Consider the following 53,983-nt stretch of genomic DNA (forward strand, 5'->3'; position numbering starts at 1 on the left):
GCCCCAGAATTCCCCTCTGCCTTCTGTGAAAGAAGCAAGAACCACAGCTCCATCTCTGTCCAGGGACCAAGCCTTAGTTCCCTTTGGGCCCGACATCTCAGTTTAGGATGAATCCCAAAGGGCCCCTGCTGTGTCAGATGCATAGCTGAGATTGGAGTCTGTACCTTCTGACGAGGCAAGAGATAGTTGGAAGAGAGGAAAAAGCCTGAGGTCAGAACTCATGTATTCACCTAAACAGCCCCTTGGTACCTGTTGTTTTCTATCTGAATGGCATCTGTGCATCTTATTACAAGTCCATACTTTTTCCTCCTCAGGAAAATGGCAAGTCCTTCTGCAGATTTCAGAATCATCATGCTTATTCATGGGGATTGGGTAATAGCAATAATGGTAGTGATGAAAAAAACCAGAACTGAGGTATCACCCTCTTTGTTGAAGAGGGTGATGGCCAATGACCCAAGTTCCCATTCGAGGAGATCATGATATGACATGTTCCCAAGTGTCAGACTTTCCTGTGGAAAGCAGTTGTGTTCTCTTCATCTTCCCTCTCCTCTCCTCGTCCTCTCCTCTCCCCCTTCTCTCTTCTGACAGATGGCTCCCTCCAAACTTTGGAGAGTGAACTAGGACTTGGCCCTGTATCAGCCTTTGCTGTACATAGTAGTTAGTCTCTAGGATGGCCTGCGATCTCTTAGTATTCATGTCCTTGTATACTCTTCTCCCATGTTGTATCAGAGTTGATCTGTGCAACCAACAGGATACAACAGAAGTGAAGAAATGTTCCTTCTGATATTTGATTACTTTGAAACTGTAGTATCTCCTTCCTCCCTCCCTCTTCTCCTCCTTTTCTCCCTCTCTGTCATCATTTGCCCTGAGAAATGCCAGTTAGTGCTCTTCCTCCCTCCCTCCATCTCTCTTATCTCTCTTCTCTCTTCTCTTCTCTCTCTCTATCTCTCTCTCTCTCTCTCTCATCATTGCTGTGGGGGAATACATTATAAGGACATCCAGGCAGCCCACACAGAGACCCATGTAGAGAAGAACCAAGCCTGACAACTACATGGGTGATCTTGGAAGCAGGTCTTCCTGGTGACAGGCCCTGCTGACAGCTAGATTACAACTTCATGAGAAACTCAGCCAGAAGCACTTAGCTAGGCCACTTCCAAACTCCTGACCCTCAGATGCCATGAAATAATAAATGCTCATTGTTTTAAACTGCCAAGTTTTGGAGTAATGATTACACAGCAAAGATAACTAGCACAGATATATCCTTTGAGAAAATGAACACCAAGAATCCTGTGGAAATAGTTGTACCTATGCCAATAACTTCCACACGCTTTGTCTCTGTACCAGTGCAGGCAAGAAGAACTGGGTCGCAGGAAACATCATACACGTTGTAGCAGGCAGGACACTTAATGCCATTGGGTACTGAGGATTCCTGAGGCACTGAATGAAGAAAGAAAATTTTCATCTCAAAGAGTAAGCCATAAAAGGAGCTCGAGAATTTATTATCCCCCAACCAAGATCATGCTTATTCCATGATTCCTCCACCCAAAATCAAAATTATTTAAAACTAGGATGGCATGAGGGTGTGTGTGTGTGTGTGTGTGTGTGTGTGTGTGGAGGGGAGTAGGTATTAAGTGGAAAGATAGAGGATCTTATAGGAATTTGGTTTATTTGCTTCTTTCATGAATTGATCCTTTGCCCTGGCTGGAGAAAAATGCTTAGATGCCAGAAGGTAACTTGTGGTCTTAAAAATACTGGTAAGAAATTTTATCATTTCAAGTTTCACATCTAAGTCTTTAATACATTTTAGCTTATTTCTGTGAATGGCATAAAAAGTGGTCTGGTTTCATGCTTTTGTATACATGTAGCTGCCCAGTTTTCCCAGCACATTTTTGGGAGAGACTGCCTTTTCCCCCATTGTATATTCTTCTCTCCTTTGCCATAGATAAATTGACCATACAAGCATGGGTTTATTTCTGCATTCTCTCTTCTGTTCCATTGATCTGTGTCTGTTTTTGTGCCAGTACCATACTGTTTTGATCACTACAGCTCTGTAGTGTATCTTGAAATCTGGGATTGTGATACTTTGAGCTTTATTCCCTCAGGATTGCTTTGGCTACTCAGTCTTTTGTGGTGCAAATTTTACTTTTATTTTCTCTAGTTCTGTAAAAAATACTGTTGTATTTTGATAGGAATTGCATATCTGTAGATTGCTTGGGTAGTATGGACATTTTGACAATACTCGTTCTTCCAGTCCATAACCAAACATTGGAAGTAATTTCACATCATCTGTAGACACATTTTTCTTTATATATCTCCTTTAGCAAAGGAAATAAAACAAATAAACTACTGGGACTACACCAAAATAAAAAGCTTTTGCATAGCAAAGAAAATCACCAACAAAATAAAAAGGCAACCTACTGAATGAAGAAAGATATTTGCAAATTATATATCTTTTAAATATATAATTAAATAATATAATATATAACTTATAAAAAATAAAATATATAAATAATATAAACACTAATAAATTATATATAAATAATATTCTAAATATATAAAGAGCTTATACAACTCAATACCAAAAAAGCCCCACGAATAATCCAATTAAAAAATGGGCATGGAGGGATCCCTGGGTGGCGCAGTGGTTTGGCGCCTGCCTTTGGCCCAGGGCGCGATCCTGGAGACCCGGGATCGAATCCCACTTCGGGCTCCCGGTGCATGGAGCCTGCTTCTCCCTCTGCCTATGTCTCTGCCTCTCTCTCTCTCTCACTGTGTGCCTATCATGAATAAATAAAAATTAAAAAAATGGGCATGGAAAAAAAAAATGGGCATGGGACCTGAATAGACATTTTTCCAAGAAAGATATATAGATGGCCAACGGACACATAAAAAAAGATTCTCAACATCACTAATCATCAGGAAAATGCAAGTTCAAACTATAGAGATATCACTTTATGCCTGTCAGAATGGCTAAAATAAAAAACATAGGAAATAACAATTATTTGTGAGGGTGCAGAGAAAATGGAATCTTTGTGTGCTGTTGGTAGGAATGCAAATTGGGGATAGCCACTGTGGAAAACAGTATGGAGGTTCCTCAAAAAAATAAAAATGGAAATTCCATATGATCCCATAATTTCATTACTGGGGTATTTACCCAAAGAAAATGAAAAACACTAATTTGAAAAGATATATGCACCCCTATGTTTATTGTAGAATTATTTGCAATAGCTGATATATGAAAAAACAACCCGGGTGTCCATGGACTGAAGAATGGATAAAGAACACGTGATATGTATGTGTGTGTGTGTATGAATAAATAAATTTATTTATTCATTAGAGACACAGAGAAAGAGAGGCAGAGATATAGGCAGAGGGAGAAGCAGGCTCCCTTCAGGGAGCCCAGTATGGGACTCAATCCTGGGACCCCAGGATCACAACCTGAGCCAAAATCAGATGCTTAAGCACTGAGCCACCCAGGCGTGTCTATACAAGAGGATATTACACAACCATAAAAACGGATGAGATCTTTCCATTTCAAATAACATGGATGGATTTAGAGCATAAATGCTAAGTGAAATAAGGCAGTCAAGGAAAAATAAATATCTATCATGTGATTTCACTCATATATAGAATTTTAAAAATGAAACAAATTAGCAAACAAAGGTTTTTAAAAAGGCAAACAAAAACCACTCTTAAATAGCATAAACTGATGGTTGCTAGCAGGTAGGTGGGTGGAAGATGGATTATATAGGTGAAAGAGATTAAGAGTACATTTATCTTGATGAGCCCCGAGCAATATATAGAATTGTTGAATCGCTGTATTGTACACCTGAAACTAATATAATACTGTATGTTAATTATACTTCAATAAAAAATACTGTTGAGAGAGTTAAGAAATAAATAGGCAAGGACAAACACTTTTCAACTGGAATGGAAAAGCAAACAATTTAAACCTACAAACTCATACTTAGTGTAAATCCTGAGGACCCATCCCAGCCGCCCAGCTGCCATTCAGTCTTCCTTAAAAGAAGGGCTTGTGCCTATCCCTTCACAGGAAGGAAAGACAGTCAGTGAGGAAAATCAATAGGCAGCTCAGAAGCAGAGAGACAGGTCGTAGGAAGGTACTTAGAAGACAGACATAAGGGATCCCTGGGTGGCGCAGCGGTTTGGCGCCTGCCTTTGGCCCAGGGCGCAATCCTGGAGACCTAGGATCGAGTTCCATGTCGGGCTCCCGGTGCATGGAGCCTGCTTCTCCCTCTGCCTGTGTCTCTGCTCTCTCTCTCTCTCTCTCTCTCTCTCTCTCTGTATGACTATCATAAATAAATAAATTTAAAAAAATTAAAAAAAGACAGACATAAGACAATGGATTGGGATAAAGGATGGGAAGGGAGGGAGAGCAGAGATGTGTTGGCACTCACCTTGGAAGTCCCCTTGGTTATAGAGCTCATCTTGGCAGCACTGGTAGTTTTACCTGAATGTTTTATTATCTCCTAGTGTTGCTGAGAAGGTCCTTGGGACACACTTGCTTGAAGAACAACCTTCTCCTCAACATATTGTAAGAGCTTCCCTGTACAGAAGCAAACCCCAGAAGGAATTTCCCCTTTGAACCATAGAGAGAGCGATGCCCAAATGGGCTACCATTATTAAAGGATTCTGTGCTTCAAATCCTTTTGTCTTTAGTCTTTCCACTTCTCAAGGAGCCCTTCTGCATTGGTCCATGGAATAAACCAGTGGAGGGATGGTTTGTTAGCACTTGTTAGAATGGGAGTGTCATACTTCAATGAGGTGATGCAGAACAAGGATTGTCCAGTCTTTTTACCAGTGTCTCCCACCCTGCCCTCCTCCCACCACCCCACACCCCCAGTCCTATCTGGGTAGAATTCAACATAAGAAAGTAGGGTAAAATAGAAGATGCACAGGAAAGCTCCAGCTGGCACCAACATCAGCACTTGTCTGATCTAATCTCTGATTCCTCAGATGAAGAATCTGAGGCTCAGAGAAATGCAAAACTTGGCTAAAGTTGACTGAGAGGTGATGTGGGTCTCCTAATTTTGTCTCGTGCCTGTTGCCTCCACCACCAACTGCTCTCAACATCAGGAGAACCACAGAAAGCTAGCTCTATCTGTTGCTGCCCTACCTCCCCAGTTCTTAGAGGAATAGCCAAGGGCTTGCTCGTGAAAAGAAACAGGGTCTGAGAGAATGTATTAGTATCTTCAGAGATTCACTGACACTCTGTTAGGGTAGAGTATACTTCCTTGTCTCACTGACAATAGACATGGTCATATGATTTGCTCTGAATACTAAAATGTGAGCAGAAATGTGTATTCTATGTTCCAGCAGAAGCTAGGGTATACTTGGAGTATGGTTCTCTATCTCTCTTCTTTTTTTTTTATTGTGGTACAATGCATATAAGGTAAAAAAATACTATCTTAAAAATTTTTAAAGATTTTACTTATTTATTCATGAGACACACACACACACAACACACACAGAGACAGGCAGAGATACAGGCAGAGGGAGAAGGCTCCATGCAGGGAGTCCAATGTGGGGCTTGATACTGGGACTTCAGGATTATGCCCTGAGCCAAAGGCAGATGCTCAACAGCTGAGCCACCCAGGCGTCCCTATATTAAACATTTTTAATTGCACAGTTCAGTGGTGTTAATCTCCATGCTCTTTCTTCCCTCCACCATGACACCCAGCAATTCTTTAGAAAGCATCTTCTCCATCAACTTGAGTCCCAGGTTAATATGATTTAGAGTAGACATGCGGCTGACCCAGATGGTGTGAGCAAGAAATAAATCTTTAATTTTGTAGCTTCTGACACCTTGGAGTCACTTGGTATAGCAGCGGTACTTAGCCTCTTAGTACTTAGCAGTACTTAGCCTGGCTGATACCAGGATAACACATGGCTGTCATCTCTAACTTGCTGTCCACCCTGCTGGCTAAGACCATGAAGTTTCCATGCAATAGCATCTGACTTACAACTAAGTAGAAGAAAGTGTTTCTAGCTTCTAAAATCTCAAGGTGAAGGATGCAGACCGAGAATAAAAACATCTGAAAGCAAGGGCAAATGTATACAACTGAACATGTGCTTTCATTGGCACAGGGCATGCTCAAATGGCCTGATCTTCTGCCTTGTTGAGAATGGATTTTCCTCGGATGTGAGTCTTGAAACAGGGTGTCAAGCCAACTTTCTCATTCTAAAGAGAAGATAGAAATGAAGAGAAGCCAGGGCAGAGGGAAACATTAGTTCTTCAGTCACTGACTATCATTTCAGGCAGGGAATTTTTATTACTGTCTACCCCTAAAAACACGTAGGAAGACACAGACCAAAGAGATGTGATGGTGTCAAGTTGTCCACCCCCAGCCTGGGGCCACCCAATGCTTGCACAATCCCTGGTAGCCTGCCACCCAAGAGTACAGGTTCTTTGAGTGACCAAGCCCTCTGGTCACTGGGCCCTGACAAGGGACAGATGGTGTTTGTACTTCTTCCAAGGATAGACTATGTCATGGCTTAGGCGGAGGAGGAAATAAAAGCTTCATAAACACACTCAAGCCCTCTTTATGGTATTCACTTATATACCTGGCAGATGTCCAACTCATCAAAATTCCACCCTTTTCTGAACATGTCAAATGGCCAAAAGTTAGGTCGAAGTTTGAGAAGGCAGAGAAGGGTCTGGAAGTGATAGAATTGGGGTTGAGCACAGGCAGTGTTCATGGTGGAACCCACCCTGGAGAAAGACAACCAGTTACTCATTTCCCCCTCAATTTCTGGCCCTTGATGTACTCACCAATATCTATCATATCCCTTCTAAGAACCTGGGCCTAAGGGAAGTATAAAGCTTACAGTTTTTTTTTTACCTGGATTCTGGAGCCAGAGTGCCTAGGCTCAAAGCACCTAGAACAATGCTAGCATGACTAGATTTGAATAAAGTTTAGCTATAGCTGCTGCTATAATGCTCTCACTCGTCCTTTTCATAGAGCTCGTAATTCAAGAGCACAGATAGGCAGCATTTTCTGAACCTGAGGCTTGGAAGATAAATGGGATTCAGGTAAGATTCATGTAAGCCTGTGAAAATCCCACTCCCTGAGGCCTAGAGGGAAAATGAAAAGGCAGTTGTCATGTGGAGAAACCACCAATACCAAGAATGAGGGTCCCAACCCTGAATCCCAGATTTTTGGTTATTTCAAGAGGTGGGGATGGAACTCCTCAAAAGCCAGTCTGGAGAGCTAAGAGTAAGGTGTGCATCCTGAGGCCCACCATGTTCATCTGAGACGTGGGCAAGTCAGAGTAAGGATGTACCGGCAGGTGGCCTGATAACAAGAAGTAGGGCTGCAGGTCCTGATGTGCAGGGCATTGTGCACAACATTGTGATGCTCAGACAATCTTGCCAGTAAACCGGGGAGGTAAAGGTTATGTGCAGGTCTGGGTGGGATTCTTTGGCCCAGCATAGGGATGCTTCCCTGAGACCACTGCTCAGTGAGAATCAAGACTCTACATCCAGCTGCCATGGGATCATGAAGGAAATGACTATAAGAGAGAAAATGTCACCCTAACTACTTTCTTACTACCAGCTTAAAGCACTCTTCCCCACTCACTAATTCACAGGACCAGAAGGTATTTTCTAACCCCATACGAACATGTAATGGCCAGAACATATAAGGGTGAATGAAAAAGAGTTAGGATGAAGATATGGAAGTTTTCCAGTTAACAAAATAAGCCTAGAAGTCAAAAACTAGAAAGTTTCATGTGAGGGCTATGAATGAAAGTTTGGACAGGGTGGTGTGTGTGGTGAAGGTGTGCAGCAGGGAGGCATCTTGGGTTCAAATTATGAAGGTAACTGTCTTGGTTTCTTAGGACTACCATAACAGAGTGCCACCAACCAGGTAGCTTAACAACAAAAATGTGTATTCTCACAGTTGTGGCATCTAAAAGTCTGAACATGGAGCCAGCAGGGTGGCTCCTTCAGGAGGCTGTGGAGAAGATACTGTCCCATGCCTTGTCCTGGCTTCTGGTGGCTGCAGCAATCTTTGTCACCCCTTGGCTTATAGACACATCACCTGATCTCTGCCCTCCATCTTCACATGGAGTTCCCCTTGTGTGTCTCCCTCCTCTTTTTATAGGGATAGGGACACTAGCCGTATTAGGTTGGGGCCCACATATTTTCAGTATGACCTCATTTAACTGATAACATCAGCAATGACCCTATTTCCAAATAAGATCATATTCTCAGGTATCCAGGGCTTAGGACTTCAATATATCTCTTTTGGAGGTGCAATCAAAGTCATAACAGGAACAGAAGCCCTTGGATTCCCCCCTCTCAGTGCCCATTCCTTCTACCTGGGTCCCTCTAACTTTGTCCTTTCATGTGTCCATCCAAGTGGCTAGCACTGCTCTCCTCAGGGACACTCTTTACTGTCTGAAAGCGGTCCATCTGAGAGTGGAAATTGGGACAGCCACTATGGAAAACAGTAGGAAGGGTCCTCAAGAAACTATAAATAGATTGCACTTCTGGATATATAACTTAATGAAACAAAATCACCACCTGAATATGTCTAACACCCCATATTCATCACAGCATTATTCACCATAGCTAACCAATGGTAACAACCTAAGTATCTATCAACAAATGAATGGATGAAGGAATACTATTTGGCCATAAAGAAAATCTTGCCATTTATTGACAAATGGATAGACATTGGGGAATTATGTAGGTGAAATAAGTCAGAGAATGACGAAACACTTATAATCTCACTTACATAATAATTGATAGAAACAGAATAGATTGGTGCTTACCAGAGATAGAGGGAGAGTGTGGGGGCATACTCCTTAGTTTTGTGATCTTGGGGCTAAATTTATCCTTTTCTTTGAAAAACTTGTCATGCCCTGTCTTCCATTTTAAGTACCATCTTTATGGATAATGATCATTACAAAGAATACATGTTTGTTGCAAAAAACCCTCAGAATGTAGAAGTATAGAATAAAAAGTGGAAGTTACCTGCCTTCTGGTGGCTTCTACATCCTGTGGATTGTTTTCTGAGTGAGGATGTTCCAGGGTTGTAGTTCTTCCTGAGGCAACAACTGTTCTTGTAAACTGTAGAGAGGTAGTTTAAGGAAGTGGGTTTATGGATGAACATAAGATTCATCCCTAACTGGGTTCAAATTCCTACCCCTTCTGTTACTAGCTCTTCCAAAGTGGATGGTTATTTCAGCTTTCCATGCCCCTCTTTATCTTTAAGCTACAAGATGATCATGGTAGTAGTCCCTATATCATGGAGTTGCTGTGAGAATTAAGTGATTTCACAAACATGGTAATTCTTGGCTACTTTTATTATTGTTTTGTATCTTCCTGCCTACTGGAGGTCTTTGAGCCAAGGAATAATGAGATAGTACAAGTTCAGAATGTAAATTAACCAACGAAAAGCCCAATAAGGATAATAGCACTGTCTCTGAGGTGTGGATGGAAAACGTAAAAAACAATTTTAAAAATTAATTTTTCCAGCTTTATTGGACATATAAATGACATGTAATATTGCATAATGTAAAGAATATAAACAGTTTAAAAATATTTTTATTTAAATTCCAGTAAACAGTGTACTGCATATTAATTTGAAATATATATATATATACTGTGAAATTACTACAATAATTTAATTAACATCACACTCACATGGTTACAAATTCTTTTTTCTTGTGATGTGAACTTTTAAGGTTTACATTCTTATCAACTTTCAAATATATAATATTGTTAACTATAGTCACCGTGCTGTGCACTATATCCCCAGACCATTTCATAGGTTGCCTTTTAGTTTTGTTGATGATTCCTACACTGTGCAGAAGCATTTGTTTTGATACAGTCCGAATAGTTTTTACTAGTGTCAGAGGCAGAGCTTAGTGATTCATCAGGTTGCATATAACTCCAGTGCTCATTACATCATTTGCCTGCCTTAATGTCCATCACCCATTTACCTCATCCCCTCACTCCCCTCCCCTCCAGCAACCCTGTTTGTTTTCCTAGTGTTAAGAGTCTCCCATGGTTTGCCTCCCTCTCAATTTTCATCTTATTTTTCCTTCCTTTCCCCTATGTTCATCTGTCTTATTTCTTAAATTTTACGTATGTGTGAAATATTATGGTATCTGTCTTTCTCTGACTGACTTACTTCACTTAGCATCATACCCTCTAGTTCTAGTCACATCACTGCAAATGGCAAGATTTCATTCTTTTTGATGGTTGGGTAATATTCCATATTATATCCATATATATTGCTTCTCCATTCACCTCTCAATGGGCATCTTGGCTCTTTCCATATTTTGGCTGTTGTACGCACTGCTGCTATAAACATTGGACTGCTTGAGCTACTTTGAATAACTATGTTTGTATCCTTTAGATAAATACCTAATAGTACAATTACTGCGTGGTAGGATTGGTTTTATTTTTCAGTTTTTGAGGAACTTCCATTCTGTTTTCCACAGAGGCTGCAAAAGTCTGCATTCTCACCAAGAGTGTAAAAGGGTTCCCTTTCTCCACATCCTTGCTAACATCAGTTGTTTTCTGTCTTGCTAATTTTAGCCATTCTGACTGGTGTGAGGTGGCATCTCATTTTGGCTTTGATCTGTATTTCCCTGATGACAAGTCACGTGGAACATTTTCTCATGTGTCTGTTGGCCATGTGTATGTCTTATTTGGACAAACGTCTGTTCATGTCTTCTGTCCATTTCTCAACTGAATTTTTTGCTTGAGTTTGATAAGTTCTTTATCGATTTTGGATACTAGCCCTTGACCTGATAAGATCATTGCAAATATCTTCTCCCATTCCATAGTTGCCTTTTAGTTTTGTTGGTTTTTTCCTTTACTGTGCAAAAATTTTTATCCTGATGAGGTTTCAGTAGTTCACTTTTGCTTTTGTTTCCCTTGTCTCCAGAGACATGTCTAGAAAGAAGTTGCTGCGGCTGAGTTCAACAGATTGCTGCCTGTATGTATTCTCCACTAGGATTTTGATGGATTCCTGTCTCACATTTAGGTGTTTCGCCCATTTGAGCTTATCTTTGTGTATGGTGTAAGAAAGTGGTCCAGTTTCATTCTTCTGCATGTGGCTGTATAATTTTCCTAACACCATTTGTTGAAAAATGTCTTTTTCCACTGGATGTTCTTTCCTGCTTTGTCAAGATTAGTTGACCGTAGAGTTGATGGTCCATTTCTGGGTTCTCTATTCTGTCTCATCGATATATGTGTCTGTTTTGTATCAGAACCATACTGTCCTTGATGATCAGAGCTTTGTAATACAGCTTGAAGTCCAGAATTTTGCTGCCTCCAGCTTTGGTTTTCTTTTTCAACATTACTTTGGTGATTTGAGGTCTTTTCTGGTTTCATACAAATTTTAGGGTTGTTTCATAGATCAATGGAACAGAATAGAGAATCCAGAAGTGGAACCTCAACTTTATAGCCAAATAGTATTCGACAAAGGAGGAAAGACTATCTATCCACTGGAAAAAAGACAGTCTCTTCAATAAATGGTGCTGGGAAAATTGGACATCCACGTGCAGAAGAATGAAACTAGACCACTCTCTTGCACCATCCACAAAGATAAACTCAAAATGGATGAAAGATCTTAATGTAAGACAAGATTCCATCAAAATCCTAGAGGAGAACACAGGCAACACCCTTTCTGACTTGGCCACAGTAACTTCTTGCAAGATTAATCCATGAAGGCAAGAGAAACAAAAGCAAAAATGAATTATTGGGACTTCATCAAGATAAGAAGCTTTTGCACAGCAAAAGATACCATCAACAAAACTCAAAGACAACCTACAGAATGGGAGAGGATATTTGCAAATGACATATCAGATAAAGGGCTAGTTTCCAAGATCTATAAAGAACTTCTTAAACTCAACAGCAAAGAAACAATCCAATCATGAAATGGGCAAAAGACATGAAGAGAAATCTCACAGAGGAAGACATAGACGTGGCCAACAAGCACATGAGAAAATGCTCCGCTCACTTGCCATCAGGGAACTACAAATCAAAACCACCATGAGATCCCACCTCACACCAGTGAGAATGGGGAAAATTAACAAGGCAGGAAACCACAAATGTTGGAGAGGATGTGGAGAAAGGGGGACCCTCCTGCACTGTTGGTGGGAATGTGAACTGGTGCAGCAACTCTGGAAAACTGTGTGGAGGTTCCTCAAAGAGTTAAAAATAGATCTGCTCTATGGACCCAGCAATTGCACTGTTGGGGATTTTCCCCAAAGATACAGATGCAATGAAATGCCGGGACACCTGCACCCCGATGTTTGTAGCAGCAATGTCCACAATACCCGCACTGTGGAAGGAGCCTCGGTGTCCATAGAAAGATGAATGGATAAAGAAGATGTGGTTTATGTATACAATGGAATATTACTCAGCCATTAGAAATGACAAATACCCACCATTGGCTTCGACGTGGATGGAACTGGAGAGTATTATGGCTGAGTGAAATAAGTCAATTGGAGAAGGACAAACATTATATGATCTCATTCATTTGGGGACGATAAAAAATAGTGAAAGGGAATAAAGGAGAAAGGAGAAAAAATGAGTGGGAAATATCAGAAAGGGAGACAGAACATGAAAGACTCCTAACTCTGGGAAACGAACTAGGGGTGGTAGAAGCAGAGGAGGGTGGGGGGTGGGGGTGATGGGCACTGAGGTGGGCACTTGACGGGATGAGCACCGGGTGTTATTCTATATGTTGGCAAATTGAACACCAATAAAAGATAAATTTATTTTAAAAAATTTTAGAGTTGTTGGTTCCAGCTCTGTAAAAAATGCTAATGCGGGCAGCCCAGGTGGCTCAGCGGTTTAGCGCCACCTTCAGCCCAGGGCCGGATCCTGGAGATTCGGGATCCAGTCCCACGTTGGGCTCTCTGCATGGAGCCTGCTTCTCCCTCAGCCTGTGTCTCTGCCTCTCTCTCTCCCTCTCTGTGTATCTGTCATGAATAAATAAATAAAACCTTTTAAAAATTGGTATTTTGATAGAGATTGCACTGAATGTGTAGGTTGCTCTGGGTAGCAATAGACAACTTTTGGGGGTAGCATTAACAATATTTGTTCTTCCAATGCATGAGAATGGAATGTTTTTCCTTTTCTTTATGTCTTCCTCAATTTCTTTCATAAGCATTCCATAGTATCCAGAGTACAGATCCTTTACCTCTTTGGTTTATTCCAAGGTGTCTTATGGTTTGGGGGACAATTGTAAGTGGGATCCATTCCTTCATTTCTTTCATCCGTTCATGTTTAGTGTATAGAAATGCAACTGACTTCTGTGCATTGATTTTATATTCTGCGATTTTGCTGAATTCCTACATCAGTTCAAGCAATTTTGGGATGGAATCTTTTGGGTTTTCTATATAAAGTATCATGTTGTCTACAAATAGTGAAAGTTTGACTTCTTTGCCAATTTGGATGCTTTTTATTTGTCTGATTTCTGAGGCTAGGACTTCTAGCACTATGTTGAACAGCAGTGAGAGTGGACATCCCTGTCTTATTCCTGACCCTGGAAGAAAATCTCTGTTTTTCCCTGTTAAGGATGATATTCACTGTGGATTTTTTGTATGGCTTTTAGGATACTGAGGTAAGTTCCTTCTGTCTTTATACTGCAGTGAGTTTCAATCAAGAAAGAATGCTGTATTTTGTCTTTTATTAATGTTGTGTATCACGTTGATTTGCAACTGTTGAACCACCCTTGCATCTCAGGAATAAATTCCTTTTGGTCATGGTAAATAATCCTTTTAATGAACTTTTGGATCCAATTTGCTACTATCTTGGTGACAATTTTTGCATCCATATTCATCAGGGATCTTTGATCTGTACTTCTTTTGGGTGGGGTCTTTATTTGGTGTTGGGATTGATGCTGGCCTCATAGAATGAGTTTGGAAGTTATTCTTCCATTTCTAGTTTTTGGAACAGTTTCAGAATAGGTACTAATTATTTAAATGTTTGGTGGAATTCCCCTGGGAAGCCGTCTGGCCCTGGACTCTTGTTTGTTAGGAGACCTTTGAGATCTGATTCAATTTCTTTGCTGGTTATGGCTCTGTTCAGATTTTCTATTTCTTCCTGTTTCCGTTTTAGTAGTTTATATATTTCTAGGAATGCATCCAAATTGCCTAATTTGTTGGGATATAATTGCTGACAATATTCTCTTATAATTGTATTTCTTCAGTGTTGCTTGTGATCTCTTTTTCATTCATGATTTTATTTCTTTGAGTCCTTTCTCTTTTCTCTTTTTGATAAGTCTGGCTAGGCATTTATCGATTTTATTAATTCTTTCGAAGAATCAGCTATTAATTTCATTGATCTTTTCTGTTTTTTCCCCCATATCATTGCTTTATGGTCCACTCTATTATTTTTCTTCTCCTGCTAGATTTAGGCTTTATCTGTTGTTCTTTTATCAGCTCCTTTAGATTTCAGGTTATGTTGTGTCTTTGCAACTTGTTTCTTGAGAAAGGCCTGTGTTGCTATATACTTTCCTCTTAGGACCACCTTTGCTGCATCCTCATAGTTTAGGGGACATGTCTAGAAAAATGTCGCTACAGGAATACCAGAGAAATTGCTCTCTTCTAGAATTTTTATACTTTCAGATCTCACAATTAGGTCTTTGATACATTTTGAGTATATTTTGTGTATGGTGTAAGAAAATGGCCTACTTTCATTGTTTTTGCAAGTAGCTATCCAGTTTCCCAACAGCACTTGTTGAAGAGACTTTTTCCCATTATTTTTTCCTGCTTTGTCAGAGAGTAAATGATCATATAATTATAGATTTTTTAGTGTTGTTTTATTAATCTGTGTGTCCATTTTGTACTAACAGTATACTTTCTGAGTTACTACAGCTTTGTAATAGAACTGGAAGTCTGGAATGTGTTACCTCCTGTTTTGTTTTTCCAAGATTGCTTCGGCTGCTTGGGGTATTCTGTGGTTCCATATAAATTTTAGGATTGTTTTAGCTCTGTGAAGAATGCCGGTGATATTTTGATAGGAATTGCATCCAAAGTGTAAATTTCTTTGGTTGGCATAGACCTTTTAACAGTATCTGGCCTTTTTTTTAAAATTTTTTTAAAATTTTTATTTATTTGTGATAGTCACAGAGAGAGAGAGAGAATGAGGCAGAGACACAGGCAGAGGGAGAAGCAGGCTCCATGCACCGGGAGCCCAACGTGGGATTCGATCCAGGTCTCCAGGATTGCGCCCTGAGCCAAAGGCAGGCGCCAAACCGCTGCACCACCCAGGGATCCCAGTATTTGGCCTTCTAATCCATAAGCATGGAATGTCTTTCCAATTGTGTCATCTTCAACTCTTTAATCATTGTTTTATAGTTTTCAGAGTATAGGTCTTTTACCTCTTTGGTTAAGCTTATTCCTAGGTATTTTAATATTTCTGGTTCAATTGTAAATGGGATTATTTTATTAATTTGTCCTTCTGCTGTTTCATTATTAGTGTATAGAAATGATACAGATTTCTGTGTGTTGTTTTTGTATCCTGTGACTTTACAAATTTATTTCTCAGCTATAGAATGTTTTTGAAGGAGTGTTTAAGGTTTTCTGTGTGTACTATTATGTCAACTGCAAATAGTGAAAGTTTTACTTCATCCTTGCAATTCCGGATGCACTTTATTTCTCTTTGATGTCTGATTGCTGTGGCTAAGATTGAGAGATAGGGAGGGAGACAGGGCCAGGCCAGGAGGGACAGAGAGTGAGACCGGGAGGGAGAGACAGAGACCCGGACGGAAGGACAGGGAGGGAGACACAGAGCCAGAGAGAGGCTTCGTGCCTCCATGAGCAGGAGTCCCTTGGGACTGAGCGGGGGGCTCAAGGCCTCAAACCCAGCGCCTGACCAGACTACCCGGCAGAGGCATAGGCATTCTCCACTCCGCTCTGAACTCCGCGAAGGGCGGGCCTCTGTGCGGGGGGCGGGCCCAGGGGCGGGAGCGGGGGCGAGGCCACAGGGTTCCAGGAGCTTGCCCCTGCGCCTGACCCCGAGCGTGACCTGAAGGGGGCCGCGGCTGGCCGCAGGAGGAGCTGTGCGCAGATGCGACCCGGCGGTGGCAGGAGGTAGCTCGGCCGCGCCCCCAGTCCAGGCCCGCGGTTCCCCGCGGTTCCCCGCGCTCCGGGCTCGCGGCAGCAGCTCTGCAGGCCTCGGCCCCCTGCGCGCAGGTCAGCGTGGGCCCCGGGAGGTGTGACGGGACCTGGGGTGGCTGTGCGAGGGGCATCTGACCCTCGCTTGTGGCGCAGCGGGTGCCTGGGAGGGACCGGGAGGGGGACAGCGGGCCTTGGGGCTGCATGGAGGTGGCCCCGTGGCGAGCCGGACCCACACCCTTTGGGCCGCCAGGGTGCCGGGCAGAGGGCTGCGGGGAAGGAGTGGTGGGACCTGTTGGCGGAGGGGGGCGGCGGTGGGGCCTCCTACAGGTCAGGCCAGGTCTCCTTTGGGCGGCTCAGGGAGGGTGCGGGGCCCCTCCCCCGGGCTCAGGGAGGTACCGCGGAACCCATGTGCGTGCGCTCAGAGGGGTTAGGGTGCAGGCACCTTGCAATGTCAGGGCACGGCCTTGGGACGGTGGCTTGAGGGCCTGGGCTGCTGGGCCCCAGGAGCCTCCCCAAGCCCTTGGCTCTTACTCCGCCCCCCTCCCCCTCCCAGCTCTCAGGTCCCTCCCTAAGCACCCCAGCCTGGCCAGGAGCCCGCCCCTCCCGCTTGGTCCCTGTCAGGTGAGTATGGCTACCTCTGAAATTTTTGCATTTTGAAAACGTTCTCCTTTCTCCACAGCCTCCCCAAAATTTGGTGTTTCCTGTCTTTTTAATGTTCTCACCGGTGTGAGGTGGCATCTCATTGTGGTTTTGACCTTTATTACTCTGATGGCCAGTGACCCAGAGCATTGTCTTGCCTGCTTGTTGGCCATGTACATATAGGTCTTCTTCCGTGACTTTTCTGTTCGTGACTTTTCCCGTTTTCTGGATGGGATGGTTGGTCTCTTTGCTGTGGAGTTGCAGAGGTTCTTCAGAGATCTTGGATGCTGGCCCTTTATCTGACAGGGTCATTTGCACATACCTTCTTCTCCCATTCTGTGGGCCACCTTTGAGTTATGTTGAGTGTTTCTTTTGCTGTGCGGAAAGTGCTCATCTTGATGAAGTACCAGCGATCCATTTTCGCTCTTGTTTCTCTGGACTTTGTGGCTGATGTAATTTGCAAGAAGTTGCTGTGGCCCAGTTCAAGAAGGGTGTTGTTTCCCGTGTTCTCCCGGGGGGTTTTGATGGAATCTTGTCTCACATTTAGATGCTTCATCCATTTTGAGTTTATCCTTGTGTTTGGTGTGAGAGGAATGGTCCAGGTTCATTCCTCTGCATGTGGCTGTCCAGTGTTCCCAGCAGCCTTGATCGAAGAGACTGTCTTTTTTTTCCCATCTTTCCTGCCTGGCCAAATATTAGTTGCCCGTAGAGTTGAGGGTCCACATCTGGATGCTCTCCTCTGTTCCATTGATCCATGTGTCCGTTTCTGTGACAGTACCACACTGTCCTGATGCTCACAGCTTTGAGGCGCGCCCTGAAATCTGGCATTGTGCTGCCCCACCCCCACCCCCTGCATTGGATTTCTTGGCTACTATTCCCGTGGCCGTTCGGGGTCTTTTCTGATTCCACACAAGTCTTCAGATGATTTTTTCCAGCTCTCTGAAGATAGTCCATGGTATTTCTGAGAGGGATTACACTATTTGTGTAAATTGCCCTGAGTCACGTTGACATTTTCCCCAATATTAATTCTTCCAAACCAGGAGCATGGAACCTTTTTCCATCGCTTTGTGTCTTCCTCAGTTTCTTTCAGACATGTTCTGCAGTGTTTTGGGTAGCAATCCTTTACCCCTTTGGTTAGGTTTATTCCTAGGTAGCTCATGCTTTTTTTGGGTGCTGCGGTTGTATAAATGGGGTTGACCCCTTCCTCGATGTCCCTTTCCTCGGTCTCATTCTTCGCTTACAGAAAGGCCACTGGTTTCTGGGTCCCGAGTTTGTATCCCGCCACACTGCCGAACTTGCTGTAGGAGTTCCAGCCATCTTGGGTTTTCTAGGTACGGTATCGTGTCATCGGTGAAGAGGGAGAGTTTGACTTCTTCTTTGCCGATTTGAATGCCTTTTATTTCTTTTCATTGCCTGATTGCTGAGGCCATGACGTCTCGTACTATGTTGAGAATAGCAGCAGTGAGAGTGGACATCCCCGTCTCGTGCCTGGTCATCGGGGAAAGGCTCCCAGTGTTTCCCCATTGGGAATGAGAATTTGCCGCGGGCTTTTCGTAGATGGCTTTGAAGATGCTGAGGGACGTTCCCTCTATCCCGGTACTCTGAAGCGTTTGGATCAGGAATGGATGCTGTGTTTTGTCAAATGCTTCTTCCTCTGCGTCTCTTGAGAGGATCATCTGGTTCTTGTTTTCTCTCTTGCAGATCTGATGAAGCACCTTGAGTGCTTTCTGAGTGCTGAAGAAGCCTTGCACCCCGGGGATAAAGCCCACCGGGTCATCGTGAGTAACTTGTTAATAATGTCCTGTTGGATCCCGTTGGCTCATAGCTTGTGGAGGTGTGCATCCGTGTTCATCAGGGACATCGGTCCAGAATTCTCCCTTTGGGTGGGGGGGGTCTTGGGTTTTGGAGTTAAGGTGACGCTGGCCTCCAAGAACGAGTTTGGAAGTATTCCATTTCTTTCTATCTTTCGGAGCAGCTTTGGTAGCACAGGTATGATTTCTTCTTGAAGCGTTTGATAGAATTCCCCTAGGAAGCCATCTGGCCCCGGACGTTTGTGTCTCGGGAGGTTTGTGTGTTTCTTTATAGGTGTGTTTCTTATTTCCTATTGGGGTTCATTTTGCCAACATAGAGCATAACCCCCCAGGGCTCATCCCATCAAGTGCCCCACTCCGTGCCCGTTGCCCAGTCACCCGCACCCCCCACCCTCCTCCCTTTCTTCCACCCCTTGTTCATTTCCCAGGGTTAGGAGTCTCTCCTGTTCGGTCTACCTTTCTGCTATCTGCCACTCATTTTTTTCTCCTTTCCCCTCTCTCCCCTTTCACTATTGTTTTCATCCTCCCCAGAAGAATGAGACCATATGATGTTTGTCCTTCGCGATTGTCTTCTTTCCCTCAGCCTTAATACCCTCCGGTTCCATCCAGGTCGAAGCAAATGGTAGGTGTTCGTCGTTTCTAACGGCTGAGTAATCTTCCATTGTGTACAGAGACCACTCACCCTCCTTATCCATTCATCTTTCGATGGACACCGAGGCTCCTTCCACAGAGTGACTATCATGGATGTTGCCGCTCGAAACCTCGGGGTGCAGGTGTCCCAGCATTTACCTGCATCGGTATCATTGGGGTACATCTCCACCAGTGCACCCCCATGCTGGATCACAGTGTAGATCCGTTGTTACCTCTCTGAGGCACCTGCACACGGCTTTCCAGGCGTGGCTGCACCAGGTCACATTCCCACCAGCAGTGCAAGAGGGTTCCCCTTTCGCCACATCATCACTGACATTCGCTGCTTCCTGTCTTGTTAACGTTCACCGCGGTCACTGGTGCGTCAGGTGGGATCTCGTTGTGCTTTTGACCTGTATTTCCCTGACGGCCAGTGATGCGGTGCATTGTCTCATGTGCTTGTCTGTCACGCCTACGTCTTCCTCTGTGACATTTCCGTTCACGTCTCTTGCCCGTCTACCAGATTGGATCCTTGGTCTCTTTGCTGTGGAGTTACAGAAGTTCTTCAGAGATCTTGGATACTGGCCCTTTACCTGACAGGGTCATTTGCACATAACTTCTCCCATTCTGTGCGTTGGCTTTAAGTTTTTTGAGTGTTTCTTTTGCTGTGCGGAAGCTGCTCATCTTGGTGAAGTCCCAGCGATCAATTTTTGCTCTTGTTTCTCTGGCCTTCATGGCTGATGTAATTTGCACGAAGTTGCTGTGGACCAGATCAAGAATGGTGTTGTTGCCTGTGTTGTCCCCTAGGATTTTGATGGAATCTTGTCTTGCATTTAGATCCTTCATCCATTTTGAGTTTATCCTTGTGTATGGTGTGAGAGGAATGATCCAGTTTCATTCTTCTGCGTGTGGCTGTCCAGTGTTCCCAGCAGCATTTACTGAAGAGATTGTCTTTTTTGTTCCCCCTGCAAGGTCTTTGCTGCCTGGCCGAATATTAGTTACCCATAGAGTTGAGGGTCCACCTCTGGATGCTCTCTTCTGTTCCATTGATCGGTATGCCTGTCTTTGTGCCAGTATCACACTGTCTTGCCGGTAACAGCTTCGTGGCACAACGTGAAATCCAGCATTGTGCTGCCCCCGCAGTGGTTTTCTTGGCTACTCTTCCTGTGGCCGTTCGGGGTCTTTTCGGATTCCACACCAGTCTTCAGATGACTTGCTCCAGCTCTCTGAAGAGAGTCCGTGGTATTTCTGACAGGGATTGCATTAGTTGTGTCGATTGCCCTGGGTCACATTGACATTTTCCCGAATATTAATTCTTCCAATCCAGCATCATGGAACCTTTTCCATCTCTTTGTTTCTTCCTCAGTTTCCTTCAGACTTGTTCTGCAGTGTTTCGGGTAGAGACCCTTTACACCTTTGGTTAGGGTTCTTCCTAGGTAGCTCATGCTTTTTTGGGGGTGCTGCAGTTGTATAATTGGGGTTGACCCTTTCCTCGATGTCCCTTTCCTCGGTCTCCTTGTTCGCATGTAGAAAGGCCACTAGTTTCTGGGCCCCACGTTTGTATCCTGCCGCACTGCCGAACTTGCTGTAGGGAGTTTGAGCAATCATGTGGTGGAGTCTTTTGGGTTTTCTAGGTACAATATAATGTCATTGGCGAAGAGGGAGATGTTGACTTCTTCTTTGCCAGTTTCAATGCCTTTTGTTTCGTTTTGTTGCCTGACTGCTGAGGCCATGACGTCTCGTACTATGCTGAGAATAGCAGTGGTGAGAGTGACATCCCAGTCTCGTGCCTGTTCTTCAGGGCAAGGCTTCCGGTGTTTCCCCATTGCGAATGATAATTTGCCACGGGCTTTTCGGAGATGGCTTGGAAGATGCTGAGAGACGTTTCCTGTATCTCTGTACTCTGATGCGTTTGGATCGGGCATGGATTCCGTATTTTGTCAAATGCTTCCTCTGCGTCACTTGAGAGGATCATCTGGTTCTTGTTTTCTCTCTTGCAGATCTGAAGAAGCACATGGAGTGCTCTCCGAGTGCTGAAGCAGCCTTGCACCCCGGGGATAAACCCCACTGGGTCATGGTGAGTAACTTCTTAATAATGTCCCGTTGCAACCTGTTGGGTCGTATCTTGTGGAGAAGGTGTGCATCCGCGTTCATCAGGGACATCGGTCCAGGATTCTTCTTTTTGGTGGGTTCTTGGGTTCTGGAGTTAAGGTGACCCCGGCCTCCAAGAACGGGGTTGGAAGTGTTCCATCTCTTTCTATCTTTCGGAGCAGCTTTAGTAGCATAGGTATGCTTTCATCTTGAAGCATTGGATAGAATTCCCCTGGTAAGCCTACTGGCCCTGGACTTTTGTGTCTCGGGAAGTTTGTGAGTTTATCGGTTTATTTATTATTGGAGTTCGTTTTACCAACATAGAGAGTAACCCCCCAGTGCTAATCCCATCAAGTTCCCCCCTCGGTGCCCGTCGCCCAGTCACCGCCACCCCCCGCCCTCCTCTCTTTCTTCCACCCCTTGTTCGTTTCCCAGGGTTAGGAGTCTCTCCTATTCTGCCCTCTCTGCCATCTCCCACTCATTTTTTTCTCCTTTCACCTCTATTCCCTTTCACTATTTTTGTCATACTCCCCAAAAGAATGAGACCATATAATGTTTGTCCTTCACCTATTGCCTTCTTCCCTCAGCCGTAACACCCTCTGGTTCCATCCATGTCGAAGCAAATGGTGGGTGTTTGTCATTCCTAACGGCTGAGTAATCTTGCATTTTGTACAGAGACCACACACCCTCCATATCCATTCATCTTTGATGGACACCGAGACCCCTTCGCAGTGTGGCTATCGTGGCTCTGAACCTAAGGGTGCGGGTGTCCCAGCGTTTCATTGCATCTGCGTCTTTGAGGTAAATCCCCAGCAGTGCAATTGCTGGGTCGTACGGAGGTCTATTTTTAACTCTGAGGATTCTCCACACAGTTTTCCAGAGTGGCTGCACCAGTTCACATTCCCACCAACAGTGTAAGAGGGTTCCCTTTTCTCTGCATCCTCTCCAACATTTGTAGTTTCCTGCCTTGTTAATTTTGCCCATTCTCACTGGTGTGAGGAGATATCTCATTGTGGTTTTGATTTGTGTTTCCCTGATGGCAAGTGATGTAGAGCATTTTCTCGTGTGGGTGTTGGCCATGTCTATGTCTTCCTCTGTGAGATTTCTGTTCTTTTGCCCATTTCATGATTGGCTTGTTTGTTTCTTTGGTGCTGATATTAATAAGTTCTTTATAGATCTTGGAAACTAGCCCTTTATCTGATATGTCACTTGCAAAATCACATTGATAGTTTATGAGTGTTGAACCAGCCTTGTGTCCTGGGAATAAATCCTACTCAGTCATGGTGAATAATTTTCTTATGTACTGTTGAATCCTATTGGCTAGTATCTTGTTGAGAATTTTTGCATCCATGTTCATCAGGGATATTAGTCTATAATTCTCCTTTTTGGTGGGCTCTTTGTCTGGTTTTGGAATTAAGGTGATGCTGGCCTCAAGAACGAATTTGGAAGTACTCCATCTCTTTCTATCTTTCCAAACAGCTTTAGGAGAATAGGTATGGTTTCTTCTTTAAACGTTTGATAGAATTCCCCTGGGAAGCCATCATGCCCTGGACTTTTGTGTCTTGGGAGGTTTTTGATGACTGCTTCAATTTCCTCCCTGGTTATTGGCCTGTTTAGGTTTTCTATTTCTTCCTGATACAGTTTTGGTAATTTGTGGCTTTCCAGAAATGCGTCCATTTCTTCTAGATTGCCTAATTTATTGGCGTATAGCTGTTGATAATATGTTTTTAAAATCGTTTGTATTTCCTTGGTGTTGGTAGTGATCTCTCCTTTCTCATTCATGATTTTATTAATTTGAGTCTTCTCTCTCTTCTTTTTAATAAGGCTGGCTAATGGTTTATCTATCTTATTAATTCTTTCAAAGAACCAACTCCTGGTTTTGTTGATCTCTTCCACAGTTCTTCTAGTCTCGATTTCATTGAGTTCTGCTCGAATCTTTATTAACTCTCTTCTTCTGCTGGGTGTAGGATCTATTTGCTGTTTTTTCTCTAGCTCCTTTATGTGTAAGGTTAGCGTTTGTATTTGAGATCTTTCTAGTTGTTGAATGGATGCTTGTATTGCAATGCATTAACCCCTTAGGACTACTTTTGCTGCATCCCAAAGATTTTGAAAGGTTACATCTTCATTCTCATTAGTTTCCATGAATCTTTTTAATTCTTCCTTAATTTCCTGGTTGACCCTTTCATCTTTATTCAGGATGGTCCTTAACCTCCACGTGTTTGAGGTCCTTCCAAACTTCTTGTTGTGATTTAGTTCTAATATCAAGGCATTATGGTCTGAGAATATGCAGGGGACGATCCCAATCTTTTGGTATTGGTTCAGACCCGATTTGTGACCCAGTATGTGGTCTATTCTGGAGAAAGTTCCATGTGCACTTGAGAAGGATGTGTGTTCAGTCGAGTTTGGATGTAAAGTTCTGGAGATATCTGTGAAATCCATCTGGTCCAATGTATCATTTAAAGCTCTTGTTTCTTTGGAGACGTTGTGTTTAGAAGACCTATCGAGAGTAGAAAGAGCTACATTGAAGTCACCAAGTATAAGTGTATTATTATCTAAGTATGTCTTAACTTTGGTTATTAATTGGTTGATATATTTGGCAGCTCCCACATTCTGGGCATATATATTGAGAATTGTTAAGTCCTCTTGTTGGATAGATCCTTTAAGTATGATATAGTGTCCCTCTTCATCTCTCACTACAGTCTTCGGGGTAAGTTTTAGTTTATCTGATATAAAGATGGCTACCCCTGCTTTCTTTCGAGGACCATTTGAATGGTATATGGTTCCCCAACCTTTTATTTGCAGGCTGTAGGTGTCCTTCTGTCTGAAATGAGTCTCTTATAGACAGCAAATTGATGGGTCCTGCTTTTTTATCCGGTCTGAAACCCTGCACCTTTTGATGGGGTCATTAAGCCCATTCACGTTCAGAGTTACTATTGAAAGCTAGGAGTTTAGTGTCATCATGATATCTATTCAGTCCTTGTTTTTGTGGACTGTTCCACTGAACTTCTTCTTAAAGGGGAATTTTAAGAGTCCCCCTTAAAATTTCTTGCAGAGCTGGTTTGGAGGTCACATATTCTGTCAGTTCCTGCATGTCTTGGAAGCTCTTTATCTCTCCTTCCAAGTTGAATGAGAGCCTTGCTGGATAAAGTATTCTTGGTTGCATGTTTTTCTCATTTAGGACCCTGAATATATCCTGCCACCCCTGTGTCCTGCCAGGTCTCTGTGGAGAGGTCTGCTGTCACCCTAATACTCCTCCCCATAAAATCAGGGATTTCTTATCTCCTGATGCTTTAAGGATCTTCTCTTTATCTTTGGAATTTGCAAGCTTCACCATTAAATGTCGAGGAGTTGAACATTTTTTATTGATTTTAGGGGGTGCGGATCACTCTATCTCCTGGATCTGAATGCCTGTTTCCCTTCCCAGATTAAAAAGCTTTCAGCTAGGATTTGTTCAAATACATATTCTGGCCCTCTGTCCTTTTCGGCACCCTCGGGAACCCCAATTAAATGTAGGTTTTTCTTCCTCAGGCTGTCATTTATTTCCCGTAATCTATCCTCATGGTCTTTTAATTGTTTGTCTCCTTTTTCCTCAGTTTCCCTCTTTGCCATCATCTTGTCTTCTATGTCATCCACTCGTTCTTCCACCTCGTGAACCCTCGTTGTGAGGACTTGTAGTTTGGATCGCATCTCATTCAATTGATTTTTAATTTCTGCCTGATTAGCTCTAAATTCTGCAGTCACAAAGTCTCTTGAGTCCTTCATGCTTTTTTCTAGAGCCACCAGTAGCTGTATAATAGTGCTTCTGAATTGGCTTTCTGAGATTGAATCGTAATCCATATTTGTACCTTTGTGGGAGAGAGGACTGTTTCTGATTCTTTCTTTTGAGGTGAGGGTTTTCCTTTTAGTCATTTTGCTCAGTGCAGAGCGGCCAAAAACAAGTTGTATTGGGAAAAGGAGAAAAAGAGAGGATAGAAAGAAGGAAAGAAATGAGAAAAAGAAAAAAGGAAGGAAAAAAAGAGAAGAAAGAAAGGAAAATAAAGGATGGGGAAAGCAAACAGAAATCAAAAAGAAAAAAAAAAAACACACGGGGGAGTATCTTCTGATTCTGTATACTTTAAGTCCCTTGACTTCCCCTGGAACTTGTGTGTCTAGCTAGTCTTCTGGGGGAGGGGCCTGTTGTGCTGATTTTCAGTTAGCACTTGGGGATCTGCTCTCCCCCTTCCTGGTTCAGGGCTCAGTGGGGGTTGTTTACCCCGTGAGGCCCCAGGAGGGACAACCACAGTGGCAGTGGCTGGCTCTGGAGCCCTGGATTCAGCTTCCGCAGTAACTCGGGATCTCTCGGACTGCAGGGGCCTGGATGCTCCGGGGGCGGGGCCACTGATCTCCTCAGCTCGGGGCAGAAGCATCCTTGCTGTCCTGGGCCCTCCTGGCCTCTGCCTGTCCTGGGGGGAGGTTGGATCCTAGGCTGTGTCCCCAGAGCCCTGTGCTCCCGGGCCTGTGCTGTTGGATTCGCGCTCCTGGCCGCGAAGACCCTCTCTGCGGAACCACCACCTGAGACCCACAGAGCTGCTCCCGGGCCATACGGCCCCCTCCACGTGGAGCCTCTACCTCTGCTAGAGCTGCCTCTGAGCTGCTCTCGGGTCCCTGCAGCCCCCTCTCTCCGGAGCCTCTGCTGGAGCCCCTCCGAGCTGCTCTGGGGTCCCGCCATGCACACGCTGCAGCCCTTAGGGAGCTGGGTGCACTTTCCTGGGGGCGCAGGTGTCTGTTAGTGTCCCAGGGAGCCTGAGGGCATCCCCGCCTTCCTGGGGTCCTGCTCTACTCCCTGCGAGCATCTTTCTGCTTGGGAAGATTGGTTAAGCTCCTGCTTCTCCCGGACGGGGCTCTCCTGTCCTGGGGACACTCGCCCTGGCCTTAGCCCAGCTCCTTGCGGGGCCTCTCCCCCTTGGAGGCCTTTTGTTTCTTTATTTCTTTTTCCCCGTCTTCCTACCTTGATAGAAGCATGAACTCTTCTTACTGTAGCATTCCAGCTGTTCTCTCTTTAAATCTCAGGCTGAATTCATAGATTTTCAGGATGATTTGAATGTTATCTAGGTAATTTGGTGGGAACAGGTGATTTGGGGACCCTACTCTTCCACCTTCTTGCCCCTCCCTCAAAACGGTAGGGTCTTATTAACACCATCTTTTATTTTATTATTTTTTAAATATTTTATTTATTCATGAGAGACACACACAGAGAGAGAGAGAGAGAGAGAGAGAGAGGCAGAGACACAGGCAGAGGAAGAAGCAGGAGCCATGCAGGGAGCCTGATGTGGGATTTAATCCCGGGACTCCAGGATCATGTCCAGGGCTGAAGGCAGGTGGTAGACCATTGAGCAACCCAGGGATTCCCCATACTACCTTTTAAAATGAATTATAAGCAGAGCTCTGATTAGTGATAATGTTCGTGTTTCTTCCTCCTGAAACAACTACTGCCATTGGGTCGGTAACCACAAAAATGTATAAAGAAATGAAGTACATTTTAATCTGAGAGAAGATACTACCATAGAGTTTCTCGGGGAGTATATTTCATGGATTTACTCAACAAATGCATTTTGAATGGCTACTAGAGAGCTCCTTTTTAGGAATAAAGGATACAGAAAGGAGCAAAACAGATGAATAGCCTGTCCTCATGAAATTTATGTTCTAATAAGACCATGAACATATAATATATATATATGGGAATATATATATATATATATATATATATTCTCATATATACATAATACATATATAGAGAGAGATCTAAATATATAGTAAAATATATAAAATGTTAGTAGTAATATGTGTTACAAAGATGAAGAAAAGAGTATTGGGAATTTAGAGAGAATGTGTTTGCAATTTTAAATATGGTGGTTAGGGAAAATCTCATTAATGTCACTAAGAAGACATTTCCGTAAAGATCTAAAGGAACTAAGGGAGCTAGTGATGATGCTATCTGGGGGAATAGCATTCCAGGCTGAGAATGTCAAATATATCGGCTCTGAAGTGAGAGTATACCACGCATGGTTACAGAACAGTAAAAGAGGATGATTGGACTTTTGTGTGGTGTGGTGAGTGAAAAAGGTGAGTGGTAGCAAGAAACACTAAAGTAATTAGGTTGCATGACATTGTAGAGGATCATATACCATTTTAGGACTTTGGATTTTACTTTTAACAGAGAAATAAGATCTAACTTACAGACCCATTTTGACTGCTGTGCAGTGAAGATTGAAGAGGAGGAAAGATTAAGATCAAAAGATCAGTTGGAAAGCTGTCTAAGTAATCCAGATGAGAGGTTATGGCAATTTGGACCTGAGGGATAGTTGTGGGCTTGAAAGGCTCTGTTTAGATTCTAGATATATTTTTGAAGATGGAACTAAGGATTTGCTGATGAATTAGATGTAATGAGGAGGAAGAAGGGTAAAGAACTCTACAATTTTTGTACGGAGGGCTTGGAAGGATGTGGTTGTTAATTGAAACAGGAAAGGCAGGTCATTTCTGTTGTTTTTGTTGGAAGGAGTATAGAAGATACTGGACTCAGTTTTGAACATACTAAATTTGAGACGTCATATATATATATATATATCCAAGTCTATTATATAAATATGAATGTGAAGGTAAAAGGTTAAAGCTAGAGACATGATTTTGGAAGAGAATGTGGCATCTAAAGCCATGAGACTGGATGTAGTTATCAGGTATAGATAAATTTAAGGACTGAGAAGTGTTTCAAGGGCATTTTAATATTAAGAGGTCAGGGAGAAGAGGAAAAAGTAGATTGAGAAAGAGGAGGGCCATGGCTTGCATCGTTCCTATCACCTTCTGCATCATCCATAAGTCTGAGAAGTTGTGGCATAGCCTCTTGAAGGCCTTGCTGAGGGGCCAGCTCAGAGCTGACATCTGAGGAGGGAGAGGAGCTGTTCTTCAGGATGCAGTCAAGGGTCTCTGCTCATCATCACTCCCACTGACTCTCTTAGGGGGAATTTATGCTTCCGTCTCTACTACTTTAGGCTTCATGGTCCAGCAGTCTTGTTTCCTAAGAGGACATAATTCTAATAGAAGATAAAATAAAGGTCTCGATAAACTTAAAGCTATGGCTGATGCTCTTGAAGTTTGGATTCTTTGTATCAGCAGGATCAGCAGCTGAAGGAAGTACTCATCATGACATCAGACAGCAGAAAAACCAGGATGGTATGGTGTTGTGATTCAATTGAATGTAGGGGTTCAATCAGGAGGAAGTTATCAACCACCAAATACTTACTTGTTATATCAGGGAAATGTAGCCTGAGAAGTTCACCCTGGACTTGGTAAAATGGAAGTTGCTGAGGGTCTTGCTAAGAGTAGTTTCAGTAGAATGGTAGATGGAAAATTCAATTTAATTTAATTTTATTGCATTCATGAAAAGGTGAAAGAAAAATCAGAGAAGGAGTAGGGACAATTCTTTAGAAGCCTCTACTCTAGAAAAGAAATAAATAGGTCACTTGAGGGAATAATGGGGTTGTGGTTGGAGGGAGACAGATGGAATCAAAATGGTAAAAGCATACTAATGAGAGATCATGTAAGGACAGAATAAATGCTGAGGACAGATTAGCTGAAGCAGCTTTCTTAGGTAAAAAAGGAGGAATGGGATTTAGTGTTCCAATGGAAAGATTGTCCACAGGAGCACCAACAGTTCATCCATAGTCAGAGGAGAGAAGGCAGAGAATATGGGCACAAGTGAATGCAGAGCCATACCTAAAGGGAGGGCTGTAGGGAGTTCTGCGGCAAATTCTCAGTTAAATAGGTGGCAAGGTCATCAAGTGAGAGAGGATTGCAGTTGGGGATTTGAAGAAATCCAGCACTCTAGGCTGAGAACTTTTGGGGCTTTTTTCCCCTACTCTTTCATACTTGATTTTCAATTTATTGTGGAATTCTATGCCAAAGACATGGAGAAGCCAAGCATCATTCATTACCTACGTCACTACCTCGCTGGTTCCAGTTGCACCATTCCCTTCTTGGATTATTGCAGTCATTTCCCAATCAGTGTCTTGCTTTCACCCTTGGTTTCCCTATGGTCCATCCAGAAAAACAGCCAGTGAGACTTTTTAAAAACATGTGAGATGACATCCTTCTTCTGCTCAAAGCCTCGGCAGCTTCCCTTCATTCTCAGAATGTAAGCCCAAACCTTAGCATGAATTTACAAGGACTTACATGGTTTTAGCCACTGCTTCGTCTGGGACATCATTTCCAATCACTCTACCTGTTGCTCACTGGACTCTAGTGTTTCTGGAACATGCCTGATGTGTTCCTCCCTTTGGGCATCTGCCCTGCCCAATCCTGTGCCTAGAAAGCACTCCCACAGATGCTTGCATGACTAGGCACCTGGCCTACTTACCAAAATTTGCAAATAACACCCTTTCAAAAGCACATGTTCCTTTTCCTCCTTTCTTTTCGTAATATTTGAAGCTTCCTAATATATTAAATCACTTACTCATTTTAAAAATTTCTTCCCATGTTAGAATATTAACTCTACGAGGGCGTAGATTTTTGTGTTACTTCTGGCTATACCACAGTTCTTAGAACAGTACCTGAAATTTAGGGAGCACTCAATAAATATTTTTTGAGTGAATGGATTAAGGAATGCAGCAGGATTAATTGACAGTGTTAAGGGCCCACTTGAGACTAGCAATCACACATTAAACCTCCACAACAGGGTTGTGTTGGTAGGATTAATTGATAAGATGCTTGGGGTTAGTGAAGGGGTTAGGAAGTCTTGAGCTAATTCCAAAGGCCTTGCAGGAATAACAAAAGCAATCATGGATAAATTAATTGCCTTATGAGTGTGGGTGTGGTTAACTTCTGAGATTTTCTTTTGCTCTGTATAGGTTTGGGGCTAGTGCCAAATTGCTTCTGAAGATAGCTTATTGATTTGAAGCTGTTGCAAATTATTAGCCTTTCTGGAACTTCTTAATGTGCTCATCTGCCTCTGAGTGAAATCAGCTGTTGGCAAATATTTTGCCAGAGTAGAAAGTTTTAAAGACTTTCGTATTGGAATATTCTGAAAACAAAACAGAACAATCATTTATTGCTCTAAAAAACAACCTTTGTACTTTGTGTGTGTGTGTGTGTGTGTGTGTGTTTCATTTATGCTCCAATATTGAAAACACTATAGAGCCCATGGAATGTGTGTGTGTGTGTTTCATTTATGCTCCAATATTGAAAACACTATAGAGCCCAGGGAATGGTTCCCTTAATACCATGTAGGGAGTTTCTGTACAGTCTCACTTCCTGGACATCAAGCTGACTGGATGACTCTATGGTGTCACTGTTGTCTACACTTCATTATATTCAAGAAAAAAAAAGATGAGTTCGGTTTAGACTATATATAGAATGAGGATATGATAGTACTTTCAGGTATAAATTTCAATACATTTTCTTTCTTTAAGAAAAGCAGATACATTTATTTCTCCTCTTCAACTCTCTCCTCTCTCTTTTACACACACACACACACACAGAGAGTCATAACCACAAACTTTGCATTTTTCAGATGATTAGAAAATGTAGCTGGAGCAATTTGGACATCTTAACTCTCTTCAAGGTTGTTTGGCAGAGTGGGATGTGTGTGTAATTCCCTCATAGTCAACCAGCAGACATAGAATCCTGGGGGGTGATATGATGGAGGTAAACATTTGCTAAATGTTGGCCCATCCCTTTAAAATTAGCTTTTTCCATTAAGTTAAAGTGTTAATTATAATAAAGTGATCTATCCTAAAATTGAAAAATGTCATAGCAGAGAGTCAAATAACTCATTAATTCCTTCAACTTTAGGCACCAGATGATATAACCAACAATATTTATTTTAAAAAAATCTTTCAAATAATGTAGTTTTATTTAAAAAAAGATTTTATTTATTTGAGAGAGAGAGTGTGTGTGTGTGTGTGTGTGTGTGTGCACTCACTGAGGTGGGGGGCAAAGGGAGAGGGAGAAGAGAATCTCTTAAGCAGACTCTATGCTGAGGAAGAAGCCCAATGTGGGGCTCAATCCCAGAACCCTGAAATCATGATCTGAGCTGAAACCAAGAATCAGCCACTTAACCGACTGCACTACCCAGGCACACCTGAAATAATGTAGTTTTAAAAACGAAGCACTAAATTAAAAAAAATTAAATAGAATTACTTTTGGGGATGTTATTTTGTGGAAGATAGCATGATGTCATTTTTAATCACAGAAAAGATTTTTTTTCTCCTGCTGTTCATTTTAGTGGAGAGAAAATTAATTTATAATCCCTTCGCTGGTCTTTGTTTTCATTAATTTAATTTCCTTTACATGTTGAGATCAGAGATGCTGAAAGAGATGTCAGTGACATCATCTTTAGTTGTGAAACCAGCCCAGTGGGGGCTTTGTTTTTGTTTTAATTTAAAGAGAATTGTTGTAACAATTTTCCTGCACTAAATAATAGACTCTAGAAAATAAAGCAGAAATAGCATAATAAAGAAAAATAAAAGACAAATCTTAGGAAAAGATCATTTTAGAAACAATAGCTTTAGCTGTGGCATTGTTTTTTTACATGAATAGAAGTTGAATAGCCATCCTCAGGTAGTAATTCTTGGTATTCAGTTGTGTGAGAATCACCTGCACATTCGGGCAATGTGGAGGTTCTTTTGCCATTCTGGCAGAGGTTAGGATTCAGTGGGTATGGGATGTGGCCCAGGGATCTGCATTTTCACAATGATTCCAGATGATTCTCATTCAAGTGATCAGTGTTTGATAACGGTGTTCTAAATGGTAAAGTTTTCTTTTTTTTTCTGTTCTTTCCAGCTAGGCCATTAGGGTATCCTCACCTTCTAGCCTGATACTAACCAGGTTTTTTTTTTTTTTCAAAGAAACACGAGGAGCAGAGACAAATAAGCAATCTTTTTCTGTCAAGGCTCAAATGACAAATGTCTGGTTCGTGGAACATCTTACTGTGAATAACTTTAGTTCATCTTATAAATGTGTTGTGTTCTCGTCGATAAATCTATACTGAAAGGTCAGGGGAGAGCAAGAGAACAAGAGGGCACTGGGTCCTTGAGGGCTGCGATGTTAGGAAAGGAGGAAGGACACAGGAAGAGAAGCCTGGGAACTAAAGAAACCTTCAAAGGCTTTACAAGCAAGCACAAATTGTATATTCAATATTCACTTAGGCAGGGGGTAAATAAAAGGTCCTCACTGAAGTATTTCTGGTCTCATAGCTGCTACAAACAGACTTTCAAATTTTATGATTCTTTGCTCATTGTGGTTGGTATTGTGTAAATTTGTATGACTTTACATAAAGTCTTCTCTTGTATAAAGGAGTTTTGGTCTCAGATAATTCATTAATTTAGGCTTCTTTGGATATACAACATACAAATAAATAAGAACCTGCCTACAGAGGGAAGGATAGAAGGGAGGGAGAGAAAGAAAGGGAAGAGAAGGAGGAAGAAGAAGAAGGAAAAAGAGGAAGACGAAGAGGGGAAGGAAAAGAAGAGAAAAGAAATGAAGACTCCTCCTCATCCTCCCTCCTCCTTCTTCTGCTGCTTGTTTCTACTTCTGTTCTCACTTCTTCTCCTCCTTCTCTTCTCTCCCTCCCTCCTTCTCATACACACACACATTCAAGACATGTTTAATTAAGTAGTTTGCTTATTTCTGGCTTAGTAGTGAAAATTGGGCATCACTTTATGCTTTGTTATAATTGGTGAAAGACTCTGATTTCAGCATTTCTATAGAGGGAAAGAATTAGGTTGTTTCAAGGTGTTAGGAATAATACTATTGCAAATGGAGGCATGAAATCAGAATGAATAATTTAGCATTGGCAGAAGAGGAATTTTTCATTCTGATTTCATATGCAGAAAAGGGAAGTTGGAAATCAAAAGAAATATTGAATAGAGTGCCCAAACTTTTTTTACAAAGGTGAGTTGGTTTAAAAAATAGAGTGATATGCAATATTCCATCTTTCTGGTTTCATTTAGTATCCCATCCACTCTGAGCTTTTGAAAATTTAAACATCAACAAATGGCTTTATGACTTCAGTTTGAGAAGTGCTAGCAGGGATTGATTTGGTGTATAAATCTTGCCAAAATGTTCTGAGATCCTCTCTTTTGGCAGAAAGAACAATAGATGCAGGAATCTGATTGGGTATAATTGAAATCTGACTCCACTGTGATCGATGAGGGGGAAATATTCTTTCTATAAATTTTTTTAAAGATTTTATTTATTCATAGGGACACAGAGGGAGAATGAGAGGCAGAGAGAGAAGCAGGCTCCATTCAGGGAGCCTGACGTGGGACTCGATCCAGGGTCTCCAGGATCACTCCCTGGGCTGCAGGCGGAGCTAAACCGCTGCACCACTGGGGCTGCCCCTCTTTCTATAAATTAAACAAGTCCCTCAATATGTGAATTTGCAGAACCTATGGCGCTGCTGCTGCTCTTACTTTGGCTGAAGGCTTTTAGTACAAAGTAGAGGATAGTGTGTACCTTCTTATGAATCAAAGGTAGAATAACTATCTGTAAATATTGCTTGCCATTGTAGGAGGGATTGTGTTGCATATTTAAAATACACTAATTAGGGGGATCCCTGGGTGGCGCAGCGGTTTGGTGCCTGCCTTTGGCCCAGGGCGCGATCCTGGAGACCTGGGATCGAATCCCACGTCGGGCTCCCGGTGCATGGAGCCTGCTTCTCCCTCTGCCTGTGTCTCTGCCTCATTCTCTCTCTCTCTCTGTGACTATCACAAATAAATAAAAATTAAAAAAAATCAGGAAGGGTCATTCCCTTGAAAAGAAACATCGTCCATTCCTGAATATTTAGGCTTAAAGAGATGGGATGCATTCTCAGTGTTCATTCTACCTTTCATCATTTCTACATCAAGGGGGATGGAGGGAGCTGAAGGCTAAACTAAGGCAAAGCACTAAAGCAGATTATGTTTAAATAATTTCAAATCAGAAAAAAAGTTTCCATTTTAGAACAATGTACAAATACAAAAGAGATAGCATTTGAAATTGGGAGTGGTTGGAAATGGATAAAAAATTGGTCAATGGTCAATGAAAAGTGAAGAAAATAGAAGTATATAATGTGTGTTAGAAGCAGCAATTTGTTTTAAAGCTTGAAATTTTCCATTTAAGAAAATGTCTTTAAGATACTTCAAGAGCTTTTAAGAGACCTTCAAGAAGTTTAGTCTAAATTTTCTACAATAAAGCAAAAAAGCAAAAAATGATTCCGATAATTTTTATAAACAAGCATACTTTGCAGAGATAGCTCATTTTTTTGAGGAAATTATAATACTAATTCTCAAATTTAATTACAGCATTATTTTGTAACTTAAATAACAGTTGGTATAAAATATTTAGTATGTTTTTATATTTTTGGCATTCACTTTTTACTTCCTTAAAATTTTAATCTTTTAAAAATATAAATATGTCATCTAGATTCTGTTTTATCAACAGTTATTCTTCTAAGAAATATCTTAGAGTTACTAGTATTCCTATATATTTTTCTTCATTTCTGGATGTGAAAAAATAATTTTTAAGTGCCATTAGCTATAGTCAACTATACTCTTATAGAGAGTAATAATAAAAATGTACTGTATCTCACATATAAAGCTGCTGCTTATCCTTTTTAAAAATTTTTTCTTTCTCTTGCTCAAATGAAAGATAAAACTCAATATTATAGTTTAACTCCATGTAAGAATTGCCTGCCTTGATTCTATTCATCTATTTTTCATTCTAGAACTAATAGATATTTTAATTATTTACTTTAAATGGCATTACTATTTTCCTTATTTTTTTATTCACTTACCATTTTTTAGGACATGCTCTAGTTGGTTACTCCAGTTATTTACTGTTGGTACTAACAAGGTCATGGGTTCAGGCCACATCTGGGCCTGTGAGAGTGATGGCATGCAAAGCTGGCCATCTGTTTTATAAATGCTTTATGTTAATCCCTATGTCAACAAGGCTAAGGCATAGGCATGGTGCAGCAAATGCATCCTGCTACTGGAAAAACTCAAGTTTATTCTCTACAAGTGGAGACAAAAATATGACCGCTGGCTCAGAATGGAATGATAGACACTGTGGGGATCATGTCCTTCCTTCTCACCCCATTGTATGTTATAGCCAAATAATCAGATGATCAAAGGACCAGCATACTTCTGATAGAGAAACAAATGTCAAGAATCCTTCTAAAAATCCTTATTTTATTATGAAATATATATATAAGGCATACAAATATAAATATGTGAATAAGTAAATTATTATAATGTGATTTCCCATTCACTTCCCTCCGTCTTCACCAAAGTCAAGAACACTGTGAGCATGCCAGAAGCCATGGGATTATTGGTTATCATGCCCTCTTACGTCTGCTCATAATTTTTTCATGTATGCTTGTTTGCCAAAATAATATGATTTTGCTTTACTAGATTTTAAATTGTATATAAATAGAATCATGCTGTATGCATGTGTCATGTTTCTTCTGCCCACTATTATGTTTATTAGAGTCATACTTGTGTAGCTGTATTCTGTTTACTTTTGTTTTTATGTGATATGCTTCCTTTTTTCTACCCATTCTACTATGGATGAAGTTATTAGGAACAACACTGTAAATGTTTCCTGAAATCATGTGTATCAGATGTCAAAGGAGTAGAAATTTATTGCCATGGAATATGTTCATATAGCTAGCAAGTGACCACTTCAGGTTTGCTACCAGGTTCACTAGAGTCCCCTGCTACCCAGTTCTATCCTACCCTTAAGACTGATCATACATGAGTATATATAAAGACAAACTACAAATACTGCCCTGCAACCTTTTTAATTTGGTGATAGCTAAACATATTTCTTAGTGATAAAGATTAATATACAACATATATCTATGCAGGGATCTATTAGTCTTTATTTGCTAAATACATTGTATATTTAGGTTACTTTAAAATTACTTGTTAAATAGAAGTAAAGAGTTAAATATAAGTACAGAAAATTTAAAAAAAATCTGAGCAAATTTTTAGATGTGAAATTGATAGGTTAAAGATGAAACAAGACTGTTAAAGTTTTCAGAAAATAACACAATTTATTCATGAATAAATTACAAAATTGACCATTTTCTTTAAAAGGTCACCAATTTTAGTATTGTGTATAAATATTTTATACTCGCCAATTTTATGATAGAAAAGTATTTTATTAAGCATTTCTTTATCAATAATGAAGTTAAATAATTTTCTGCATACTATTTATTGCTTATTTCTTTGTAAATATATTCTTATACTTCCATTACTATTGGGAAGATGTATATCTTTCTTATTCCAGGTTTTGTAGAAACTTTTAACATAGCATATAGATATTTTGTCTGCTAAATATGTTGAAAACATGTTTTCTCAGTTTATCATTTACCTTAAAATGTTTTCAATTTTAAAAAAAGATTTATTTATTTTGGGGAGAGAGAGTGCATGAGCAGGGGAAGAGCAGAGGGATGAGGAGAGAATCCTCAAATAGATTCCCCACTGAGCATGGAGATCAACGCTGGCTTGATCCCAGGATGTGGACAGCATGATCTGAGCCAAAATCAAGAGTTGGACACTTAACTGACTGAGCCACCCAGTTGCCCCAAATGTTTTCAATTTTTTGTGTTTTTTGGTATCTAGTGTTAAAATTATATGTAGTAAAGTCATTTTCCTTTCATTATCTTTGCTTTTAGCATAGGATCTCTAAGATTATCTGATCATTTTTCCATTTATTTTTCTACCACTTTTTAATCTCTTATTCCCAGGTTGCCACATTACAAAAGTTTATAGGGCACCACTTGCATCATACCATATTTATTGCTCTCAATTATTATTACTCTGTAATTTATAGTAATGGATATAGTGAGTATTTGGATTATTTATTTTTTCCAAGTGGTTAAATAGTTGTCCAAAGACCAATAATTAAATAATCAATTATTTTCAACATTGATATTCTGTGACCTTTGTATCATATACTACCTTTGTTTCTGGACTTTTTTTTTTTTTTTTTTTTGTTTCTGGACTTTTTATTTCATCTACTGATTTATCTATTTCTGATTTAGGAATATCTATTACCATCTGTTTGGACAAGTTTCCTTAACTTTATTCTTTTTCAGTATTCTTCTCTTTTTATTAGTCATGCTTTAAAGTGACCTTTACAGTCATATTGTCAAGTTCTGAAATATTATCTCATGGGATACTGATTGGTAGCACATTAAATTTTCAGATACAATTTTTGGGAATTTACAGATTACAAAGTTGAGTGTTCCCAACCAAGATGTTAGTACTTTTATTTATTCAGTTTTTACAAATCTTGACGCTGGGTATTTATAATGAATATCAATGAGTTTTGGAAAAATGCTGAAGTGTTTACATATATTGAGAATAAAAATAAAGTTAACTATGTACTGTCGTTTATTTGACTCTAGAGCAAACAAAATGAAGAGAGGAGGAATCACGAACAAATATACTTGTTTTTTCCACCTAGGCGTTTTTCAGCAAAATTCTATTACAAAAAAAAAGAAAAAACAAAACCTTTTACAGACAATTCCTGAAATATTGTGTGGCAAAACCATAGTAGAACAAAATATTAAGAAACACATTTGCTCTCCCGAATAGTTGAATCTTGTGCAAGTTGCTTAATCTTTATGAGTCTTAATTTTTTCATTTCTAAAATAAGTGCATTGGGCTAGATAAAAGATTATAATATTTCTCACTAAATTACTTCAGTTAGAATGCCTTAAGTATAAATAGCAATACAATTTGTTCACTTTTTTCAGCAATGATAGGCCACTGCCAATTTAGAAACCATAAATAAGCTTTTACAAAATTTTTGAGGGTGGAATTAAAAAGCTTGTGGGTAATAATCATTCAAAAGACACCATCATCTCTTGGAGCCAAAATGTATTTATTAAATGTAAATTTTCCAAATAAATACTATTTTCTTTAAAAATAAGCACTAGACTTTTAGATCAGAAGGACATGGAAACTACATTTATCTGTTTCAACAAGTTATTTGACAACATCTTTTAGGACAAATTTTGCCCGTGAAGGATAAGAAATACAAATGTTCCATAGATGGTAATATGATTACACCAATTATTTGCTGATTGAAACCCCCAGGAATTCTGGTGGTACATTTTGCCTTCTTATTTCTTTATCACCTCTTGACCAACCCAATAAGAAACAAATGTTTGATGGGTACCATTTATACGACTTTATAGCGGTGCTGGGTGCAAAGAGAATGAATATATGTTAGTTCCTGTTATGAGGAACACATGGTTCAGTCTAGCTTTTTGACTCAGTACTTGCAGTCTGCATATTACTTTGGCTCTTGGAACCAGGATCTACTTATTCCACTAGATCCCTCTGCATTCTTTCTCTCTGACCACATTCTTTATTCCTATTTTAAGAAACCAAATACTGTGATGCCTGGGTGGCTCAGTGGTTTAGCTCCTGCCTTCCACCCAGGGTGTGATCCTGGAGTCCCCAGATCGAGTCCTGCATTGGACTCCCTGCATGGAGCCTGCTTCTCCCTCTGACTGTGTCTCTGCCTCTCTCTCTGTGTGTTTCTCATGAATAAAAAAAATCTTAAAAATAAAAAGAAACCAATACTTATTCAAGTCAGCAGCAAATAGATACATTATTTGAAAATTAATTACTAAAAAGAGCACAATGGGAATTCTGATTTGAGGCGAGATGGATGAAGTATATTCTATCTTATATACCCTATAGAATGGAATTCACTTGAGGTGTTTGAAAAATAAGTAGTGGCTGGTGGACAGGGGAAGAAGATCAGAATTCAAGGTACACCAGATTGGCAAAGGGTTTTCCCATTTTCCTCCGATGTACCCTGGCCTGAATGTAAGGCAGCTCAAACACCAGAAGAGGGCAGCAAGGTGCAGAGTTCCAGGAGAAACCCTCTTATTCTGTCTGAGGAGTGGAATAAAGGGGTCTAAATACTGAGAGAGAGTTGGGGGAGTCCCTTATGTTTTTCTTTTCTCAGTTCTCCCATTCTCTAGCTACCAGACAACTTACAGTGGCTGTGGAATGAGCAGCACCAATGAGTGGCAATAGGAGCCTGGAGGTATTGAAAATTCAAGGGAGGGGCCCTGGGTGGCTAAGCAACTAGTCATATGTCTTTGGCTTCAGGTCATGATCCAAGGGTCCAAAGATTGAGTCTTGCATTGGGCTCCTGCTCTGCAGGGAATCTGCTTCTCCCTCTGCCTCTCTTTCTCTCTCTCCCTCTCTCAATGTCTGTCTCTAATGAATAAATAAATAAAATCTTAAAAAAACAAGAAAATTCAAAGGGAAGAAGGTCTTCCTCTCTAATTGAAGGAGTTGAGATTCCAAGAGGTGGAGTGAACCCCTATTGCTTTTCTTCCTTCTGACCCACTGCCCATCATTCCTGAATGTGCACACAGTCAGAGACAGAGTATAGCAGAGTGGAGTCTAACTAAAATCTCAGCTTTCTGGTAAAGGACCAAAATGCAAAACTTTGAAGGGGGAGACTATAAAATCATTATAACCCTTGGGTATGCTCCTGAGCTCTGAAACTGTGGATCTGTTTCTAACACATAACAAAAGATGCTGAGAACTAATGGATGGACTACCAGTGACCACCCCATGCCAAAGTAAGTGGCTCATGTATGGGACAGGTATGGGCCATGCTAAAAAGGTTGGAAAATGAAACTGACATTAAACTATTTGTTCATATATTTGTTTTCTTATTTAGTATCCCTATCTCCTCCTACTCTCATCTGTTTGTTGCTGAATTTGTTGATTTTATTTACCTTATTTACCTACAATGCTTACTGTAAAACAGACACTTGGGGCACCTGGGTGGCTCAGTCAGTTGGGTGTCAGACTCTTGATTTCAGCTCAGGTCATAATCTCAGGGTCGTGAGATCAAGCCCCAAGATGGGCTCTGTGCTCAGTGGGGAGTCTTCTTGACATCCTCTTTCCTCATGCACTCTCTCTCTCAAATAAATAAATAAATAATAAATAAATAATAAATAAATAATAAATAAATTCTTTAAGCACCAAGACACTCATTTGCTAAGTACATTTATGTTTAGTGGCTGAATTAACTGATATTTTAGTAAGGCTGATGCTAACACATTTGTATCAAGTGGATTGGAATGTGATGCCTTAGTAGCTAATATCTTATCAAGACTTGCTAAAATTTCAAATGTTGTTCTAACATTTTCTATGTTTCCTTCATATAATCATAACAATTACATGAGGGAAGTACTATTCTTACACTTCGTTTATAGGTGAGGAAAAGAATCATAAGAAGAACATAATTTGCCCAAAGTTACACACACATATAAGTGGTGGACCTGTGAAGTAAAATAAGGAAATGTGATTTAAGAACACACCCTGATGATACCTGCCCTGCTTCTGCCTAGAGGGCAAAGTGATATTGCGATGCTCTGTCAATATTCTAGCCATGCCTTGAGGAGGGCTGTAACTTAGAAAAGAAAGGAATATGTATGAGGCATAGATTAAGTGTTGATGACCCACTGGTTGTGGAACATAGGAAATGGAGTGTTAAGAGTATCTCTGACTTGGAGAGCAGTGATAGCACTCTTTATTTACTATTTCTGTAAAAAGCAAAGAGAAGAGGGAAAACAGGGTTTAGGGGTGGGATGTGTACCTAAAATGACTAGTGGGTGATTTGATGGGAATAAATTTTAATTTTGGAATCATTAATACACAGTATCATGTTGTTTGATTGAAATGTTTCTATACTTCACATTTTCATAATTTTGAATTTAGGGTACATTTTAATATTGGGGTTACATGTATCTTTTGCTGATGTTGTGCCTGACAATGGAAGATCTTTGGAAATACATATTGTGTGGAAAGAGAGAGAGAGAGTAAAGAAGAAAAAAAATTAAGGATTGAATCCTAAAATCTAGGATGTAAGAGCAGAGGACTTAAGAGTCACAAGGAGTCATAGAGGGAGAGTGAGATTCCAGCCTTCTCTGGTACCACTTGAGTGAGTTAACTGATTTCCTTCTGGCCAACTATACTCATCACCCAGTCCAGAGAAACTAACACCACATATAAACTGCCTCACGACAGATTTTTTTTTTCCTTTTCATCAGTGAAAGTTTAAACGATGAGGCAAAAGTTTGTGAAATAACTACAATGTTCTCTCTCCTCCAACCCTTGACAACCCAGAAAACATTCCTGCTTTGTCTTATGTACAACAGCATAGGGAAAAATGAGCTGGGGTATCATTCCTCAAAGGGGACATTAGTCCCAGGTCAAACCCCCAATACACTCAGTACTCCTGGAAATCATTAAGATTTCTACATTGGTGAGTTTTGCCTTTCTAGGTCTGATTAATCTCTTGCTGGGCATTAAACATTTAGTAGAGCTAAATTTAAGGCTTACTTCCTGACTATTCCTGGGCTACGCTCCTTTCTTAGGTGAAAACTCTAATGTCATTTAGGCCCTAGGCTTACCTGTCCTTTTCTGTTGCTACTGAGCCTCTTGGAAAAAATAATAATAAAATTTCTCATGCATTTTTCATCACCACAGAGCCAAGATAAAAAACTGTGAGCTTTAAAAGTTTGGACATTCTTTGAACCATGTGAAAACAGGTATCTTTGGTCAAAACTGAGGGCAAAAAAGGTTCCAAAAAGAGGGTCAGATTAAAGAGGAGAGAACGATGTAATAAGATTTAACTTTTCTTGAGAACTTCAAGAGGGAAATTAATACTTAAGGGAAAATGCTAAATGTATTAAGAGAAAAGAAATTAACTTGAAGAATTTCTCCCAAGTTTAAAAGATTTCAGGAGAAGATTAATTAAATGTTTATAAGAATGGCTAAAAACAGTTTTGAACTACCAAAAGGTTGTTTTTCAAAGTTTCCCAACCATCTATTTTCTGGCAATGGGATAATTAAAATGTCAACCAAAAATGGGTACAATTCAATTATAGCCATATACTATGCAATTAAAAATGCCTCACAGCAAATAAACTTGTGGTTTATTATTATGGGGGGAGATTTTATTAGGTTAAGAAAAGTATTGTCATATTTGATTAAGGTGATGCAGTATAGTGTCACCTTAATTCCCATAAGAAGCCCAGAAAGTGAACTTTCAAAAACACATTTAAAAATTTTCAGCCTGAAGGAAAATAGATAAAGGCATATTCTATTGCTATTAGCAATCTTAGAACTGGTAATTACCCTCCCAATAGGTGATTGACTAGGAACATTTGGCAGACCACAGGAGTTTAATGCTTATAAAATGGCCTTTTTTTTTCAGTTTAATAGCAGGTGTGTAGTGTTGGTTACCTCATTTTCACTCTCATTAGGCAGAAAGTACAGTGATGTTAGATTATTCAAAACTAGTCTCCAGATTTTTCTGTTCTCTGCATTGGTAGATTTATAGGTAATATCTATTAAATTTTTAATTAGCATTTATATATTACACAGAAAAGAAATATTAAATAAAAACATATATCTCTTGATTCAAGCTGGAGTTTTATTTCTGATATGATGTGCAAAATCTAACCTTTATTCCCATTATATTTTTAATGCACACGTGACACTTGTAATGGAAAAGAATTATGCAGTGAATTCTTTCACAAAACGAAGGGGACTTGCCTAGTAAATATTACTTCAATTTACTTAGTTGCTTAGGAGAAAATCTAGGAGCCATCCTTTATTTTTCATATCTGATATTCAATCCATTATCAAATATTGTTCACTCTGTTTTAAATATTTGATGCCTGGGGCACCTGGGCGTCCCAGTGGGTTAGGCATCTGCTTTTGGGTCATGTCATGATCCCAGGGTCCTGTCAGGCTCCCATCTTAGTGAGGAGTCTGATGGCCTGGTTCTCCCTCTTCCTCTGAACCTACCTTCTGTTCATGCTACCTCAAAAATAAAGAAATAAAATCTTAAAAAATAAATTAAATAAATAAAAATTTAACCCTCAACGGACCTCTACTGACCGCTTCCTCTATTGCTGGTCTAAGCCAGCAGGTCCATTTTGTCTAGCTCTGGACCTCTCAGTAGACTCCTATACACACCTCCATTTTTGCCTCTACATTCTGTTTTGCACTCAGCAGTCATACAATTCCATAAAATTAGAGCAGATAAGATCATTCTGCTGTTTACAGATCTGCCATAGTCTCTCAATGCACAGAGAATAAAATTCAGCATCCTCTCTGTGGCCTGCAAGGTTTCTGTACTCAAGCCTTTGGCATTTTCTCAGACTCGTCCATGTCTCTCTAGCCACACTGGCCAACTCTTCCCAGCTTCAGAGTCCTCTGCCCAGATCATTTCCCTTCAGGCCTTTCCATGTCTGCTATTTTATATCATTCTGGGAGTTCTTACCTTCCTAGAACATTCCAGGCAGTCTCCCAGCTTAAGTCCTGTATAATGGCTCTCTTTCCCCAGATTATTTCCCTGCTTCATAGTGTTTCCCCTGAGGGCTATCTGGCCATTCTATTTAACATTGCCAATTCGTCTATCTTCTGGAAATAGTAAAATACAGTACTATCTATTGTTACTGTATTCAGTTGTTGATCCAAAAGAATTTTTTAAAGGCAAATATAAGATTGAAGAGATTATTTGGGTATTTCAAGCAAAACACTGATGTTATTTCTATCATTCCATGTTAGTATATAACTCTCACTTTCAAATTAATATCAACATATTTTTGGTAATTCAATCTTTTTGTAGTTAATTATAGCAATTTTTAAAATATTTTTTGTCTATTTTTCCTTACTAAATGAGTATATCGAAAAGATATTTCATGTATCCTTTTATTCCTTGATATTGTTTTCATAGTTTATGTCTATTTTCCTCAAAAATTGGAAATCATCTAATTTATTTGAACCCTTTCCTTCTTCCTGAAAGTTTTTTTAGATGTGGGGCACCTGGGTGGCTCAGTTAAGCATCTGCTTTCAGATCAAGTCATGATCTCAAGGTCCTGGGATGGAGTCCTGATTGAGCTCCCTGCTCAGTGAGGAGTCTGCTTCCTCCTGTCCCTCTACCCATACCCCACCCTGTTCCTGCTTGCTCTCTTTCTCTCTCTCTCTCTCTCTCTCTCTCAGGTAAATAAATAAATAAAATCTTTTTAAAAATTTTAGGATGTAGCTGATTAAAAAAAGATGATGTTCCATATATATGCTAATAGTTATTACTAAAATAATCATAAAATTATTAAATAATCAAAATAATAGCAATTATTAAAAAATATTAAAATAAATTAATAAAGGAAAATGCCAATAAACTTGAAATAGTTCGATGAAAACTTTCAAGAGCCTTTAAAGAAACTATTTAATAGTATTATCCTCATTTGTACTGGGAATTATTCTGTTTTGTTACAAAGAATTTTGTATAGTACCTTCTTTTTTTAAGAGTTTTTAAATTTATTCATAGAGACAGAGAGGGAGAGAGAGAGAGGCAGAAACACAGGCAGAGGAAGAAGCAGGCATCATACAGAGAGCCCGACGTGGGACTCGATCCAGGGACTCCAGGATCACGCCCTGGGCTGCAGGTGGCACTAAACCGCTGCGACACTGGGGCTGCCCTGTATAGTACCTTGTATTTATCTGTTGCACAATAGACTTCTATTTGATTAATTTAGTTTAAATAAATAAAGCATATTAGTCAATAATCATCTTTAATAATTATGTCTATCTAGTGGGTTATATGGCAAAAAAAGAAAACTGCCTAAAATGTTGCATAAATCTAGAAAGTATTGTATGGCTCTTGGTAAAGATCAGTCAGAGAAATAGCTTTTCCACCAGAATTAATTCACCTCTTTTTTTTGAAAGTACATTTCCAAATTTTAGTTGGGTGCATAGTCACTCAGCAAGGGCCAGCAAGACTCACTTATATCCAGATATGGCCCTATGACTAATTTATACCTGAAGGAATGTGAGCCAAAATATTATGTGGCTATTTTAGTTCATGTCCTTAAAAGGAATAGATATATACTGAACTTATTTTTCACTCCTTCCCCACTGCATTATGAATATGTTGGAAGATCTTGAGAAACCACAGTGGGTGTAGAGATCCTACCAGTCCTGAACTGCAAGCCTCCAGACTATTTTCCAAGACAGTAAACAAGGTTTTCTGTTTTATGTTGAAGCTCTAATTTCAGGATCATTTTAAAAAAACATTTTATTTTTTTATTTGAGAGAGAGATGGAGAGAAAATTTGAGAGGGAGAGAGGGGCAGAGGGAGAAGCAGACTCCCCGCAAAGCAGAGGGCCCCTATGGGGGACCCAGGATCATGACCTGTGTGGAAGGCAGACATTTAACTAACTGAGCCACGCAGGCACCCCAGGAATCATTTAATTATAGTAGTACAGAGTTAATTAATAAAACGAGAGGATACGAGGGGAGGGCAAGATAGCGGAAGAGTAGAGTCCCCAAGTCACCTGTCCCCACCAAATTACTCAGATAACCTTCAAATCATCCTGAAAATCTACGAATTCGGCCTGAGATTTAAAGAGAGAACAGCTGGAATGCTATAATGAGAAGAGTTCGCGCTTCTATCAAGGTAGGAAGACAGGGAAAAAGAAATAAAGAAACAAAAGGCATCCAAGGGGGAGGGGCCTGCGAGGAGCTGGGCTAAGGCCTGGGCGAGTGTCCCCAGGACAGGAGAGCCCCGGCTGGGAGAAGCAGGAGCTTCCCCAATCTTCCTGGGCAGAAAGGTGCTCTCAGGGAGTTAGAGCAGGACGCCAGGAGGGCGGGGATGCCCTCAGGCTTCCTGGGACACTAACAGACACCTGCGCCCTGGGAGAGCCCCACAACCCAGGCCGAGCTCCCTAAAGGGCTGCAGGGCACGCTTAGCTGGACCCGGGAGCAGCTCGGAGGGGCTCGGGCGGCGGCTCTGCGTGGAGGGGCTGCACGGCGGGAGCGCGAATCCAACAGCGACAGGCCCGGGAGCCCAGGGCGCCGGGGACACAGCCCAGGATCCGACTTCCCCTGGGACAGGCAGAGGCCAGGAGGGCCCAGGACAAAAAGGATGCTCCTACCCCGGAGCTCAGCAGATCAGCGTCCCCGCCCCCGGAGCCTCCAGGCCCTGCAGACGGAGAGCTCCAGAGTTACTGCGGGAGCTGACTCCAGGGCTCCAGAGCTGGCTGCCACCACTGTGGTTGTTCCTCCTGGGGCCTCACAGGGTAAACAGCCCCCACTGAGCCCTGCACCAGGTAGTTGGCAGAGCAGCTCCCCCAAGTGCTGACACCTGAAAATCAGCACAACAGGACCCTCCCCGAGAAGACCAGCTAGATGGACAAGTTCCAGGGGAAGTCAAGGGACTTAAAGTATACAGAATCAGAAGATACTCCCCCGTGTTTTTTTTCTTTTTGATTTCTGTATCCTTCCCCCACCCTTTTTTCCTCTCTTTTTCTTTCTCTTTTTCTTCTCTTTTTTCTTTTATTCTTCCTTTTCTTCTTTCTTTTCTATTTTCTTTTCTTTCTTTTCTTTTTCTCCTTTTCCCAATACAACTTGTTTTTTGCCACTCTGCACTGAGCAAAATGACTAGAAGGAAAACCTCACCTCAGAAGAAACAATCAGAAACGGTCCTCTCTCCCACAGAGTTACAAAATCTGAATTACAATTCAATGCCACAAAACCAATTCAGAAGCACTATTATACAGCTACTGGTGGGTCTAGAAAAAAGCATAAAGGACTCAAGACACTTCATGACTGCGAGAATTTAGATCTAATCAAGCAGAAATTTAAAATCAATTGAATGAGATGCAATCCAAACTAGAAGCCCTAACGACGAGGGTCAACAAGGTGGAAGAACGAGTGGGTGACATAGAAGACAAGTGGATGGCAAAGAGGGAAACTGAGGAAAAAAGAGACACAAAATTAAAAGACCATGAAGATAGATTAAAGGAAATAAATGACAGCCTGAGGAAGAAAAACCTACATTTAATTGGGGTTCCCAAGGGCACTGAAAGGAACAGAGGTCCAGAATATGTATTTGAACAAATCATAGCTGAAAACTTTCCTAATCTGGGAAGGGAAACAGGCATTCAGATCCAGGAGATTGAGAGATCCCCCCCTAAAATCAATAAAAACCGTTCAACACCTCAACATTTAATAGTTAAGCTTGCAAATTCCAAAGATAAAGAGAAGATCCTTAAAGCAGCAAGAGACAAGAAATCCCTGACTTTTATGGGGAGGAGTATTAGGGTAATAGCAGATCTCTCCACAGAGCCCTGGCAAGCCAGAAAGGGCTGGAAGGATATATTCGGGGTCCTAAATGAGGAAAACATGCAACCAAGAATACTTTATCCAGCAAGGTTCCCATTCAGGATGGAAGGAGAGACAAAGAGCTTCCAAGACAGGCAGGAGCTGAAAGAATATGTGACCTCCAAACCAGCTCTGCAAGAAATTTTAAGGGGGACTCTCACAATTCCCCTTTAAGTAGAAGTCCAATGGAACAATCCACAAAAGCAATGACTGAATAAATATCACTATGACACTAAACTCCTATCTTTCAATAGTAACTGAATGTGAACAAGCTTAATGACCCCATCAAAAGGCGCAGGGTTTCAGACTGGATAAAAAAGCAGGACCCATCTATTTGCCCCGAATATGGGAGCTGCCAAATATATCAATCAATTAATAACCAAAGTTAAGCCATACTTAGATAGTAATACACTTATACTTGGTGACTTCAGTCGAGCGCTTTCTACACTCGATAGGACTTCTAAACACAACGTCTCCAAAGAAACGAGAGCTTTAAATGATACACTGGACCAGATGGATTTAACAGAAATCTACAGAAGTTTACATCCAAACTCAGCTGAATACACATTCTTCTCAAGTGCACATGGAACTTTCTCTAGAATAGACCACATACTGGGTCACAAATCGGGTCTGAACCGATACCAAAAGATTGGGATCGTCCCCTGCATATTCTCAGACCATAATGCCTTGAAATTAGAACTAAATCACAACAAGAAGTTTGGAAGGACCTCAAACACGTGGAGGTTAAGGACCATCCTGCTAAAGGATGAAAGGGTCAACCAGGAAATTAAGGAAGAATTAAAAAGATTCATGGAAACTAATGAGAATGAAGATACAACTGTTCAAAATCTTTGGGATGCAGCAAAAGCAGTCCTGACGGGGAAATACATTGCAATACAAACATCCATCAAAAAACTGGAAAGAACTTAAATACAAAAGCTAACCTTACACCTAAAGGAGCTAGAGAAAAAACAGCCAAATAGATCCTACGCCCATCAGGAGAAGAGAGTTAATAAAGATTCGAGCAGAACTCAACGAAATAGAGACCAGAAGAACGGTGGAACAGATCAACAAAACCAGGAGTTGGTTCTTTGAAAGAATTAATGATAGATAAACCATTAGCCAGCCTTATTAAAAAGAACAGAGAGAAGACTCAAATTAAGAAAATCATGAATGACAAAGGAGAGATCACGACCAACACCAAGGAAATACAAACGATTTTAAAAACATTTTATGAACAGCTATATGCCAATAAATTAGGCAATCTAGAAGAAATGGACGCATTTCTGGAAAGCCACAAACTACCAAAACTGGAACAGGAAGAAATAGAATACCTGAACAGGCAAATAACCAGGGAGGAAATTGAAGCAGTCATCAAAAACCTCCCAAGACACAAAAGTCCAGGGCCCGATGGCTTCCCTGGGGAATTCTATAAAACGTTTAAAGAAGAAACCATACCTATTCTGCTAAAGCTGTTTGGAAAGATAGAAAGAGATGGAGTACTTCCAAATTTATTCTATAAGGCCAGCATCACCTTAATTCCAAAACCAAAGACTCCACCAAAAAGGAGAATTATAGATCAATATACCTGATGAACATGGATGCACAAATTCTCAACAAGACACTAGCAAACAGGATCCAATAGTACATTAAGAAAATTATTCACCATGACCAAAAAGGATTTATCCCCGGGACACAAGACTGGTTCAACACTCGTAAAACATACAATGTGATTCATTATATCAGCAAGAGAAAACCAAGAACCATAGGATCCTCTCATTAGATGCAGAGAAAGCATTTGACAAAATACAGCATCCATTCCTGATCAAAACTCTTCAGAGTGTAGGGATAGAGGGAACATTCCTCAACATCTAAAAGCCATGTAGGAAAAGCCCACGGCAAATATCACTCTCAATGGGGAAGCACTGGGAACCTTTCCCCTAAGATCAGGAACAAGACAGGGATGTCCACTCTCACCACTGCTATTCAACATAGTACTGGAAGTCCTAGCCTCTGCAATCAGACAACAAAAAGACATTAAAGGCATTCGAATTGGCAAAGAAGAAGTCAACCTCTCCCTCTTTGCCGATGACATGATACTCTACATAGAAAACCCAAAAGCCTCCACCCCAAGTTTGCTAGATCTCATACAGCAATTTGGCAACGTGGCAGGATACAAAATCAATGCCCAGAAATCAGTGGCATTTCTATACACTAACAATGAGACTGAAGAAAGAGAAATTAAGGAGTCAATCCCATTTACAGTTGCACCCAAAAGCATCAGATACCTAGGAATAAACCTAACCAAAGAGGTAAAGGATCTATACCCTAAAAACTACAGGACACTTCTGAAAGAAATTGAGGAAGACACAAAGAGATGGAAAAATATTCCATGCTCATGGATTGGCAGAATTAATATTGTGAAAACCTCAATGTTACCCAAGGCAATTTACACATTTAATGCAATCCCTATCAAAATACCATGGACTTGCTTCAGAGAGTTGAAACAAATTATTTTAAGATTTGTGTGGAATCAGAAAAGACCCCGAATAGCCAGGGGAATTTTAGAATAACATAAGAAAAAAAGTATCATAGACAAGGACACTTAATAGCTACTAACACATAATAAAAAGTGTAGTCATAAAAATAGAACCCAAGTGGATAAATGAATTAATAGAATATAATGATAATTCTGAAACAAACAAATGTGAATGTGGGACCTTGACATATATGGAGAAATACAAAGTCAAACATTTAGCTTATAATTTATATCTTCAACTCCAGTTGTGTTAAATACCTAAATTTGAACAACAAAACCATAAAGTTAATAGAATCAAATAGGAAAATATCTATGTGATTCTAGAATATGGAAAGATTTTTTAACAAGACTCTAAAAATGCAATCTGAATGTGAAACATTGATGGATCTTATTACATCAGATGTAAGGGTTTCCATTCCAAAAAAGGCATTTAGTTAACATGTGTGTGACACAGCAGAAGATATTTAAAATGTCTAGATTTGACAGGACATTAATAATTATGTGAAATTCCTGTGAACCACCAAGAAAATACATTACAACTACTAGATGTTTTCTATGTATGTAATATATAAAAAGAGATAAATGAGTACACTTAAAAATTATCATTAAATAAGTATCACAGGATGATTTCTAAAACAATAACATTTATGTGAATTAAAATAAGCAAAATCAATAGTATATATTTCAGAAGTATATAAAATAATAAAATGCATACCTGTGGGAAAAGGAAAGATTATAGTGATCTCTGCTGAAGGGGAACAATATAATGAAAAAAGAAAAAAAAGATCGTTTCCATGGTCTGAGGGAGACAGTGTTTCTTGAACAGAGAAATATAATTAACTCTGTTCTCTGCGTCAGGATGCAACAGAAAAGTGAACTGAATACCCAAAATCAGGTAATAAAACAAAGTAAGATGAATTAATTTTATGTGAATTTAAAGATATTTACTTACTTGAAAAGTCATATAGTGAACAAAATACTCTGACAAAAATGGGAGGTGAATAAAAAAGAAAGTATGCAAAATACTGGATACACCATAAAACTAAACATAAAATGAATCAGTATTAATGCCAAAAACCTAAATATTCCAGTAAAAAAACAAAGATTACCAGTATTCTTTAAGACATCTGTTACAGAGATGCATTTTATATATTTACTTTTTTTCAATAAAATTCAAGTTTACAGAATAGACAAAGCCATAACAGGAATTACAAAATAAATCTGGTACATCTGTATAATTACCACATGCAAAAACATTTAAAGAAAACAAAAAAAGTTTTTGATGAAGAGAATTTAGGTACTATTAAATATAAAATGTTAAAAGAACCATAAAGACGAGTTTGTAAATCTCTATACTCTATACTAATAGCATCAAAACATACAAAATGAGAATTTTGATAGAAGTTGTGAAAATGATTACATACTGATTTTTACACTTGATAATCAGAGAAAAAAATTGGAATATAGACTACTTGCATATCACTTAGCAGATTCAATATCAATGGCATGTATAGAAAAACACATCCACAAATCAAAATCAATCAGATATGTACTATACCAGCATTCATAGAATATTTATTAAAAGTAAATCCGTGTATATACACAATATAAGTTTCAAGTCTCAAAGTACAGTCTATTCTCATTATTTATCGTGCTCATGTTCTATAAACATTTGCAGATACTGAATTAGTGAATACTAAACCGTTGCTCCTACAGGAAACAGAGGTGGGTTCATGTCAACCTCCGGTTACAAATTTTTGTCAACCAAGCAAGACACAACCTTGTTTTATGTGTGTTTCTTTAGAAAGAAAAACTTGTTTAATATATGTTATTGATTTATTGATATTGAACTCACATCCAAATGCTGCATAACCTGTGCATGAATGGAGCTTATGTAGCACATATTTCATCCATAAGGCATGTCACAGTCTTGTGCTCAGGACCACTAGACACTTCAGCAGTATATTTGGGGGCCATTTTAAGTGAAATCACCAACAAAAAGCACAGGAATGCAAAACATGTGCCCCTAAGTAAATCACAAGAAAGACATGTATTAACAGTATAAGACCTGAAACAGAAAACCAGCGCGTATCCCTGGTCAGTCTCAATTAGGAATGTGCACATTTGTAGACTCAAATTTTTCCCACTCTGCACACATCCATGAGCGACTGTGAAAGAACCATGAGTATTGATTTGGCAAGTAAACAAATATGCAAACACAGAATCTGCTAATAAAGATTATTGCTATAATTTAGATATGTGGTCTGAACATAATGGACTTAAACCATAAATAAAAATATAGATAAATCATGGCTTCAAGAAATAATGAATATTAGAACATCCTTAAAACTAAAAAAAAAAAAAGAAAAATAATAATTATGTATCATTTACCTTGCAGGATGACTTTATAGCAGGACTCAGAGGGACACATAAATTTAAGTACTTATTTTGGGAAAGAAAAAGGCTAAAAGTGAAGGGATTAAAGATAGAATTTTATTTTTTTAAATTTTTTTTATTTATTTATGATAGTCACAGAGAGAGAGAGAGAGGAAGAGACACAGGCAGAGGGGAAGCAGGCTCCATGCACCGGGAGCCCAACGTGGGATTCGATCCTGGGCCTCTGGGATCACGCTCTGGGCCAAAGGCAGGCACCAAACCACTGCGCCACCCAGGGATCCCCTAGAATTTTAATTATTTTTCAAATAATGGGAAAAAATGAATATGAAGGGAAGGGAAACAAGAGCAAAAATTAATGAATTAGAAAAAAAGATAATTTTGAAAAACAAAAGGTTAGTTTTTAGACTAATTACATAAAGTATTATTATCTTTATCACATTACATTTGAAAATGCACCTTCAGTGGATAAATTCATAAGGAAATAATACTGCCACCAAAGGGATTAACAAAAATGGGATAAATACATAATATTAAATAAACTGAATCCACAATAAAACAACTCACAATAAAATACCATTCACAAACTGATTTGCCAAACACTGAAAATGCAAGAAACGTGTAATTCCAGTCTCACCCACAATGGTCCAGAGATATACCCCTTAAAAGAGGACTCACTTCTCAATTCTTTGTGATGAAAGAATTTCAAAACTAGGCATAATGTAAATTTTTAAAAAATCAGTTGTAAATGTCAATGTCAAAAGATTAGCAAGTCGTTTGAGGTAATAACATATATGGTGCAGCAAGTGTATTTTGAATTTATCCCAGGAATTCAAGATACATTTAATTTAGTCATTTTTCTCTACCTGACAAAAATATGGTTAAGAAGAGCTCCAAGTTTTATATATCCTGCAATTCCTACCCTTTCTAAAACTAACACTGCACAGCATTCTTATAGGTCTTGATAGATGGAAATAAATCTCTGTAGATGTGCATTTAAGAAGCACAGATAATGTTGCTCTTTGGACTCTCCCTTCATTAAGAACTGCTTCCTTCTCTGGGGCCCCTGGGGGGCCTAGGGCGTGACGCCGGGGTCCTGGGATCAAATCCCACATCAGGCTCCCTGCGTGGAGCCTGCTTCTCCCTCTGTCTGTGTCTCTGCCTGTCTCTGTGTCTCTCATGAATGAATGAATGAATGAATGAATGAATGAATGAATACATCTTTAAAAAAAGTCTTCCATCTAGATTTTTGTAACTAAAATCAGAACTACATATAGAATAAAGATACACTATCTCTGCCAACCTACATTTGTTCAATCATGTTCAATGATTTTTCAAAATTTGTTAGAATTTGTTCAATTCTAACAAATGAACCTAGAAGCATCTTTTGGAAACTAAACTTTCATAAGTAAAAGAACTTTTGCTTTGGGATTTAGTTTCTGATACATGAGGCAGCAGCACAACTAATTGGAAAAAGAAAGCTCACCAGACCAGACAATATCTGGATCATGGATTATATTTTTGGGGAAAAA

At 40.2% G+C, this 53,983-nt stretch overlaps 2 long non-coding RNA genes across 3 annotated transcripts; one reads left to right on the plus strand and one right to left on the minus strand.

The window, feature by feature from the left end:
* Positions 1–979: 979 nt before the first annotated feature.
* Positions 980–9,030, minus strand: LOC119878932. The gene is made up of 3 exons (XR_005387237.1): positions 9,002–9,030; positions 4,419–4,567; positions 980–1,437 (listed from the first exon to the last, which is right to left on the minus strand). It is a non-coding gene; the product is annotated as an uncharacterized LOC119878932 (long non-coding RNA).
* LOC119878933 lies at positions 1,323–32,515 on the plus strand. 2 transcript variants are annotated; one of them, XR_005387238.1, is made up of 4 exons: positions 1,323–1,470; positions 18,454–18,530; positions 21,191–21,267; positions 32,159–32,515. It is a non-coding gene; the product is annotated as an uncharacterized LOC119878933 (long non-coding RNA). The 2 variants fall into 2 exon arrangements; XR_005387239.1 differs by lacking the exon at positions 1,323–1,470 and adding an exon at positions 16,573–16,734.
* The last annotated feature ends 21,468 nt before the right edge of the window (positions 32,516–53,983 follow it).

The sequence above is a fragment of the Canis lupus genome, unplaced genomic scaffold, assembly GCF_011100685.1.
Source record: "Canis lupus familiaris isolate Mischka breed German Shepherd unplaced genomic scaffold, alternate assembly UU_Cfam_GSD_1.0 chrUn_S2110H2309, whole genome shotgun sequence".
Taxonomy (NCBI): Eukaryota; Metazoa; Chordata; class Mammalia; order Carnivora; family Canidae; genus Canis; species Canis lupus.